Consider the following 63,213-nt stretch of genomic DNA (forward strand, 5'->3'; position numbering starts at 1 on the left):
TACACTTTGAGGATTAAAGTGTACACATAATGCTTAAACTGTATTGATCTTGTCTTGTCTTGTTATATCCTGTATGTTACCTAAATGTTGTGCATCTGCACTTTAGTGTTGTCAATGTCTACGCATGGTACAGTGTGAAACGTAATTTCAATTCCTTTGTATGGCAAGTACATTTGAAGAAATTGACAAATAAAACTGACTTGACTTGACTTGACTTGATCTATTTTTCACTTTTTGTACAGACACATCTCTTCCAGATACAAGAACATCATATCTAAAAGCACTCTGATCCATTCAGGACCTCTTTCTGTCTACCAGCTGAGACCAAAGAAAGAAAAGTTTTACTCTTTTACAAAAATGACTGTTGGTGAAAAAAATTTGAATAAGACAAACAGAAAGATCTTACTTGTGGGTGAAACAGGAGCAGGAAAATCTACACTGACCAACGCTCTGTTCAACTACAGCATGGGAGTGAAGTGGGAGGATGAAGTCTGGTTTCAGATCGTAGAGGAGGAGAGAAGTCTGTCTGAAAGTCAGACATCAGATGTGATCGTGTACAAGATCTTTGGTTTTGAAGATAAAACTCTGCCCTACTCTTTGACCATCATCGATACTCCTGGATTTGGAAACACCAAAGTAACTGGACATGATGACATAGTTAGTAATAAATTGATGGACTTGTTTCAATCAGAGGATGGAGTTCATGAAGTTCATGCAGTGGGTCTGGTGATGAAGGCAGCAGGTAATCGTCTGAGCGACCGACTGAATTACATTTTTGATTCAGTGATGTCTCTGTTTGGAAAGAACATGGAGGAAAACATCATAGCGCTCATCACACACTCAGATGGAGTAATACCTAAAAATGTTCTTGAAGTTCTTGAAATTGCAGACATTAAATGTGTCAAAAATGAGAAGAACAATCCTGCTCACTTCCTGTTTGATAATCGACAGAACACACTGATAACAGTGTCTGTCTTACTTTGAAAGTACCTCGTCCCATCTGTCAGGTTCAGCTTTGCATCCTCTGTCTCGTTGTGTGTAATTAGCCCCAGTTGTGTTCCCCATGTGTGGTCTGTTTTTCTGCCACCCAGCAATAAAGCAGAGTTTTGAGTTCATGTTTTCCTCCTGGAGTCTTTATTTTGTTTCCACCATTCCTGCCTGCCGCATACAGCCCATGACAAAGATGGAGGTCTGGGCATCTTTCTCTGCAGTGCAAACTAAGGTTTGTCACATGGAATGTAAACGGAGCTGGCTACAGAGAAAAGAGGTTAACCAGCTCAAAAAACTACAGGCAGACGTTGTTTTATTACAACAGACTCACAGGCCTGTCACAGGTATAAATGAACTTAAAACACCCGAGTTTCCTAATGTTTTCGCCGCCTGTTACAATTCTAGACAAAGGGGAGTAGCAATTTTAATACATACAAATATTAATTTCACAGTACTTGACACAGTTATAGATCCAGAGGGTAGATTCCTAATTATTAAATTATCTATACTTAACAAAAAACTATGTATTGAAAGTATATATGGTCCAAATGTTGATGAACCCTCATTCTTCCACAGCTTTTTTAATGCACTCTCTAAACACCTAGATTGTGCACTTGTTCTTGGGGGCAACCTCAACTTTGGACTAAATGAAGAAAAAGAGCAGTCCACAAATGTAATCAAACATGCAGCTTTGCGACGCATGGTGATCCCTTCACCTCAACAGTAAGGAATATTCTTGTTCATCACTCCTACTCTCGTCTGGATTATTTTTTGGTCAGCAGCTCACTGCTGAGTGACATTTCAGACACTGAGATTCACCCGATAGCTGTCAGCGATCATGCTCCTGTATCTTTAACACTAATACACAAGAAGAACATCATGCCAAGTAAAAACTGGAGAATTAATACATCACTGCTCAAAGATAAAGAATTTATTAAATAATTTAAAAAAGAATGGACTCTATATTTAGGCTATAATGACACTCCTGGATCATCAGCATCTGTTCTCCGGGAAGCAGGGAAAGCTGTGATGAGAGGTAAATGACTCAGGGCCCACCGGAAGCCAGCAATGGAGTAACATGTGTCTCTGAAGGCTCCTGCTAAACTAAGTTTCAAAAATAGTTTTTTTTCAACCTACAAAGTCTTTTTTTTGTGTGTGCTACAGCAGAAATTAACAGTCTTATACATTATATTCTAACTTTATTTGAGACAAAATGGCATCCAGCCTAAGAAAATACAAGCACACAGTTGGAGCGGTGACTAGGCCCAGTGCGAAGCCTATTTAATGAGAAGGGACGCAGTTTGTCTAGGATGGAAAAAGACACAAAGGTGGATTTATTCTGTCGTTACGCTTCACAGCTGCCTCTTCTCCTCTCATTCTCTCCCCTCTCTCTCCTGTTGCTACTTTAATCATGAAACTGATCAATGATCAGCTGATCGGCTTTTCTCTCTTGTTTGTTTATCGCCCACTTTGCGCCAGAAAGAGGAAACCGCCGGATGTCGCGCTAAACAACAGCTGCGCGTTTAAGCTCGATCAGCTGTTGTTAGAATTTATTTAATATTAATTTCTAGTATCAGCTGATGTTTGCTGGAGCCACAGCTGTAAAGCTGCTGGTCATGATATCGGTTTGGTTATCTGGTGAGAGGGAAACATGAAGATGAAACCAGGAGATGTCCTTACTTAATCATCAGAGCTGAACAGGTGATGGAGAAACATGTTTACCTTTTAGGTGACATGAATGAGTTGAAGTTATGAACTGTTTCTGAGAGACAAATAACACCAGGATCCTTTTCTAAGTAGCTGACAGCTGGTAACTGTGCAGGGGCGGGTCTAGCAAAGTTTTGCCAGGGGGACCAGGTAGGGCATTAACAGGGAAAGGGGGGCACAAAGAAATACTTTTCTTTCTTATTCTCATTTAAAATGTCTGGTTGTTATTAAATAATTATCTGAAGCTTACAACCAAAGTTTTTATTTGACATAAAATGTATAGAAATCATACATATACCAACAAGACAGTGTACATCACTGTCACAACAGCGTTTGTTTTCATTCAAAGGCTTTATGGCTTTAATACCTGGGGGGCCGGTCTTTAGTCAAAATGCCCGGGCTGTTTTTTTGTCCCCGTCCAGCCCTGGGCACGACACGCAGTGAATTAATCTGAAAAGGTGCATCAAAAGATAAATGGCCGCGCCAGCGGTGCACATCGCAAATCAGCTCGCATAGACACATTAGTTGCGCCTCTTCTTAATGACGGTATCTTAGCTAACAACCCCAACTACCAGATTCAACTTGTAATTGGCTAAAAATAACTCAGCCTACTGGTGAGAGGGACGTTGTTAGCTTTCCACAATCCGACACTTCAAAAGCTTCAGGAGCCACTCACCGCAGCATCAGCACCACGGAAATACACGGATACATCCGTAGACTCGAGACACAATGCATTTTTGGGACTTTCAGGTGTATGGACCAATGTTTTATTTTCTGATCAAACCAGAAATCTTTAATGAGCAGCTGGATTTGTCTCGCATTAACTGGCTGAGTTAATGCCAGTTTCATCGAAGCAGCTGGAATCCATAGATGTGCGTGTTCATGGAGCTTGCATTTTCACCTGCTGGACATCACTACCTGACAAGTTTAACTGTCTTCAGAACATTGCAGAGGGCTTATTGACAGTATTTGGCTCTACATATCTGTGTGAGCAGATTTTCTCTCACATGAGTGTCCTCAGGTAGCTGTCTGAATGCTGGACCTGTGTCTCTGAGTGGGAGACCAGAGATCACATTAACATGTGTGTCTCTGTATTAACAAACATGCCATATTGGCCCAGTTTATTTTTCTTATCATTGTTGTGAGGAGACCATAAATAGCATTTGTATTTTCTGTTGTACAGTTCATTTGCTGTTATGGATAAAAAGTGTCTTTTTTTGTTTCAAAATAGCTGATAACTATTCACTGATAGCTGCCAACATCTACAAACAAATGTAATTCTATAGAGTCGTTCAATATATTGTGTAACTGTTCATATAGAGCGTTATTAAATTTATTGCTAATGCAATCATATGGCACACTGACTTCTGAGGAAATTTTAAATGGCACTCGCCATCAGAAACGTTGCCTACCCCTGCTTTAAAAGCATCAACATCAGCTCTTCTCTGACAGCATGGTGGGAGTTTCAAAAAATAACAGTCTTCATTAATCCCATGCAAATGTACACCTATCTGGAACAACCCTGACATATTACAAAACAATAATATGATTAATTTTCCAGATTAGAGTTGTAAAGGAATTAAAAACTTGGAACATATATTAGAAAAGACTTTATTCTGTTTCCCATACAGTATGGGATGAACAAGATCACAAGAAATATTTTAGAATATCAACAAATTAAATCATAAACTATAGTAAAAAAGAAATTTAAACTTAATCAAATTGAATTACAAACACCAGCAAGTGTGGTACAATTTCTTACTCTTAAAACACCTAAATTATTTTTGAAAATATACAGAACACTCTCTAAAATAGATGTATCAAAATTTATGAGTCAGCTTAGACCAAAACTTCTGGTCTCAGGTATGCTTAAAAACCTTTCAGTTAGAAATCCCATTCTGCAAATAATACACCGCGTGGTCGGCGGTGCTGTGCGGACGCACCTGCATGGCATCCACATCACGCCCGCCTGTTAAAACACGGGGACTCAGGGGTTGGTGAATTATTGTGGTGTGTTGCATGTGTGGCTGGCAGCCTGTGAGCTGCAGCCGCAGCAAATAAAAAGGCCTCAAAGCAACAACCTGTGGTCTCGCTGTGCCTTATTCACACCACACTGGTGTCGAAACCCAGGATGAGGCACGGCGGGCCTACAACCGAGCCAGCGGGAGGAGCTGGCCCATAGGTCGGCCGAGATTGCAGCCACCCAGCGGGAGCAGGCGGCAGTGTACACGTGTACACGGAAGTGGGGTGTACAAGTGTACACCCCACTTTGCAGTTATTTATTTGTAAAAAATGTTTGGAATCATGTATGATTTTCGTTCAACTTCTCACTAGTGATGGGATTTCTGGCTCTTTTTAGAGAACCGGCTCTTTCGGCTCGGCTCACTAAAAAGAGCCGGCTCTTTCGGCTCCAAACTGGCTCTTCAGGTTGTTTTGTTGCTTGAATTTATTATTAACAACAATATAAAATTATGCACAAAAGGAATTACTAATGTAAAAAAAGTGGTTTTATTTATATATGTTTATATATAAATATATGCGGTGGCCCCTAGAGACAAAGCACGTACAAATTCCAAAACACATTTCTAGCGTTAACTGAACTTCCAAAACAGAGCTACCTAGATCACTTAAATTACACAATTGAAAGCATATGTGTATTGTTTGTGTATTTATACACAAGCACTCATATATATTGAAAAAATTAAAAAAAAAATGTTCATTTACCTGTTACTACCACACACCAAATCCGGTCGTTGGTACTTGCTGGCTTGTGTAGCCACTAGGTAACAAAAGTTCAACACTGCGCCTAGCATCCTGGAGCACTTCTGTTGTGTTTTGTACGTGTTTTGGAGTTTTTACGTGCTTCTGAGTTTTTACGTGTTTTGGAGTTTTTACGTGTTTTGGAGTTTTTACGTGTTTTGAAGTTTGTACGTGCTTTGTCTCTAGGGGCCACCGTAAATATACTTTTATTTATTCACTCCACATAAAATGTAATAAATAAATCATATAATACAAAAACTAACTATTCACATTTCAACTTTTAACTATTTAAATTTTCAGCTTTTTCCTTTTAAACAAATTTAAAGTGAAACAACACAAAACACTGCAAACCACAACACAGTTAAATATAAATTAAAATATGAAAACAAAAAGAAGATGCACTTTCTCTGTCATATGGGCCTGCATGAATAAACTTTCTGAATCCTTTATCATCCGCAACTGAAAATAGTTGTGGATGATTACTATACCTTTCTAATGTGACGTTGTTGTCCCTGGCTCTCTTTCTCTGTCTCTCCCTCCCGCTCTGTTCCTGTGCTACTGCGAGTGTAACTACCGCCCCTCCCCCGTCTTCCCAGCGCAAAGCACAAGGCTCGCTTGCGGAGTGAAGCGGAAAAAAAGTGCGCGAGAGAGGGTGAGAGAAAGAAAAAAAAAAAAACCACTGCTCGTGATAGGGAGCCGGCTCGCGTTGTTCACATCAAAGATCCGGCTCTAAGAGCATTTCGTTCGCGAACGACCCATCACTACTTCTCACGTGTACACCACTTTGTATTGGTCTTTCACGTGGAATTCCAATAAAATTGATTCATGTTTGTGGCTGTAATGTGACAAAATGTGGGAAAGTTCAAGGGGGCCCAATACTTTTGCAAGCCACTGTATTTAGGAGGCTCACAGAGAAACTTTGTTCCCCTCACAAAATCTGACGTCTTTGATTTTCCATCCATTTTCTGCCTCTAACGGCTGAATCTGAAGCACAAACATCTTTCACAGTTTTGACATGAGAGCAAACTGGACTTCATCACATGTTATCTGTACTTTTTTTCTGTGTTTGTTCCTGCTGTTGTTAAAGCCCTGATATCAGGTATCCAGATGTCTCTGTGATCAAAGAACAGCTTCAATATGTCCGCTGTGGTCTGTGGAGACATTTCAGGTACAAAAACATGAACCTGATTGAACCAATTTCTGCTTGGTACCAGTGTTTCTATGAAATCATGTGACTGAAAGCCTCACTTGCTCCATCACCTATCTCACTGAATGTTCATTATGTTTCTCTGAGAATCATTTGGCACCAGAAGAGCAGCTGACTGAACACATGCTATGATATGTGCATGTAGGAAAAAGCAGCTGAACCAGAGATGAAGGGTTTTCACATGAATCAGTTCAGCTCAGTGCAGTGATGCAGGCATTTCAATAAGTGGTCTGGCTTTTCTGTAGGGATGAAGGATACCAACGTTAAAACTAGAGATGGCACGATACCACTTTTTTATGTCCGATACCAATATCATAAATTTGGATATCTGCCGATACCGATATGAATCCGATATAGTGTGTTTTTAATCAATAAAACTGTTTTTTTTTAATATCTTGCTGCTTTTTGTATAAGCTCATACTCGAGTTAAAAAACAAACAAACACTAAAGCTATTCTGTTATACCTGCATGCAAAAAATACACTGCACCCAAAATATTTCATAGTTCAGCAATACTGATCAATCTAATAAACTTAAACCTACCTACTCCATCCTTCCTATTCTGGTATTTTAAAGTGTAAGCAACCTAACTAATAGGGTTCTAAAACTCCCAGCAAAAAAAAAAAAAAATAGGGAACCACGCTCCAGCTCATGATGCTTAATCGACGTAATCAACTTTAATTTGATGCAGTGTGGAAAAAAAATGCACAGAAATCAATTATTTTTCAAGAATAATTAAATAGATTCAACATCTTTCTTCAACAGAATTGCAGACTGCACAGACCGTACCTTCCCAAATGAAAAAGTAGTATAGCTTACTAGGGTATATTAGACTTAATAGTTACTATATACAGTAATGGACTTCTATACATTTTACATCAAATTAAAACTTTGGGCTTAAGATTCGGATAATTATTTATTGAAAGCTAGACATTTTAAATGAGACTAAGAAAGAAAAGTATGTCTTTGTGCCCCCCTTTTCTCTGTTCATGCCCTATCGGCCCCCCTGGCTAAACTTTGCTAGATCCGCCCCGTCAGCTACGTAGAAAACGATCCTGGTATAGAAACTAATATTAAATAAATTCTAACAACAGCTTATCAAGGTTAAACGTGCTGCTGTTGTTCAGCCGCTGGTTTCCTCTTTCTGGCGTTGTTTTGCTGCTGCAGTTGGTTGTCTAATTGTTTCAGCAGGGTTTGTACTTAGATAAACCCAACACCAGGCGTGCCACTGAAATAGGGGAGGTATGATTAAATGATGGCTGCCAGTACCAGCCTCCCCCTGGTACTGCCCCCTAAACCTGCACACCTCCCATGCAGCCAAGCCACAGACCACACCCCACCACACCATGGTGTGCTGCTCAGTCTGCTTCATGTATGGGGTCAGCACTGAACCTGCCCACGCACTGAAGTCACAGATCAAATTTTATGCTCTGGAACAAATTATATTAAACCTTCCACTAAAAAGAAGAGTGTAAAACAATTAAAGACAAAAGAACAAATCTTCCTTTTGTAAATATGTTTTGATATTAGATTGTCTGTTTGAAAGACTTGTAAATCATGCAGTGTTTGTTCTGTGTTTTGAAGGGACAAATGTTTTGGTGATCGGCTGAGTTTCGCCTTCATCGTGTGTCGTGCATCGTGTAGTATACATGGGTTAACGAGAAGCGATTAACACCTCACGACCAGCTCCCAAATAATCAATCGCTTGGTCGCAAGAAAATCAAACCTGTTTGAAATGCTGTCGGCCGTCGTGAGGGTGTCACCGCAGCCTCTCACACTGCGCATGCGCAAACACAGAAACGAAAGTGAAAAAATGGAGTAGCACGGCAGTGCAGCGTGTGATCTGGACACAAGCGATAAAAGCACAACTTGTAGAACTTTGGCAAGCTCATCTGAGCCTTTTCGATGTGGCCTCATAAAATTATCACGACCACAACAACCGGGAAAAAAGTTGTATGGGGGTGCGTGAGTGAAAGACAGAGAGGGAGAGTGAGCGACAGATTTTGTGTTATAACCTTCATGTTATAGACGCACAGTGTGAGCACTCAGTTCACATCAGAGCATCGGGACGTATAGTGTGAGACCCTGCATCGTGACCTACGAACTTCTAACCCCTGTGAGTCAATCGTACAGTTTGAGCAGAAGCTGAATAACGCGACTGAAAAAAATCGCACAGCGTATGCCCAGCTTTAGGAATGAGAAATGAAAGTTCATCATTACTTTAAGAACTGAAGGTCAGTCAGTCTGGAAAATTACTAAAACTTTGAATGTGTCCCCAAGTGCAGTCATAAAAACATCAAGCACTACAACAAAACTGGCTCACATGTGGACCGGCCCAGGAAAGGAAGACCAAGAGCCACCTCTGCTGCTGAAGATAAATTCATCCCAGTCACCAGCCTCAGAAATCGCAAGTTAACAGCACCTCAGATAAGAGCCCAGATAAATGCCACACGGGGTTCCAGTAGCAGACACATCTCTACATCAACAGTTCAGAGGAGACTGCGTGAATCAGCCTTTTATGGTCAAATAGCTGGTAGGAAACCACTACTAAGGAAAAGCAACAAGCAGAAGAGATTTGTTTGGGCCAAGAAACACAAGGAATGGACATTAGACCAGCGTAAATCTGTGCATTGGTCTTATAAGTCCATATCTGAGATCGTTCTACTTGCTGTGTCTTTGTGCGACACAGAAAAGGTGAACAGATGGTCTCTACATGCATGGTTCTCAGCATAAAGCATTGAGGAGGAAGTGTAATGGCGTGGGGGTGCTTTGCTGACGGCACTGTTGGGTATTTTTTTTAAGACACACTGAACCAGTATGGCTTCCTGCAGTGACATGCCATTCCATTTTGTTGGCATTTAGTTGGACCATCATTTATTTTTCAACAGGACAATGACCCCAAACACACCTCCAGCCTGTGTAAGGGTCAGTGTTGGTCAAGTTACTTGAAAAAAGTAATCAGTAACTAATTACTGATTACTTCCCGAAAAAAGTAATCCCGCTACTTTACTGATTACTCATTTTCAAAAGTAATTAGTTACTTTTTAAAACATGATTTATCGCTTAAATAGGTAATAAAGCAATAGATCTTTCAGCCCAATTCTATTTTTTCTGCATAATCCATTGTCATGGTCTGGGCGGGCCTGAGTAACTTTTCACAGCATCAGCTCTCCTCCTCTGGGTGGAGCCCTTCCTGCCCCTCCCCGTTCCTCAGCTGCAGGCAATTATTCTGGCAGTATTTAGGAGCAGCGCACACTATGAGTCTTCCCCAGATCGTCTGCTAACCTCAGTTAGTTCACAGCCTCATGTTCCTGTGTATTTATCAGTGTGCATTACTTACCTCTCTCTTCCTGTCTCCTAGTCGGTACTTGGACTCATCATTCCAAACCCTGCCATAGCCTCGCTCCTGGATTCCGGTCAGCTGCTGCTTAATCCTTTTCAGACAAACTGCCATTCACACCTGCCTGCCTCCCTGCATACCTGTATTGGACTCAGCACTCGCCTGGACCTCGCCTCGCCTCCACCTCCAGCTAGTCCCTGCCTGCGAACACTGCCCTGGTCTACCACAGCTTCCACAAGCCCCACTCCAGTCTCAGCAGTTTAGTGACCTGACTGTTCCATGCTCGCCCTAGCCCCGCACCTCACAGACACCACGCTTTTTGCACCAAGCTTAATCTTGTTTTCTGTCTTGAATATTTATGTTAGGAACACGTGTAAATAAAAGTTTTTGTTTTCGCAAATCACTTCGAGCTTCCGGTCTTTGGTTCTGCGCCTGAGTCCATTCCACGCCACGGGCCTCTGAGCTATGACATCCATCATACAAAATGTAATCAAATGAAAAGTCTCTTTTTCTTGTTTTATTAGTTTTAATCTTTTAACTTTATGTATCAAGCAAACATTAAATTATATGGAACATTCTCTGACTGGAAGAAATTTGTTTAACATTTAACTCTATTTTCTGCACATTCCAGCACATAAAATAAAATATTTTTTTGTGTTTACACTCACTCTTTCAAATAGATGCACGTAAAACACAGCAGAAAATAAATAAAATCAAAGACTCAGCGGTCCTGTTGCTCTATTTTCACCTGTATAGCAGGAGTGGGGCAGGCGGAGGTTTGCCCTGGTGCAGGTGTGCCGCAGCGGTCAGTGGAAGGATACGGCAGTTTCTCTGTGAATTTCAGATTCCACTGGCAGCGTATTCGGTGCTTGCTCAGATGTTTAGGGGTTTTTTCGCTGTAAAAAGAAGTTTTCTTCCCACGCAGTGAACAGCAGATGCTAATGTTTTTGTCACTTTTTACGGAATCAAACTCAAAATAAGGTCAGTACTTCCACGCGTTAAATGCTGCACGCCCATACTCTCTCCTGCACTCGATATATTATCCATTGTTGATCTGCACACAGCTGTTGCCATGAACGTCGCACTCGCTTACGTCACTGTCATGAGACACTCTCGCAATAAAAATCACGGTTTTAGTAACACAGTAACACAGCGTGTGCCTGACCTAAACCCAATCGAGATGGTTTGGGATGAGATGGACCACAGAGTGAAGGCAAAAAGCTCAACAAGTGCTCAGCACCTTGATAGATGGCGCAGGTTAGCACATGTCCTATTATTACTCCATTACCCAGCATCCCTCATTCACTCATGGGACTACATGCAAGCCTTAATAATAATAATACATTTTATTTGACGGCGCCTTTCTAAAACCCAAGGTCACCTTACAAAGAGAAAAGAAAAAAATATTAATAAAACAGTAAATTAAAAATAGATTAAAATAAATTAAAATAGCAAAACAATTTTTAAAAAATTGACAAGTAAAATCTGTATTGAAGGGAGTATGCCAGTTTAAACAAGTATGTTTTAAGCTGTGACTTAAATAACTTAAGCGAATCTACATTTCTTTAGACTGGATGAAGTGAGTTCCAGAGCCGAGGAGCAGAGCGACTGAAAGCTCTGTCCCCCACAGTGATAAAACGTGCAGAAGGAACAGCAAGATTTTAAAGTTTATCCTAGCTTGTATGCGAAACCAGTGAAGCTGTAGAAGAATTGGGGTAATATGGTCTCTTAAGGGAGTACGAGTTATGACCCGAGCTGCAGAATTCTGAAGAAGTTGAAATTTATGCAGGGACTTATTGGGGACAACAAATAAGAGGGAGTTGCAATATTCGATCCAGGAAGTAATAAGACTATGGACAAGGATGGCAGCAGCATGGGGAGAAAGGAAGGGACGAAGTCGGTTAAGTGAAAGTATGCAGTCTGGGTTATGTAATTAATGTTAGAGTGCTGTCAAATATGACACCCAAACGCTTTAACTGTATTTTGTTCATAGTACCTGTAATTTGCCAATGTGATGTGGTTGGAGCTACTTTTAGTTAAATTAATAATTAATCAGCACTGTATTTGTCTGATTATTTGATATTTTTTTTGTTCAGGGTTTATTTTCTTCTTTTACTGTTTAATGTGGCTTTGAACTTTACATTGTGTAACTGAGCTACACAGAGGCTTCATGTAACCACATTCAGACGTACAGAGTTGGAGTTAGAACCGGAGGGTCTGTGTGCTGTCAGACTCCCTGAGCAGAGATGATTTATTTCCTTGTGCTGTAGCGCCATCTTATGACACATTTGAAAAATGTTTATAATTAACTTTGCCTTCTTGTAGAGCACAATTATGATTGTCGCTGAATGTAAGCTTCTCCTCCTGCCAGCGGATCATGAATGTCGCACAACTGATGATAGACACACAGTTCTGTTGATCCTATACATAACAGGAAGTCAAGGTACTGATGTCAGGAATGGTAAGATCGGTTCATGTTTCTGTCTGCAGTCAGGACTTAAGGCAGCAGCATTTTGACCTCAGTCCAGTGGATTACATCCAAAGCTCTGATGTTTCCTCTTTCTTTACATTCTTTACATTTGAAAGAAGAAGCAGAAAAACACAGCTTTTCTAGAAAGAAGAAAGAGTTGGTGCTGAAAGTCATAGAGTTCAGGTTAAATGCGGAGTAAACTGTGGAGGGAAAGCTGCTCTTTGTTAGCCTGTGGACACTCTTTACACAAACTCAACACCTGTGGTGTCAGGTAAACCACATTACTATAAACAAACAATTATTTATTTGAGTGAGACATTTATTTAAGTGATTAATGCATTGTGTATTTTAACTAATACTACTATCAGTGCTACTACTGAACTGATGTACTGTTAACTATCACACTAATGAACAGCAGGATGAATTATTTTACCTTTAAAAGGTGATCACATTTACATTTAATCCCGCCTGTCATAGTTACAATAATATATTTTTGTTGTCTGTCTGCTCAGAGTCTTCTTCTTCATTTGCCTCATTTTACCACAGTTTACCAAACACGTACTGCATTGTTGCTCTGATTCCTTTATCCACTCTGGTTTTCATCTCCTCCAGTTTCTGGACCTTCTCTGTCTCCTTCCTCCTCCATCTTCTCAATCAGGTAGTCCAGGTGGACAATAGTGGACGCTGAATCAGCTTTCAGAGCCTGCTCCTCCAGGTTGACAACATGTTGGTTGGACTCTTCCAGGAACTCATCCAGCTTTTCAGGCCCTACCTCAATCCCTCAGTAAATTAGCAGATCTGTTTCCATCTCAAGCCCACGGCTTATTATCTCAGCCTGCATTAGTGTCACCATCCTTAGCTCAGTTACCTGCTCCATTGTCTGCAGTTCACTTACCTGCTCAGGTTGCAGCTCAACCTTCTCCCCAGCGTGCAGTTCAGCCATTAGCTCTGCCAACCTCAGCTCAGCCATTAGCCTCACCAACAGCAGCCCGTGAGGCCGCCCTCCAGATCAACTCCAGTGCCACCACTGGCCACGCGGTCTCCCACCTGAACTGTCTCACATCAGCCGCTGGCTAAGCGGGCGCACACCAGAATTGTTTCATTTTGGACTCCGTCCCTCTTTTTAACTTCTTAAATCCAGTTTCTCATGGATGCCTGGATGTTAAATCATGTCAAGTTCATTGTTACACCTGGTAGAGGAGCCACACTGATCATTTTATTGAAGATGAAAGGATTTAGGCAGTTTTTAACTGTCAATGATGCCGCAGAGTGTGCATGCACATGCACATCATTAATATCATAATAATGATGTTCAGCATGCACATCATTAATAGTGGTTCAACGACCACCTCTTAAGAGACAACACCTATTAGGGTTACAATAAATGCGACGCTCTGTCTTTTGGTTTTAGAATTAAAACAGCAGAAAGAATGAAAGGTCTTCAAATACCTGAAATAAGCCCAGTCACCTTATTTTAAGCTCTTATGAGAAGCTACACTGACAACAGGAGATAATGTCATCTCAAAATTAATCACAAAGAGCAAACCATTATGCCTGAAAAAAACTCAGAACATGGAAGTGTTCACTAACAATGTGTTTTCCATGTCCTGCCAGAACCTGCTGATGTGTTTGAACCTTCAGCTGAACTCTGAAAATCACACTGAGGTTTATAACAGAAACTTAAATCTCTCTAAGTAAAGATTCTGAGCTTTTTTAAAATTGTCAAAGTGAGTTTGAGGTTCTCCAAACTAAAGTTTGCATTCGTTCTGTCTTTTGCTGTGTTGCAGCTTTTAGAAAGATCACGAGTGATTGATAAAATCTTTCACTCTAATTTTAATATAAAGACAAGGGGCACAGCAATACTAATTCGGAAAAATATTAATTTCACTACGGATAAAGTAATCACAGACTCAAATGGTCGATATGTCATTATCACAGGCAAGCTATATGGAAGACAGGTTATCTTAACTTCAGTTTATGCTCCTAATTGGGACGACCATAAATTTGTGTCTTCACTGTTTGCTACTATTCCAGATTTAAATTCTCACCTTTTAATAATGGGAGGAGATATGAACTGCGTTATTGATCCATTATTAGATAAATCTAGTGCTCGAACATCTGCGTCGAAAATGTCCCAGGCTTTTGTTACATTTATGAATCAATACGGCTTTGTTGATCCTTGGCGTTTCACTCATCCAACTGTAAAACAATACTCTTTTTTTTCTCATGTGCATCGTACATTTTCGCGAATAGATTATTTTCTGATAGATAAAAAGCTTATTTCTGAGATTGTATCTACTCAGTATTTACCGATAACGGTATCAGATCATGCTACAGTAGTATTAGATCTTCAGTTTACGATGAAGCCAAAGAGATTTAGATATTGGAAGCTAAATCCCCTCTTGCTGGCGGAAACCAACTTTTGTAAATATATTTCTGAGTCGATTACTTTTTTTTGTGAAACTAATGAAAATAATGAAACCTCCCCATCTATCTTATGGGAGACTCTAAAAGCCTATATTAGAGGTAAAATTATCTCTTTTACATCTTATTCTAATAAAATACGTAGATCCCAGCAGAAAGAGTTGGAGAAGGCCATAAAAGAGATAGATAACTCTATCTCTCTTACAAATACACCTGATTTTTATAAAGAGAGAATAAGACTTCAAACAGAACTAGATATTCTTCTTACTTCAGAAGCTGAACAACTTCTTCTCCGTTCTCGAGGGTTAGTATATGAACATGGTGATAAAGCTGGCCGTCTCCTGGCACAGCAACTGAAGACTAAAACCGCGTCAAATCAAATTATACAGATTACTGATGATTCAGGCTTAGTTTCCTCAGATCCAGATAAAATTAATGATACTTTCAGATCTTTTTTTACTCAACTTTATACATCAGACTCTTTCATAGATGAAAGTTAATTAAATCTTTTTTTTGAAAAATTGGATCTACCTAAAGTTTCATCTGAAAATAACTTAAAGTTAGACGCTCCTATTACAATCTCAGAAATTAAAGACTCAATACAATCAATGAACAGCGGTAAATCACCAGGTCCAGATGGCTACCCGGTCGAGTTTTATAAAGTTTTTTCAGATCAGCTAGCTCCACTTCTACTGGAAATGTTTAATTATTCGTTTGAACAAGGAACTCTGCCACCTACACTTATGCAAGCCACTATTTCTTTAATCTTTAAAAAAGGCAGAGACCCACTGAGCTGCACATCCTATCGGCCAATATCACTCCTCCCAGTAGACGTTAAAATTCTTGCAAAAATTCTAGCCCGGCGACTAGAATCGATTATGCCCTCAATTATCTCAGAAGACCAGACGGGATTTATAAAAGGAAGACGTTCATATTCCAACATAAGAAGACTTCTTGGTGTTATTCTTTCTCCATCATCTTCTAACGTTCCAGAAGCCATAATATCTCTTGACGCCGAGAAAGCCTTCGATAGAGTGGAATGGGCCTATCTTTTTTTCTCTTTAAGACAATTTGGTTTTAATAGTAATTTTGTTTCATGGGTCAAATTACTCTACTCCTCTCCTTGCGCCTCTGTCTGTACAAATAATCAACGTTCCACTCCATTTCCACTTTTTCGGGGGACTAGACAGGGGTGCCCACTCTCCCCGTTATTATTTGCATTAGTGATTGAACCACTCTCAGCAGCTTTAAAAATGGTGAAAGGATTAGGAGGGATTGATAGATGGGGTATAAAACATAAAGTGTCGCTCTATGCAGATGATTTGCTTCTTTATGTGAATGATCCTGTACTAAATATCTCACATATTCTATCAGTATTAGATTCTTTCGGACATTTATCAGGATATAAGTTCAACATCTCCAAAAGCGAATACTTTCCAGTTAATCAAATGGCCGTGGACATACCTACATCAATTATACCCTTTGAAATGGCTAATTCGGGGTTTAAATATCTCGGAATTGCAATTTCACGATCTTTGAGATTAATGCGGGAACAGAATATTACTTTACTTACAATGAAAGTTAAGTCTGATCTCCAAAGATGGAACTACCTACCGCTGTCTTTAGCTGGTAGGATCCAAATTATTAAAATGAATGTATTACCTAGATACTTATATGTATTTCAAAGTTTACCTATTTATCTGCCTAAATAATTTTTCAGAACTATAAATGATGCTATATCATCATTTATTTGGGCCGGTAAACGTCCAAGGGCTAGTCGTTCGCTTCTTTATAGGGATAGATCAGCTGGAGGATTAGGACTGCCTAATTTAATTGGGTATTATTGGGCATCTAATATGTATAATATATTATTGTGGTGTATGTTTCCTCATACTAATTGGTGCCAGAGTGAAGGGGCCTCTTGTTCCTCGCCATTACGTGCTTTAGTATGCGATACCTCACCATCATCCCTACTAAGCCGGTCTTCCAATCCAGTTGTCACTGAAACATTAAAAATTTGGTCACAAATAAGACGCCACTTTGGTTGGCTTACCCTCCCTCTTTCAACCCCGATCTGCAATAATCACTTATTTGTGCCAGCAAAGATGGACTTAAGATTCTCTGTTTTAGAACATAAAGGACTTGGTACTCTAGGTGACTTATACGTAAATGATGTTTTTGCAAGTTTTAATGAACTAGTTACTCGCTTTAATTTTAATAAATCTGATTTGTTTCGGTACTTCCAGTTGCGAAACTTTGCAAAGAAATGCTCAACTTTATTCCCACAAATCCCAACTTCCAGTGGAATAGATTTGGTTCTCAGAGCCAAAACCTTAGTAAAGGGTCATATTTCTTACCTTTATAAATTAACTTCTTCACCTAGTGAATCTCTTTTATACAGGACCAAGATGAAATGGGAGTCAGAACTTCATACGAGTTTCTCTGAGTTGTTCTGGGAGGGAGCGGTAAGGGCCATTAACTCATCTTCTAGTTGTGCTAGACTTTCATTAATACAATTTAAAGTTTTCCACAGATTACACTACAGTAAAGAAAAATTGTCAAAATTATACCCAGATAAATTTGATGATAAGTGTAACAGATGCTCACAGATACCTTGCAATCTTTCTCATATGTTCTGGGCGTGCCCTAGGCTATCTGAATTTTGGCATCAATTCTTTAAAATAATCTCGGATATATTGAGTATAAAAGTGACTCCGACTCCACATATCGCTATATTTGGCAAACCACCAAATAACCTTCAAACTACAGCTATTCAAAATAACCTTATTGCCTTTGCTTCTCTCATTGCTAGAAAAAGAATTTTGTTGTTGTGGAAATCATCTCAGCCACCATTAATTAAAGTCTGGCTACAGGATATTTTAGGACTCCTAAAATTGGAGAAGATAAAATTTTCCATCAGAGGCTCATTGGATAGATTTTTTACTTACTGGAAACCTTTACTTAAATACTTAGAAAAGGTACCAGCACGAGAAATTTTTCTGTAGTCCACTATATAATGATGTATAAATTTTTCTACTATTCCTGGCAGTGGCTGATCTACCTTATAAAAAATATTCTATTTAAAGATATTCCAGCATTATTTATTTATTAATTGGTTTCGACGAAGAGCAAGTAATCACTAACACAAATATTGTCACCATTGTTGATTAAGATTTATATCAATATTGATTAATGTTAAGACCTTATATTAGGAGGCTAGCAGATGTTAATGTTAATATCGAACTATAAGGAAATGCATTAATATGTTATTGTTGATTTTTTTTTTTTTAATATGGGTTTTGTATATGTATGTGTATATGTGTATGTGTATATGTATACGAACATATATAGTTAAATATAGATATAATATATATATATATATATATATATATGGGTTTTGTTTTTTTTGTTTTTTTTGTCAACTTATTTTCTTTGCAAAATACTTATTTTTCCATTATTGGGAAGGAGTGGGGGGTATTCATGTATTTAGGTATTCATCTCATTTATGTTTTGTGTATGCTATAAAAAAGAAATAGGAAAAGTTTATTATTTCTATATGTACTTATGTGTTTTATGACAGTTCGGTATTGAAAATAAAAATCTACAACAGAAAAAAAAAGAAAAAAAGAAAGATCACGAGTGAAGATCACTTTAGTCACAGAAAGTCTGAATAGTTACACTGGATCGTCTCTGCACCAGGAAGACGAAAGATGTAAAAAGTTCCATCAAAGTCTCCTCAGGATGTGACAAAAGATTTATTTTCACTTAGTTCACACCTAGAATGAGTTTGCAGTTCAGTCTGACTTCACTTAATAATAATAACTTTGGTCAGTACATGAAACACTTGTTCACATAATCTGTTTATTGAACAACATGAAAAATTTTAAAGCCTCTGAAAGAACAACGTTTCTCATGGATTGGATTAGTCATTGATCACTGTTACAGAGTTTAGATGTGTAGTAACAAGCTGCTGTAAAACACTGAAACAAAACATGTACATCAAGACAGAACATCAAGGTAAACTTCAAATCAGCTTTTTATGAGTCAGTGGACGATCATAATACATAAACAACTGTGGCATTAGACATACATCAGGCTACTGTGGATGTGGTCCTAAAAGACTTTGCTTAAAGAGATGCAAGAAAAATAGATTGATTATAAACTTATTCTAACTATTACAGTGTATTGTCAGTCTGCCCCAGGGCAGCTGTGGCTACGACTTGCCTCCACCAGTGTGTGAATGTGAGAGTGAATGAATAGTGGAATTGTAAAGCGCTTTGAGGGTCTCGAAAAGCGCTATATAAATGCAATCCATTATTATTATTATTATTTTATATAATAAAATATCCAACTCTCACAATAACAAAAAGCAGAATGAAATATTCGATATGTGAAGTTAATCATATTTACATTTCAATACCACCTGTCAGCCTTAAAATGCAATATTTATTTTCTCTTAGAACAAAGGGAAACTGTCTTATACAGCACATCACAAATATACAACATATTGGGTTTCCCGAGAACATTACCCCAAACCCAAACCCTACAGGTCCCTTTCCTCCCCCTCCCCACCCCCGCCCTCCCTACCAACACATATCACCTTCACAGCATGACCATAATATTCCAGTGACACTACAGGTTAACACAATGGACAAGGAGAAAGGCACAATAGGTCAGTGATTGCCTGTCAGCCTTATAATGAAATATTCTTGTTGTCTATCTGTTCAGTCTCCTTCTTTTCTTACATCATTTCTTAAAATGTTTAACAGCTTCTGGTATTTTAACAAACATATAGTGAAGTACTGATCTGGTTCCTTCACCCTCTCTGCTTTTTATCTCCTCCAGTTTCTGGACCTTCACTTTGTCTCCTTCCTCCTTCATCTTCTCAATCAGGAAGTCCAGGTGGACAATAGTGGATGCTGAATCAGCTTTCAGAGCGATCTGCTCCAGTCTGACAACATGTTTGTAGGACTCCTCCAGGAACAGTGACTTCTCTGCTGTCAGCTGTTTCATTCCCCATTCAAGATTTTGCAACAGACTCAGCTTGTTCATACTTTCTGATTTATTCTTCTCATACTTCACTTTCATTTCTTTCTCAGTTTTCTGAACTTTCCGTGTCTTGGTCACATATCTCCACTCTTCTTTCACATGATCTGATGCAGGACACTTGTTGGTACAAACAGTGCAGCGGCTATGTTTCATGACCTCACAGTGTTCAGGTTTCCAGGTCACTGTGCATCCAGGATAGTGACAGTTCTCCTCACAGACTGTACAGCAGACAGCTCCTTGATAAAAGAACAACAACCACATCCCTCCATCAATGGGTTGTTTATCTTTGTAGACCTCATCAATTTCTACAGTGAAATTCTCATTCCTCTTCATCTCGTCTTCATGTTTCTGCAGACCTTCTCGAATCTGTCTGATTTCTGTCTGTTTCAGTTCAGCCAGTTCGATTCTCTCTTTAAGGTTTTGGATACAGGCTGTCAGTCTCATTCGTTCCTTCATGACTTGAGCTGTTTCCCTTGTGTTTTGAGGTTGAATTCTTTCTATGAAGGCTTTAAATTGCCTTATTCCCTTCTCTGTTACTTGCCATGCAAACTTCAAACCAAGCTCTTCTTCCTCTGTTCTCTCGTCATTCTGTCTGTTATTAAACAGGAAGTGAGCAGGCTGGTTTCTGTCATTTTTGGCACATTTAATTTTTGCAGTTTCAAGAGCCTGGAGAACATTTTTAGGTGTCACACCATCTGAGTGTGTGACAAGAGATACAATGTTTTTCTCAACGTCTTTTCCAAACAGTGACATCATTGCATCAAAGATGTACCTCAGCCGGTCACTCAGTCGATTATCACTCGCCTTCATCACCAGACCCACTGCATGAACTTCATGAACTCCATCCTCTGATCCAAACAACTGAAATAATCTTCGAATGACGATCTCATCTCGTTCAGTTCCTCTTGTGTCTCCAAATCCAGGAGTATCGATGATGGTCAGAGAGTACGGCAGAGTTTTATCTTCAAAGCCAAAGATCTCGTACACGATCACATCTGGTGTCTGACTCTCTGTCTGATTTTCATTCCTCTCCTCCTCTAATATCTGAAACCAGACTTCATCCTCCCACATCACTCCGATGATGTAGTTAAACAGAGCATTGATCAGAGTCGATTTTCCTGCTCCTGTTTCACCAACAAGTAAGATGGTTTTATTTTTCTTGTCCAGATTTTTTTCTCCAACGGTCATTCTGGTCAGAGTTCCAAACTCCTCTTTCTTTGGTTTCAGCTGGTAGACAGCAGGACATCCTGAATGGACCAGATTACTTCTTTCAATGATTTCCCTGTATTTATATAAGATTTTGGGGTTCCTAAAAGGCAAACAGAAAGATTTAGTTAGTACATCTTTATGGGACATTTGCACTTTCAGTACACATTATTATCACCTCAGTAAACTTTCTGTTTAAAATGAAAACAGCACAGATAAAACAAATAATTGAAATAATGTCCCTCTGCATGTGGAGAAGTGATTCCTACCTTTCTTACAAACATCATACAGTAATGTATTTTCAGATTTTCAGTCCTAAAAATTCAGTTTACAGATGCTAGACCATCAAGTTATCAAAACAGTACAAAACTGACACAGAAATATGGACACCGGGGTCCTATTACAGGAAGCGTTTTAAACAAACTCTTAGGTTAAAATTAAACTCTGAGATGAGCTACTCTGAGTTTCCTGTTCCAGAAAAGCTGATCAGAGTAAGGGTGCATTCAAATAGCCTATTTTTTCAAAGCAAGATTCCTAACTGAGAAAAGTGATATGGATGTATTTGTATAGTTTCCATAATAAGAGTTGTTCAAATCCTCATTTTGGAAATATGACCTATATTTATATTGTGGAGCAACAGCATAGGTAGAACTGTTGAATTCAAGGCAGGTGAGCCCCAGTTATTTTAGGGGGTGGACTTCCACCTACTACACAGATGCAATCTGGGAGGTGAACGGAGGGCACTGTGTCTTCATTGCTCCTGAACTTTGCCTGTATTTGATGTTAGTACTTGGCAAAAACTGCCATTGGCTGTCACACAGAGAAGAGGTTTCATGTGCAGGTCAAGTTGTAATGGTTTTTGACTTTGTTTGTAACACTAATGAAAAGCTGCTTCTTGACCGGCAGCAGCTCCAGGCAGGGGATGTCAGGCTCTGCAGGAAGGTCATGCAGATTAATTTTGCTTTTTATTATGAATATTTTCTGTAAATATTTGCACAATTTAAAGTTTGGGTTTGTTTTTTTAACTATTTTAAATTGAAGACACCATATGTTCATTGCTGTGTTACATTATGTTATGCACTGCAGTGCGCGCACACAAGCGGGATCCAAAAGCAGACTCAATACGTCAAACACAAGCAAGAAACAGTTTATTGCTTTAACAAAAGGTGACCCGGAACAACCAAGGAAGCAAAACGAGGAACTGAAGAAAAACCGGGAAGATAAACAACACTGGAAAGCCGTAATCAGGACCATGGGAGGGATCAGAGCGGGACCGTGGGACTCGGAAGGGGGGGAAGTGTGTCTGTGGGAAGCGAATCCGAGGAGGCAGGGATGTGGACAGATGATGCACTGGGTGATCCGAGCAAGCAGCAGGACAGGCAGGTGGCAGACACAAATGCGTAACCACTGAGGGGTGATTAATGGACTGGCGTGGAGCAGCCGTTAGCGCAGGGTTAAATAGTCCTCCAGGTAATTGCTCAGGATGGAAAGCAGGTGTGCAGGTGATGGCCCAGCCCAGGGGTGTGGCCACCAGGGTATCCCACACACTCCTCAGCAGTGTTGGTCAAGTTACTTGAAAAAAGTAATCAGTAACTAATTACTGATTACTTCCCCCAAAAAGTAATACAGTTACTTTAATGATTACTTATTTAAAAAAGTAATTAATTACTTAGTTACTTAGTTACTTTTTAAAACCACGATTTACAACCTGAATAGGTGATAAAGCAATAGATCTTTCAGCCCAATTCTACTTTTTCTGCATAATCCATCATACAAAATGTAATCAAATGGAAAAGTCTCTTTTAAAACTTGTTTTATTAGTTTTAATCTTTTAACTTCATGCATCAAGCAGAAATTAAATTATATGCAATATTCTCTGACTGGAAGAAATTTGTTTAACATTTAAACCTATTTTCTGCACATTCCAGCACATAAAATAAAATGTTTTTTTGTGTTTACACTCAGTCTTTCAAATAGATGCAAGTGAAACACAGCAGAAAATAAATAAAATCAAAGACTCAGCGGTCCTGTTGCTCTATTTTCACCTGTATAGCAGGCGGATGTTTGCCCTGGTGCAGGTGTGCTGCAGCGGTCAGTGGAAGGATACGGCAGTTTCTCTGTGAATTTCCCATTCCCTGGTAGCGTACTCGGTGCTTGCTCGGAAGTTACGGGGTTTTTTCGCTGTAAAAAGAAGTTTTCTTCCCACGCAGTGAACAGCGGACGCTAATGTTTTCGTCACTTTTTACGGAATCAAACTCAAAGTAAGGTCAGTACTTCCACGCTTTAAACGCTGCACGCTCATACTCTCTCCTGCACTTGATATATTATCCATTGTTGATCTGCACCAATGACTGTAGAAAACATGGACGACGCGACAGCGCCTCCTCCCATTGTGCAAAAATGAAGCCAAAATATCCCGCTTGTGGAGGCTGCCATCTTGATTTTTGGAGCCAGAGTCTGTGCAGTAGTGACTTGAGGTGGAGCGACTGTGTCACGCTCCCGCCCACACACCCGCTGGACATGACCGCAAACACGCCGCCCTACACTTTTTGTGTAGCCCGGCTGCTCCATTTTTTTGCTGATGGGTTTACCGCGACTGACGACTCGTTAAATTAAGGTAAATACAACCACGTCACTGTTATGAAAAAGACACACAGGTTATCATCTTATAGTTCTACAACATCTAAAATCACTCTGTTGTTTATTCGTTTCCTAGCTTAGCCGCTAGCATATACAATGTGTTGGGGGCTTGTTGCTAGCTAGTTAGCGATGCTACACACCTGTTACTCTAATAGTCTGCATTATTGAATGATTCAGCACTGCTTAGGTTTTGTTTCCATTTTTAGACAGTGATGAGATCAGCTGCACACTCCACAGAAGCCCAGAGTTACTGTTAACCCTCTGGGGTCCAGGGTATAATTGGCCGTTTTTGACTACTTTTGATTTTACCTCTATATTTCACCTTTAAAATATGTTTTTCTTGCCTTGTTTGGTACCATTATTTTCAGCACAACCTCAAATATCTGAAATTTGAGTTATTTTTTCATTTTGGTATACTATATTAGCACAGTTAATCTAAATTCAGACAAAAAAATTCAAAATCCGAGTAGAAAAAAGTTATATTTTTTACTGTAAAACCCACAAACATGTTTAACGAATCATTTTCATAACTTGAAATGCAAATAGAAATTGTATATTTCTAAAAATTATGCACAAGTTTTTCAAACAACAAAGTTATATGGTACTATTTACCTAAAAATGCAGCCAAGGCCTCAGGCGTTTTTTATATAACCATTTAAATCTATTTACAGAACAATCAGGTGTGCTGCATCAAATAAGAAGGCACACAAATTATTTGTGCCAGTCCAAAAAATGTAGTTTGTGTTCAGTATAAGACAGAGGAGAACACCAAAGGCCTAAACCCTGCAGATCTGACAACAGAGAGTGATATTAGGCCCCTTATGTCAAAATTATTCATGAGCTTTTTGAGTGATAGGTTCTAATGAATTATTCATGAGCTCTGGAAGTAATAACGGAAGTAATTAAACATATGATATTCATTAAAATATGATATTCATAAAAAATATGATTTTCATAAAAATTATGATATTCATAAAAAATATGCTAGTTCATAGCTCCTTGCTTTTTCTCCCCTCAAAAACAACTAATTGATTATTTGGAAAGATTTATTTTATATCAAATAGCATTCTTTTATTTTTAAGCTATTAAAAAAGTTTTTTACTTTTTTTATGCTTAAAAAACGCCATCTACTGGTGGGTCAGCGCATGAGCGCCCAGGGCGCGCGCCCGCGCCTCTGTCTCTAAGCGCGCGCGGGAGCGCGCCTCTCTCTCTCTGCATCGGGCGTGTGTGTTTCTGGGACCGTGCCTTTTGTGTGTGTGAAAACATGTTAAACCAGTATAAATGTGCTTAGTTAAACTTGTGCTTTTGTAACGTTCAGTATGGCCAGACATACAGGGTGCATGCCTTTTGGGGACACTTTATTTCATTTTATATGCATTTGTTTAATCCGAACAAGGAGATTTAGAATCAAACTCAGAATCGCAAAAAACTCTGGCATTCCCCGTTGCTCCCACTCCGTGCATAAACGCACCGCTGCTCCCAACATAAAAAACTTTCTTAAAAAACTATTTTCTCTCAAAAAACGCACCACAAAAAAAACCCCATACAATTACTCAATAAAACTCTCTCCCCGCTCCCAAACCCCGATCCTTAGGAAATAAGCAGGGAGAAACTCCTCAAAAAATCCTCCGTATTTCTATCCAAAAACCCCTAGAATAACTTGTAGGGAACCCCTCGTATACCCAAAACCTTATATTCGATAACAGGGCAAATCCTGAAAAAACCCTTAGTCTTTTTTCTTCAAAAAACCAGCCCTCTTACTAAAATTCCGCGCAGAGTCTAAGTCCTCCTTTCGCTCTTACTCTCACGGAACTTCAGCCAGAGCACCGTTTTTTCCTACTTGTTCGTTCCCTGGCTCAGCTAGCAATGCTCCATCTCCTAGTTTGAAAATTTGCGCCGGAGACCAACTCCGCCTCCCAGGTAAACCTTACTGCCCCGCTGCCAATCACATAACAAAGGGGCGGCTCTCATTCGCACCCCGCGCAGCCAATCGCGCTCAGCTTGGATTTTACGACCCCCGCCGATGTTAAAACTTGCAAACGGTGTCTCACAAGCCAAGTGACTTCGGACGCGTGGACAACTACCGCCGCTCAGACCACTTCAGCAATTGGCGGCCCTCAGACCGAATTCACAATAATACCGCCGCTCAGACCACTTCAACAATTGGCGGCCCTCAGACCGAATTCACAATAATACCCCCGTCTACAGACCACTTCAACAATTTGCGGCCCTCAGACCGAATTCACAATAATACCGCCGCTCAGACCACTTCAGCAATTTGCGGAACTTTTACCTGTGTGCATATCAATCGGTAAGTGGTACTCTTGCTTTCTAACTACATTTTGCACTTTCCTTTTTATAACCATTTTCTCTCAATAAGCTTTTCAAAGCCATCCAGAAATAGGTAGTCTAACACCTGTAATACACTTTAAAAATATATATATAAGCTCCAGTTTATCGTTTAGAGCTAAAAAGTGATTGAGTACACTAACAGCGATCATGTCCTCCTCAGGTACCTCTTTTTTTTCTTACTCCTGTTCATATAATGCTTATATTTTACTGTATTTCCTGTTTTTTAAATACTCCTTGTTATTTCTTTTTAGACTCTGAAATAAGCCTGTTTGATTCTTCTCTCTTGGATTATCTCAATCAAATCGGTAGGTCTGCTTCATTCTTCTTGTCCCTCTTAACAGTTAATTGTACAAGAAAAACAAAACATTAACCCTCTTTTTAACTTATCAAACTTTTTTCAGACATATCGGATTTGGACAACTATGTTTTTTCGAGTCCACCTATTTCTTCGCCCAGTTCTTCACCACCACCGGTTTTAGAGCGAGCTACAGGCAAGAACATACGTCTCTCGACCCGCGAGAGGCAGGCCCTGCTTTCTGCAAGGGCTCGCCACGCTTCACCTCCCCCGCGCCCCTCGGGGAAAAACCTCCATCTAACCGCCCGGGAGAGGCAACAACTGTTCGCGGCACACGCTCCCAGTGCCCCCGCCAGAGCTTCAGCTCCCCCGCGCCCCTCGGGGAAAAACCTCCATCTAACCGCCCGGGAGAGGCAACAACTGTTCGCGGCACACGCTCCCAGTGCCCCCGCCAGAGCTTCAGCTCCCCCGCGCCCCTCGGGGAAAAACCTCCATCTAACCGCCCGGGAGAGGCAACAACTGTTCGCGGCACACGCTCCCAGTGCCCCCGCCGGAGCTTCTCCTCCTGCATCGGGACCAAGACATCCACAGCCCCTGCCTCTGAGATCCAATCTAGGTCAGTCACTCTCGCTTTTTCTCTCATTTTATAAAAAACTATCGCCTTTTTCTATTAAACATCACTAACTTATTTGTATCTTACCCTTAAATTCTTAGGGCATCTCAGAAACAGGGGTAGGAGGACCGTTAGGAGGACCCGCAGGCCTGCCAGGACAAGGAGCACAAGGCAGATACGTGTACGGCGAGACAGACTTGCTTCCATCGCTCTTCGAGCTGTATCTCTGTTCGCTGAATTAGTGCAACTCATCCTATAATAAGGTTTTATTTATTTTAATTGTTTTTATTTTTATTTTTTTTTAAAAAAATATATTCTTTGTTAAACAATAAAAAAAATGAACAACCAGGAACAAGATATTCCAGACCCATTTGTTGCTTTAGAAATAGAGTTAGCCCGGTTAAATGAAAACGCTCATCATTCACAGAATACACCTCCGCAGAATCATGAACAACCTGATGTGATCAATAATAACGATCCTCTAGAACTGATTGATTTAGCTCCTGCACAACTAGCCCATAGGGAAAGTGCCCCTCAGAATAACACTCACAATTTAGGAGTGGAGCGTGTTGAGGCTCATTCTCAGCAAAACATTGCCTCTTCTGACCCTTTCGCAGCTCTTAATAGCGCTTTAGAAGCCTTAGCACAAATACAGCACGAGGTTCAAATACCTCCAGAATTATTGAGTCAAATAAACAGGCTAAATGAAAATAATTTTAACGATAGCCAGCATTCGATCTGTTCTAACCCAGACGGGGGGTGTGTTAACCACAACCCACCCCCATCGTTGTTAAGCGGGTTCAATGAGTCTAATCAACAACAATCGTCTGAGATTGTCTCTGTTAACCCCGTAAACAATGCGCCCGATCATCCCTTTCAACAAGGGGGTAATCCAGAGCAGGGGTGTTCCAGCAATTCAGCACAGCCGCATATAATTGTGAGAAATAAATTTAATAACGTTGAAATTAGAGAAATTTTGAATTTCCCTCCTCCAAATGATTTACCTGATTATGCACACTATTATCAAGGCGTAATGGCCAGTGCCCGCCAAATATCAGACAGGATTTTCTCGCATTCACGTCCAGGGGATCTTATACAATTAGAGTTGATAGGCCAAGAGCTACAAAATAATGTTTCAGTTATTTTAAGGGATAGTCATGATTTGAGTGAATTTGAAAATTTATTTTTGAGAGCCGTACAATCAAATTGGTCAGTAATGTGCAACGCTTCGCTGGAGCTCGTTGCTCAGATTGTCACACCCCCAACCGGTAGTGGAAAGAGACATCTTAGTCAGATACTCAACAATGAAATTGTTAAAAAGAAGAGGCGCTTTTTATATGTGGTTCATAACCCGTTCAACAGGTTATGTTTTTCAATAAGTCTTGCCCACCTGCTGCACCCTGATTTTAACGATCAACAGGCAGAGGCTTTCGGTAGAGAAATTCAGCAAAAAGCTGGTCTAAATGATCAAACTCCTGTCGGTTTTAATCAAATAATTACATTTGAAAGGTTACTCGGATGTAAAATTATAGTATTTTACCGTAACGAAAACGATCGTAGCCTTTGTAAATTTCAAACTAGTACGCCAAATACACAAAAAACCCTTTGTTTATTTTTATTTGAGAATCATTACTATGCTATCAAAAATTTAAAAGGATTTATGGGTACAGATTATGTATGTAATCATTGTTATATCGGGTACAACCATGTCTTATCACACTTCTGTCCTGCTCGATGCTCGGTCTGTATGCAGCCTGAGTGTAGCGATCACTCCATCTCTCCTGTTGTATGTAGCGATTGTAACCGCACCTGTCGCTCTGCCTATTGTTTCGAGAGCCATAAAAAACTCGTGCAGAGGCGTGAAAGACTCGCAAGCAACTGCCAGCTCTATAAAAAATGTGCCAAGTGTTCGAGACTTTATTATTTATCAGCAACAGAAAAACCCCACAAATGTCAAAACAGGAAATGCCCAATCTGTCGCCAGGAAATCTCTACTGATCAGCAAACGCATCAGTGTTACATGCAGGTTTTAGAACGCGAGACAAAACATAACAACAAGTTGATTTTTTATGATTTCGAAACGTTCATAAACGAGCGCGGTGAGCACACCCCTTTTCTGGTTTGTACAAAAACATCCGATGGCAAAATCTGGACTTGTATTGGTGAGGAATGTGCGGAAAAGTTTCTCGCTCATTTTAGACGCCCACTCTTTAAGGGGTGTATTTTTATCGCTCATAATGCAAAAGCTTTCGACGGGTACCTTATTTTAAGCCGAATGGCTAAACAAGGGCTGAAACCTCACTTAATCATGCATGGGTCCAAGGTCATCAGCTTTACAGACCCAGACTTTAATCAACGATACATGGATTCCAGCTGCTTTCTCCCCATGCCCCTGTCAGGTATTCCAAAAGCAATGGGGTTTTCAGACAGCGTAAAGGGTTTCTTTCCACACTCTTTCAGTTCCAGAGAAACTCTAAAATATATAGGCCCCTATCCTCCACCCTCTGCTTACAGCCTAGAGAGAATGACAACAAAAGGCAGGCATGATTTTTACAGATGGTATGATTCAGTCAGCTCTGGCACGTTTAATTTCATGAAGGAGGCATTGTTGTATTGTGAGAACGATGTTGAAATTCTAGCTCGGGGGTGTACGTTGTTTAGAAACGGTTTTATTGAAGAGACAGGAGTAGATCCTTTCAGCCGCAACACGCTTGCAAGTGCCTGCCTCAAAACTTTTTTAACAAACTTTATGCCAGCCAATTCTTTAGCAATACCATGTCCTCTAAATTACCGTAATCAGGTCAAGTCATTTTCCTCTGCTTCAATTCAATGGCTAGAATATCTCTCGTACACACAAGGTGTTTTTATCAGACATGCGCTAAATCAAGGAGAAAAAAAGCTCGGTGCTTATTATGTAGATGGCTATTCCGAAATTAACAGTAAACCGTATGTATATGAATTCTTGGGTTGTTACTTTCACGGGTGTGTTAAGTGTTTTTCAAATCAGTCCGACATTAATCCCTTGTTAGACCTCACTTTTGCAGAGCTAAACAGCAGCACTGAAGAAAGACTCACTAGATTGAGAACTGAGTATAATGTATCTCTTGTTACAATCTGGGAGCATGAGTGGAGCGAGTTAAAGCGTATTGATCAGAGTGTAATCAGTTTTCTCAAAAATTACGAACCGCCAGAACCTTTGAACCCCCGCCACGCCCTCTTCGGAGGGCGTACAAGTCCTGCACAGCTGCGCTGTAGTGCAGTGCAGTGTCGCACTTGTGCTGAAATGAACAACCAGGAGGGGGCCTGTAACCATAGCAACGAGGACAGAGGGTAAAGAGAAGCTTGCCTGAGTTTGTTTTATAGGGTAAAACGGGAAAATACAATGCTCTGGGTGGGTATACAACCGCTTTGATAAAGCCAAAGTAGTTTTTAGGGTGCTGAAAATTTCTAAAGATTATTTGAGGATGTCCTAAGGGGTAACTGCAGGTGCTATTTACAAACGGATACAGTGAGGTAACATCCACATAACTGATTCTCTCCCCAGGGCCTGCACTACAGCGCAGCTGTGCAGGACTTGTACGCCCTCCGAAGAGGGCGTGGCGGGGGTTCAAAGGTTCTGGCGGTTCGTAATTTTTGAGAAAACTGATTACACTCTGATCAATACGCTTTAACTCGCTCCACTCATGCTCCCAGATTGTAACAAGAGATACATTATACTCAGTTCTCAATCTAGTGAGTCTTTCTTCAGTGCTGCTGTTTAGCTCTGCAAAAGTGAGGTCTAACAAGGGATTAATGTCGGACTGATTTGAAAAACACTTAACACACCCGTGAAAGTAACAACCCAAGAATTCATATACATACGGTTTACTGTTAATTTCGGAATAGCCATCTACATAATAAGCACCGAGCTTTTTTTCTCCTTGATTTAGCGCATGTCTGATAAAAACACCTTGTGTGTACGAGAGATATTCTAGCCATTGAATTGAAGCAGAGGAAAATGACTTGACCTGATTACGGTAATTTAGAGGACATGGTATTGCTAAAGAATTGGCTGGCATAAAGTTTGTTAAAAAAGTTTTGAGGCAGGCACTTGCAAGCGTGTTGCGGCTGAAAGGATCTACTCCTGTCTCTTCAATAAAACCGTTTCTAAACAACGTACACCCCCGAGCTAGAATTTCAACATCGTTCTCACAATACAACAATGCCTCCTTCATGAAATTAAACGTGCCAGAGCTGACTGAATCATACCATCTGTAAAAATCATGCCTGCCTTTTGTTGTCATTCTCTCTAGGCTGTAAGCAGAGGGTGGAGGATAGGGGCCTATATATTTTAGAGTTTCTCTGGAACTGAAAGAGTGTGGAAAGAAACCCTTTACGCTGTCTGAAAACCCCATTGCTTTTGGAATACCTGACAGGGGCATGGGGAGAAAGCAGCTGGAATCCATGTATCGTTGATTAAAGTCTGGGTCTGTAAAGCTGATGACCTTGGACCCATGCATGATTAAGTGAGGTTTCAGCCCTTGTTTAGCCATTCGGCTTAAAATAAGGTACCCGTCGAAAGCTTTTGCATTATGAGCGATAAAAATACACCCCTTAAAGAGTGGGCGTCTAAAATGAGCGAGAAACTTTTCCGCACATTCCTCACCAATACAAGTCCAGATTTTGCCATCGGATGTTTTTGTACAAACCAGAAAAGGGGTGTGCTCACCGCGCTCGTTTATGAACGTTTCGAAATCATAAAAAATCAACTTGTTGTTATGTTTTGTCTCGCGTTCTAAAACCTGCATGTAACACTGATGCGTTTGCTGATCAGTAGAGATTTCCTGGCGACAGATTGGGCATTTCCTGTTTTGACATTTGTGGGGTTTTTCTGTTGCTGATAAATAATAAAGTCTCGAACACTTGGCACATTTTTTATAGAGCTGGCAGTTGCTTGCGAGTCTTTCACGCCTCTGCACGAGTTTTTTATGGCTCTCGAAACAATAGGCAGAGCGACAGGTGCGGTTACAATCGCTACATACAACAGGAGAGATGGAGTGATCGCTACACTCAGGCTGCATACAGACCGAGCATCGAGCAGGACAGAAGTGTGATAAGACATGGTTGTACCCGATATAACAATGATTACATACATAATCTGTACCCATAAATCCTTTTAAATTTTTGATAGCATAGTAATGATTCTCAAATAAAAATAAACAAAGGGTTTTTTGTGTATTTGGCGTACTAGTTTGAAATTTACAAAGGCTACGATCGTTTTCGTTACGGTAAAATACTATAATTTTACATCCGAGTAACCTTTCAAATGTAATTATTTGATTAAAACCGACAGGAGTTTGATCATTTAGACCAGCTTTTTGCTGAATTTCTCTACCGAAAGCCTCTGCCTGTTGATCGTTAAAATCAGGGTGCAGCAGGTGGGCAAGACTTATTGAAAAACATAACCTGTTGAACGGGTTATGACCCAGATAGCAAGGAAACATTGAAACAATGTTGAGTCAATATCAGGCGACGTCATTGAAGCAACGTTGAAGTGTGACGTTGACCCAACATCACTCTTGCACCCATTTTTAACGTTGAAACAACGTCAGGTTTTGATGTTGAATCAATGTTGAAACCTGACATTGATTCGACGTTATATTTTCTAACACTGTTGACATTGAAACAATGTCAGATTCTGATATTGAAACACTGTTGAGATATGGTATTGATTTTCCACCTCTTTCGCACAGTTGCTTTTTATTGCAAAAAACAAAAAACCAACAAAGGTCAATAGACATGTATCATTTGCAAAATACTTTATTAAAAGACAAAGTTTCCTATTTACATTTCTATGTTTCACGTCACTTTTTATTATTTACTCCGGGATGGGGATGGATGATGGGCGTCCTGCGCGCCACCCGTACGACCTGGAGCATATCTGAGCCATTTCTGGACTGCTTGAGCAAAGACCAACTCAGACATAGAGTTCGCCCCTACCTGCTGCGCCAGGCCATCTAGGACAAAAAATAGACACACACACAAAAAAAGGGAATTAGAGCACATGAATAAGCTCTTGTTAATTGTCTTCAGCAGGGAGAAAGTATGTAAACTCCTAGGCTGATAAACATGAAAGTCACCAGGCGGAAATCAGCAAACTGCCGCATTTGATTCCCAAAGAGCTATAAGCTGAAAATGCGATATGTCTTAGCATGGTGTGCCGTGTATCCTTTAAAAAAAAAAAGAAAACATGGGTCCTCGGGCTTTACAAAGTGTACAACCCGAGGACAAAACAAGCCGAAGACCAAAGACTCCATCTCCAGATTAACCGGACATGAAAGTCTTGTTATTAAGAAAGACAAAGTAATATAGCAAAAAACAGACATAGGAAATGTGAAACGCACCCAGCACATCAATTGATCCCTTTATTGTTCACTTTAGGCTCATAAAACTACAATAAATGTTAAAACTTACCAAATATGCATCTGCACGGCGCTGTCTCTTTAAATGCCCTTTTTGCTTTGTCTGGTCCTTGTTTTTTTTTCCCTGCCCAGTTGAGTACAGAGGCCAGCTCCTTTGTAATGGCATAAACCATTACACGGCGGACTCGCACCTCCAGTGTGGTCCAGCAGCACCAATCAACGCAAAGCGTCTCACCTATAGACACATTTTATGAGATGGAATTAGCGAGTCTAATGTCTTAAATGTGTATGCAAGTGCTTGTGTGTTTACTTCATGTAATTGATGATAGAAACATGTCATTTAGTTTTCCCTAAAGCCTGATTTTCAAGTCATACAAAGAATAAACCAAAGTATTGGCAGTGCAATGTATTTCTATTCCCTTTTGTTGGATATTCATTTGTTAGTTCTTGTAACTGCTAAAAGTGTTTACTAGTTTTTGCCTGTCACATATATTTGTTATACCATGTAAACTGAAATTCCAAGATTTTCAAACTTGCCTTGTAATAGTGGCTTCACAGAGTCTCTGGAATCTACAGAAAAAAAAAATCACAACAAGATGACATTCAGGAGTATAAATTAGGTTTTTTTTTTAGATAAGAGTACAATGACATTGTGATGCAGCTTTAAAGCTTTTTTAAAAGCATACCATCTATAGGGAAGACATCAGACTCTGCATGCTGGCGAGATCGCAAAGCTGTGTCGGTTTGTGCCGGAGTGGCGAAAGGTGCCGGAAGCTGGGTGGGGCATTATGATGGTTGCTATCAGTGGGCTGGGGGGCAGACTGCGGAGTGATGAGGGCTGTTTAGAAAAAGATAATTTTTTAAGTATTTAAGAATACAGACAACTTGTCAAAAAAGTTTCCTCGTGTCAGACACATATGTACAAAGACACTAGACAGTATTTTATTACCTGGTATTTTCACTCGAGGGGCCTGGGGAAACCGTTTTTTTGTAGGCTGCTCATCCTCTGAGTCCGTATATGTGTACAGGGGATTTGGTCTAAAGAAAATAAATTAAAAACGGTCTTAAGTAATTGTAAATATGCTTTTGGCATATTGTTTCCTAAAGTTAGTTTGATTTCTAACAACACACACAGGAAACAGAGACGTGCAAGAAGGTACAGTATACAATGAATTTTTGAAGTGCACAAGTGTACACGGCTTTGCATTTTTAAAAAGTTTACAAACTTCCACTTTTTGGACTATATTATGTGGTGATATTGCAGTATGCAAGCACCACAGATATGTATAAAAGACAAGATCATAAATTCTTAACAATCAAAGATATGTTTGTGAATATAAAGGTTTTACTTGTGCTTTCTTTTAAGACTGGTCTGGGTTTCTTCTTCGGACTGAAGGTCAGACGTATCACAGCGTTCACGTGGATATCTCTGAAGACTGCGTTCTGCTTCGTGAAATGTGCCTGGAAATACAAACACAATGTACGGCCAGACATACATTACGTGTGGGCAAAAGGTGCAAACGCATAGAAAAATCAGCGGTTTCAAAAATACGCTGGTACGTGTGGACGTAGCCTTATTCATTATTCAAGGCACAAACGGAAAGTCATGTACGCGTGCAACGTAAAGTTAGGTGAGCGTGCAACGTACAGTCACGCATGCTGCGTGAGCTTTCAAACTGAGTCTAAAGTTTTCGTGTGCACATTGAAGCGAGTGCTCTCCAATCATCAAAAGTAACAAAGTCATTGAACACGTTTATACAGTTAACTTTACGTTTATCAATCATATATCACAGATTTAGAATTTTTTGTAGTACTAAGCAACTACAGAGCGAAAGTCTGGGTCAAGCGCCGAGGCGACGGCAAGAACAAAGGAAACCTCGAAGCGTTAAAGCTAGCTTTGTAAGGGAATATAACAAAGAAATTATGAAACAAAAATGTTTTCTTTGTTGATATACTTTGTTCGCAGTGCAATTTATTTGTTGCCGGATTGTAAGAAGTAGACACAATTTAAATAACAGTAAAAAAAAAACTCGTTAATGTACAACATTAACGAGTTGTTTTTTTTTTAATGTTATTCAAATGCAAACATGGAAATACCGAGTAGGAAAAAAAAATCATTCATTCTTACCTTATACTAATCGTGGTGCAGGCCAGTGCAGTGCATGAACTGATGCCTTCTCCGGTCAATTCCGCTGAGAGTAAATCAAATGTCCCGCTCTACTGTAGAAGACAATGAATACCTGGGGAGGGGGGGGGGGATGTACCAATGTGAGAGGGGTGCTGTGGAATAGTCCAAGTGATCGCTGCTTTAATTTCCCGGTCAACTATACATAAATTGCACGTAGACATGATTTTTTAAAGCTGGTGAACTAGACCAAGTCATTGATAACAAATGAACAATAAATCTACTTTCTCTGGTACTTTATACCCGATCAGTTGCAATGCAATTTAATGCTCAACTACAAATCGATGGTGTTTGATGGTGACCGGAGCCGAATGATCGTCAACTATAAATAGACGTTTTCTCGATGTTGTTGTTGTCACCTGGTCGACTATAAATAGATCAAATATCAATGACAAAAAAACAACGGTGAATCAACATCATTACAACGTCCCTATAGTAAGACCGTCGGTTTACCACAGTATTTCAATGTTGTTACAACATTGGCATTTCAACCCCGACCATATACGACGGTTCGGATGAAAAATCAACATAGATTCAATGTCGTCTTGCTATCTGGGGAACCACATATAAAAAGCGTCTCTTCTTTTTAACAATTTCATTGTTGAGTATCTGACTAAGATGTCTCTTTCCACTACCGGTTGGGGGTGTGACAATCTGAGCAACGAGCTCCAGCGAAGCGTTGCACATTACTGACCAATTTGATTGTACGGCTCTCAAAAATAAATTTTCAAATTCACTCAAATCACGACTATCCCTTAAAATAACTGAAACATTATTTTGTAGCTCTTGGCCTATCAACTCTAATTGTATAAGATCCCCTGGACGTGAATGCGAGAAAATCCTGTCTGATATTTGGCGGGCACTGGCCATTACGCCTTGATAATAGTGTGCATAATCAGGTAAATCATTTGGAGGAGGGAAATTCAAAATTTCTCTAATTTCAACGTTATTAAATTTATTTCTCACAATTATATGCGGCTGTGCTGAATTGCTGGAACACCCCTGCTCTGGATTACCCCCTTGTTGAAAGGGATGATCGGGCGCATTGTTTACGGGGTTAACAGAGACAATCTCAGACGATTGTTGTTGATTAGACTCATTGAACCCGCTTAACAACGATGGGGGTGGGTTGTGGTTAACACACCCCCCGTCTGGGTTAGAACAGATCGAATGCTGGCTATCGTTAAAATTATTTTCATTTAGCCTGTTTATTTGACTCAATAATTCTGGAGGTATTTGAACCTCGTGCTGTATTTGTGCTAAGGCTTCTAAAGCGCTATTAAGAGCTGCGAAAGGGTCAGAAGAGGCAATGTTTTGCTGAGAATGAGCCTCAACACGCTCCACTCCTAAATTGTGAGTGTTATTCTGAGGGGCACTTTCCCTATGGGCTAGTTGTGCAGGAGCTAAATCAATCAGTTCTAGAGGATCGTTATTATTGATCACATCAGGTTGTTCATGATTCTGCGGAGGTGTATTCTGTGAATGATGAGCGTTTTCATTTAACCGGGCTAACTCTATTTCTAAAGCAACAAATGGGTCTGGAATATCTTGTTCCTGGTTGTTCATTTTTTTTATTGTTTAACAAAGAATATATTTTTTTAAAAAAAAATAAAAATAAAAACAATTAAAATAAATAAAACCTTATTATAGGATGAGTTGCACTAATTCAGCGAACAGAGATACAGCTCGAAGAGCGATGGAAGCAAGTCTGTCTCGCCGTACACGTATCTGCCTTGTGCTCCTTGTCCTGGCAGGCCTGCGGGTCCTCCTAACGGTCCTCCTACCCCTGTTTCTGAGATGCCCTAAGAATTTAAGGGTAAGATACAAATAAGTTAGTGATGTTTAATAGAAAAAGGCGATAGTTTTTTATAAAATGAGAGAAAAAGCGAGAGTGACTGACCTAGATTGGATCTCAGAGGCAGGGGCTGTGGATGTCTTGGTCCCGATGCAGGAGGAGAAGCTCCGGCGGGGGCACTGGGAGCGTGTGCCGCGAACAGTTGTTGCCTCTCCCGGGCGGTTAGATGGAGGTTTTTCCCCGAGGGGCGCGGGGGAGCTGAAGCTCTGGCGGGGGCACTGGGAGCGTGTGCCGCGAACAGTTGTTGCCTCTCCCGGGCGGTTAGATGGAGGTTTTTCCCCGAGGGGCGCGGGGGAGCTGAAGCGTGGCGAGCCCTTGCAGAAAGCAGGGCCTGCCTCTCGCGGGTCGAGAGACGTATGTTCTTGCCTGTAGCTCGCTCTAAAACCGGTGGTGGTGAAGAACTGGGCGAAGAAATAGGTGGACTCGAAAAAACATAGTTGTCCAAATCCGATATGTCTGAAAAAAGTTTGATAAGTTAAAAAGAGGGTTAATGTTTTGTTTTTCTTGTACAATTAACTGTTAAGAGGGACAAGAAGAATGAAGCAGACCTACCGATTTGATCGAGATAATCCAAGAGAGAAGAATCAAACAGGCTTATTTCAGAGTCTAAAAAGAAATAACAAGGAGTATTTAAAAAACAGGAAATACAGTAAAATATAAGCATTATATGAACAGGAGTAAGAAAAAAAAGAGGTACCTGAGGAGGACATGATCGCTGTTAGTGTACTCAATCACTTTTTAGCTCTGAGCGATAAACTGGAGCTTATATATATTTTTTTAAAGTGTATTACAGGTGTTAGACTACCTATTTCTGGATGGCTTTGAAAAGCTTATTGAGAGAAAATGGTTATAAAAAGGAAAGTGCAAAATGTAGTTAGAAAGCAAGAGTACCACTTACCGATTGATATGCACACAGGTAAAAGTTCCGCAAATTGTTGAAGTGGTCTGTAGACGGGGGTATTATTGTGAATTCGGTCTGAGGGCCGCCAATTGTTGAAGTGGTCTGAGCGGCGGTATTATTGTGAATTCGGTCTGAGGGCCGCCAATTGTTGAAGTGGTCTGAGCGGCGGTATTATTGTGAATTCGGTCTGAGGGCCGCCAATTGCTGAAGTGGTCTGAGCGGCGGTAGTTGTCCACGCGTCCGAAGTCACTTGGCTTGTGAGACACCGTTTGCAAGTTTTAACATCGGCGGGGGTCGTAAAATCCAAGCTGAGCGCGATTGGCTGCGCGGGGTGCGAATGAGAGCCGCCCCTTTGTTATGTGATTGGCAGCGGGGCAGTAAGGTTTACCTGGGAGGCGGAGTTGGTCTCCGGCGCAAATTTTCAAACTAGGAGATGGAGCATTGCTAGCTGAGCCAGGGAACGAACAAGTAGGAAAAAACGGTGCTCTGGCTGAAGTTCCATGAGAGTAAGAGCGAAAGGAGGACTTAGACTCTGCGCGGAATTTTAGTAAGAGGGCTGGTTTTTTGAAGAAAAAAGACTAAGGGTTTTTTCAGGATTTGCCCTGTTATCGAATATAAGGTTTTGGGTATACGAGGGGTTCCCTACAAGTTATTCTAGGGGTTTTTGGATAGAAATACGGAGGATTTTTTGAGGAGTTTCTCCCTGCTTATTTCCTAAGGATCGGGGTTTGGGAGCGGGGAGAGAGTTTTATTGAGTAATTGTATGGGGTTTTTTTTGTGGTGCGTTTTTTGAGAGAAAATAGTTTTTTAAGAAAGTTTTTTATGTTGGGAGCAGCGGTGCGTTTATGCACGGAGTGGGAGCAACGGGGAATGCCAGAGTTTTTTGCGATTCTGAGTTTGATTCTAAATCTCCTTGTTCGGATTAAACAAATGCATATAAAATGAAATAAAGTGTCCCCAAAAGGCATGCACCCTGTATGTCTGGCCATACTGAACGTTACAAAAGCACAAGTTTAACTAAGCACATTTATACTGGTTTAACATGTTTTCACACACACAAAAGGCACGGTCCCAGAAACACACACGCCCGATGCAGAGAGAGAGAGGCGCGCTCCCGCGCGCGCTTAGAGACAGAGGCGCGGGCGCGCGCCCTGGGCGCTCATGCGCTGACCCACCAGTAGATGGCGTTTTTTAAGCATAAAAAAAGTAAAAAAAAATTTTAATAGCTTAAAAATAAAAGAATGCTATTTGATATAAAATAAATCTTTCCAAATAATCAATTAGTTGTTTTTGAGGGGAGAAAAAGCAAGGAGCTATGAACTAGCATATTTTTTATGAATATCATAATTTTTATGAAAATCATATTTTTTATGAATATCATATTTTTATGAATATCATATTTTTAATTACTTCCGTTATTACTTCCGGAGCTCATGAATAATTCATTAGAACCTATCACTCAAAAAGCTCATGAATAATTTTGACATAAGGGGCCTAATATCACTCTCTGACAACAGGAGGTGTATCAGTCCTGTTTTCCATGTGGGAACAGCGTTTACACTGGAATCTGCCTTTGACGGCTTTTTTTGGAGAAAATGTGAAATTCAGCAGTATAACTGACACACAATACAAAACAATAACTACACAACAAACTAACTACAGCCTCCAAACACGCTAAACGTCACTAATGTCTCACATATGAAAACTCGCTCTCTCTCTTTCTTTCGCTCGCCCGCTTTCCGTCGCCGGTGTCACTCCTAAAAACTTCCCCTTCTCCCTAAACAACCAAGTGTCACATGTTGCCATATCATTTTTTTGATGACTGGTAAACTTTAACACCAATAGGGAAGGGTTGTTTTTTCTTTTTCTTTTTTCACTCGCAAAGGGAGAGTGTTTGCTAGCGCTGTCTGTAGAAAACGCTGTTTTTACCGTTCTTCCCGCTGTAAACACCACTGTTTTGTTCAGAAAAAAACATCGCATGTATTTTTTATCATAACTCTGGTTTTACGTGGCCCATCGACACAATTCAAAAACTGGTATATAGTTTGAAGTCCTTTCGACCCAAGTTGAAATGGAGACTCTGAGTCGCTGAATCTTTTAGCTGTGTCGTCTTAAATTGGTCATGTGATTTTGACGCGCCGGTGCGTCCAGCGACCCCAGAGGGTTAATATCAAAAATATAATGCTGCCCTTTGAGATTTTAACATTTAAGACTGTGAGTGTAATGGATCTTAAACTATTTAAATCTTCAGAGCTCTCTACAGCCTGGTAACATGGAAACTTTAAAAACAGCAGCATGAGGTTTCAGTAGTAGTGTAGTCTAATTTGTTCTTTTCATTTAATAATAGAGTCCATATTATATCAACAGCTACATTCACCCTGGGGAGAAACTAGTGAGGGAGACCATGAGGACTAAGCTGGGTTTCCTGGGTCCAGAGGTTTGGAGAAACTTCTTCCCTTTCTTTCTTCACAGCTGTCCTGTGCCAGTAGTTCTGTTGACCCACTGAGAGAGGCATCATTTAAGAAACACCAGGAAGCCTGAAGCTCATTGCATTGATCAAGCAGGACTCATGATCTTCACCAGCAGCTCCCTCACAGGGAAATCTTCAGCACTCCGTAGGCCCGCCCCAGGAGATGGATAAACCCAGCATTTCATGATCACTGTGATGGAGACCTTTGGTTTGTGTAATGTTATAAATACTCAGATACTCCCCAGAGGCTCCGGACTTTTACATAAAGATATTATATTCAGTCCTGTAGAAAGTGATATATTTAAAAATATGTGATCCTCTCTGGTTACTCTGGTATGAATAACTCTGAATCACTTTATGGTAAATAACACACTATCTGCAAAAAACTGTGAAAGAATTCCAGATCACAAGTTTATAGTTAAACATACAAGTGACGACCTTTGACCTTCATCAGGTTTTATTTAATTGTGTCAGAGAAACTCAAACGTGCTCTTCATGCAGCTGAGTACATCAAGTGTTTAAAACGGAAGCTGTGCAGGTCTGAGATCAGCAGCTCTCAGAAACACCAAACAGGTCCTGTTAATGCTGATATATAGTGACACAGTTACATGAGTGATTAATCCTTTTGACTTTTTGTCTTTAACTTTATCAATAAAACAGCTGCAGCTTTCACTACAGCACATGTGGTACTTTAACCTTTGTACTGTTTTCATCTGTTAATTTTGCAGTTAACATGTGAACATGTTGGATGATCTGTCTGCTGTCACTGGTTGGTGCTGAGGTCTGAATCTGACGGCAGCTCCTGTAATCACAAAGAGAACAGAATCATCACAAACTGAAATATAAAGTTTATCTCAAATCTGAAATAAAGCTGATCCTTCTCTGTCCTCACACACTCAGGATCTGAAGTTCTTCTCTTACATTTTTTCAGTTCTACAGTTTAATCCAGTTACTGATTAATGAGGAGTTACTGAAGTACAAGCTTAAAAAAATGGAGTTACACATGTGTGTCTTTACACATGTGGAGACTGAAAACATGCTGCTGTTTGAAGATATTTAATATTCAGCTCTGCACAGGAGCTGAAACAGAGTGCAGCCTGTTGCTTTTACAGTATAACACTTGTAATGAAAGTACAGTAACGATAATTAGTGACTGAGCAGCCCGGGGTGTTTCTCTTTCTCTTTAGTCAGGATAAATCCATTCACCTGCACGGATTAGCTAAACGAACTTTACAAAACAAGTTTCCCGACAGCCGAGTGCTCATCTTAGCTAGCTAGGTTTCAGGACCTAGCTAAGGACGTTAGTTACGGATTAGCTTACAAACACGTTTAACTTACCGAAAAAGTGCAGCGGGGCCTCGGGTCTTTCTGTCAGGTAGTACAGTTTACTGAAGAACACCTCAGGCTGTCAGGTTAAAACAGTCGGTCGTGTTTTCGTAGCGTAAATGCTGTCCCTCCTCTCAGAGCCTACGCTCTATCTGCTATTCCCGAACAGAGATGCGCAAGTTTCTCCGTGACTGCAGCTGTCAGTCAAAGCTGCTATGATGACGTTTCACCCCAATTTAACATCACCGTGCTAGGAATTAGAATCAAACTTACGGGAAAGGAGACCCCTTGGACATAAATCAGCTGTTGTGTCATCCATGTTTTCTAGAGTCATTGATCTGCACACAGCTGTTGTCACGAATGTTGCACTCGCTTACATCATTGTCATGAGACACTCTCGCAAAAAAATCACGGTTTTAGTAACGCAGTAACGCAGCGTGCTTACGGGAAAGTAACAGTAATCTAATCACCTTTTTTGCAATAGTAATCCCTTACTTTACTCGTTACTTGAAAAAAGTAATCGGATTATCGGATGTCCATCTCTGCTCCTCAGACATAGGAGCCCGTTCTCACTCCCGAGGCGTAACATCCCGACGTTTTGTCACGTCCCGCGGCGTTCCCGAGGAACGCGAAAGGTGACCTTCCGCGTTCTTATGGTACGCGGCGGGTTCCAGGCCTGTACTCCAGCCCTAAACCTAACCTTATCCCTAAGCCTAACCATAACCTTAGCCCTAACCATAACCATAACGTTATCCCTAAGCCTAACCATAACCTTATGCCTAACCATAACCTTATTCCTAACCTTAACCAGCACTTTAATGACGTGAAATAGTGTTTTCCCAAGCGATTTTAAGGAAAAGAGCAAAGATGTGTAGATTGAGTCCAAACGGTTCTCATGTGTCCTCAGTTTCCCGATGTCGTCATGTAGGAACGCGTTGGGTGCCCGAAAACGTAATATGTCGACGATTTGTCACCTAGCGTAAAATGTTACGCTTTGGGAGTGAGAATGTGTTGGACATAGGGCCACAGCCCATGACACATTATTTCCCATAGTCTCACATTCTTTGCATAACGTAGATCTGGCTGTAGGTTTCTAGCTTACTTACACAGATGACAGGTGTGCTAGTTTGAAAGCAGGTGAAAAAAATCTTAACCCTAAGGTTTCTCATCGGCATCATACAGCTAGGCTTTGTTCAGACATGCAGTTTGTTACTGAGCTCGTCAATACAGAGAATATTAACTATGATTCAAGCTTTGCTAACTCTATTCCATGTCCAAGGCTTGCTAATTGTGTTTTTAAGCCATTGGCACATTTATTAGGAAACTTTTTACTTAACTAGTACAGGAGCTAACATTTATGTCATGGCATTGGCTCAGTAGTGACTGCTTCACTACAATATAAATTAATTGTTGCACAGTAACTTTTGGATATCAGCACAAAGACAGTAAAACATGCAATAATATCTACAAATGCATTTACAAAACTGTCACATCAACACTAATATTTTTAAAGTGCTTACTGACGTACTATAAACATCATTTAAATCGTGTCTATTTAAATTGTCTCACCAGTACACACAGACTTATTCATTGCAAATTAGTTTTAGTGAGAGTGGATTCATACTGAACCAGATCAGGATTCTTCCTGTTTTCCTGGTTGTCTGATTATCCATGTACATAAATAATGATGCAAGTTTTGAACACTTTGTCACTTGAAGCTGTAGGAAACCCTTCTGACCCACATCTATTGGGCTGATTACCATTTATAATGCCCACTCAGTGGATTAATAACCTTGAAAGGCTAGAGTAGGATGACATATTAAAACATAAACCTAGCGTTTTGGGTCATACGGGGTCATATGATTGTTGGGTTTTTCTCTGTATCTATTATTGTATGATCTACTGTACAATATAAAGCACCTTGAGGCGACTGCTGTTATGATGTGGCGCTCTATAAATAAAATTGAATTGAAAAATTGAATTGAATTGAATACTTACATAATGATGACTGAGCTCCAAGCAGGGAGGTGTCTTTGCAGTCTGGTCTCTGGAATAACAGGAAAACAGAGAGATTTTAATGGAAGACTCAACTCATCTGCTTCTGGGCACCAGTTTAGCTCACTGGTTGAGCAGCTGCCCATATACCCTATGGCTAAAATGCAGCAGCACGAGTTTGAGTCTGACCTGTGTCTTCCTCTGCACTCTGTCCACGTCTTTCCTGTCTACTCTTCACTGACAAACTGTCAGTAAAATCATTAAGCCATAGAATAAATCACATTTGCTTCTAACCATCACAAAGAGATGCTTGTCCCTTACTAAATCTTGCTGTTCACACTGATTTAGTAACACATTAGGACAATAAATAAAATCAGACTCTCCATTTGCAGTGAGACAGTTTTGTTTCTTTCAGCACTAAATTCTTCTTGATCTCTGGATTGCAACAGTTGAAGTGATCTTACCTGCGTTGTTTCAGGATGCTCTGTGATGCTGAGGAGGGTGAAAGAGCAGAGAGGAGGGGGAGAAAGAGTTTTATACACTCAGAGGAGGAGCCATAGGACCATGTGATTTCTTTGAAATCACAGACTTGGCAGAAACACTGAGCAGCTCTACTCCCCTCCCTTGTGTTTAACAGAAACAGGAGCTGACATCGCTCTGTGTGCAAATGTGACATGTGTCAGCGCTGATGTTTCTCTGGATGTTTTCCTCACCTCTTGTATCAGCCTCTGACTTTTTACCTTGGACCCTTTTATCTCAGTTAAAGCCTGTACATTACAAATTGATAGGCTAACAACTGGAAAATATTCTTCACCGTTACTGTGAACAGCTTCTCCCTGTGGAAGAATAAATTCCAAATGTTCAGTCTTAACTGAGGAATTTGTGTGTATTATTTCGTGATGCAGGTCATCTATATGAAGCAGTGACTCCTTTGCTTCTTCAAAATGAACAAGAAAAGAAAAACCTTTAATGGCAAGTATACGTGCACATAGCATTGGGTTTATGAAGAGATTAAGAAATGGTTTTGGGATCCCAGGTGCACCCATGAAGTTCAGGTGGCTGTGAATTACAGTGACTTGCAAAAGTATTGGGCCCCCTTGAACATTTCCACATTTTGTTACATTACAGCCACAAACATGAATCAATTTTACTGGAATTCCACGTGAAAGACCAATACAAAGTGGTGTACACGTGAGAAGTGGAAAGAAAATCATACATGATTCCAAACATTTTTTACAAATAAATAACTGAAAAGTGGGGTGTGCGTAATTATTCAGCCCCCTGAGTCAATACTTTGTAGAACCAGCTTTTGCTGCAATTACAGCTGCCAGTCTTTTACTGTATGTGTCTACCAGCTTTGCACATCTACAGACTGAAATTCTTGCCCATTCTTCTTTGCAAAACAGCTCCAGCTCAGTCAGATTAGATGGACAGCGTTAGTGAACAGCAGTTTTCTTAATTGTAAATTGTAAATTGTTAATTGTAAACTAACAAAACAAAAACTGGGAAGCAACTAAAAAACAAGTTCATAGAAACTAAAGTCCTGAAAACATGAAGCCTGGAACTTGAAAAACCTGGGACTTGGAAATACAAGGGAGATGAGCGGCAACAGACAAAGGAAGAAACAGGACTAAATACACAAAGGAAAACGAGGGGATGTGAAACAGGAGGGGACCGCAGCTATAACTAATCTGACACAGTGAGACAGGGAGGAAGCAAACCTGAATATATTAAACACAAGACTTCACACTGTCAAAATAAAACAAGAAACAAGAGACACACACTGAAATGCAGACTTGGCACTGTGACATGGATGACTGACGGGGAGAGACAGAGGGAACAAGAGACATGACTGAGAGAGAGATGAATAATCCTGTGGACAGAACTTTACATGCACGAGAGATGAGACAGGCTACACATGGAGGCACGAAAAGGGACCAGACTAAAAAAAACAAGAAACTCAGATTCAGTAATACAAATGATTAAACCAGGAAGAACAAGGAATCTATACAATACTAAATGAGGACATCGGAACCCTAGACACACCAGGTCATAGACCCAGTACCATCACAATGTTCTCTCCATTCTACCTTTTTTCTTATTCCTCTGCACAAAAGTCAGCTGATTGTTATTGCGCAGGAAAATTTGACATTTTTTCCCCCATGATGGAGATAATTGAAGAACATAATACTTGTGACTCAGTAATCTGATTGCTGAGTTTAATATAAAATACAACATTACTTACTGCCTTGTAGAAAAATGAGTAGTAAGTATTATGTACTTTTCCCATCCCTCTGCCACCCCCCAATTGTGTGTCCCTATTGTGTTATAAAGTTTGTAACGAAACCGTAGGAAATGTAGCAGGTCAGTATGACTGTTGGGGGTGATCATGCACTCCTGTCTCAAACACATCCTATTTGGCACTACGGTGTGGGAAAGTTTCAGGACAGTATATCAGCCCTAGGCATATGCAACAAATTCATGTCTTTTCTCTTTGAAGTTCATGTGCTGAGGAGCTGCCATGCTATCCAAAGTGGCACCTCATCAGCTTTCCTGTAATTTCTTTAAATTGTTGACTGTGTCTATAAGGAGAGGAGGGGGCTGAGTCAGACTGATTGAGGCTGGTTGGTTTGGAAGTTTTTGATCCAGGAGCAGGAGGAAGGAAGGACAGGCCTTTGTATTTAATTGTTTAACTTTGTTTTCTAAAACAGTACCTTTGTTCTAAAGATGAATCACATGCGCACACTGCAGTGGGCTACCGAGGTTATCACGTTTAATTTAGTCAAAAACCAGAAGATCTTACCCACTGGTTTCAATTAAACTATTCTGCAGATCTTTGGGCCCCAGATGAAAGCAGTGAAATAAGTTTGTTAGAAGCACTCCCTGTCTCATAAGGTAGACACCAAAACACCCACTGTGGCATATGTAAAAATAGAAAAAAAAATAGAAATAGAAACGTATGATCTTAGAAAGCTGTGTTAAATAAGTATATTTACCCATGCTGCACATGCGCAGTATAACATTATAAAGGTCTGAGGTCAATTTAACCCTTTCGTGCATGAATTATGACAGCCTCAATCAGTATATTTTTCTTAAGTATTTTTATTCATCTTTAGGCATGAGAAAAAGATTGTTGAACTTATATGTGGATTTAGAACGTCATTTTTTTAAACATGTACTTTTTTTCATTTTTTTAAACATGGCAGGGTATGGAGTAACACATCAGTGTCCAGTGTAGTGGTTTATGTGCAAGTATGCCATCAACACTGACACAAATACAAGAAAACAGCTTTTGAATAGCTGTCCACGTAGTAACCACTATGCATGAAAGGGTTAAAGAAGGTGTGTGTGTTTTATTGTGTACTTTCCTTCTACAATGGCAAATTTCCTTAAAGGAAATCCTGCGGCCTGTAGCTTTGTTTAAAAAAAAAAAAGACCATTGTCCTAAATATCAGATTCAATGTGGTCACACTTTCCATTATATGCATTGCTCATGGTTTAACACTTAGTATTTTTATAAGATGAATTTTATGTCTAGATGTTAAAATGTTTTTTTTCTTTGCTTGTTTTTAGCATGACAGAGAAGTTTCCATTTGAACTTTTTCCATTTAAAGTTTTTTCATTTATTTTGAAGGGTGGAAACTCATGCGTAATGCTACAAACAAGCAATAAAAAACACTTTGACGTGTAGACATAAAACTCAACTTATGCTAATACAGAGAGTTAAACCATGAGCAATGCAGGTAATGGAAAGTGAGACCAAAGTGAATCTGATGTTTAGGTCTTAGTTTCACAGACAAAGCTAAAGGCCTTCCTGAAGGATTTCCTTTAAAGAAAGTTGCCTTTGTGAGGAGTAGGAGGATATTTTGCTGCTATTATTTGCTGCTATTTTTATAATCATCATTACCATTCTATTAATAACACTATGGATATTGCATTCAGATGTTCAAACATACTGGTATCATATTAGTCTTTATTACAGGTCCAGTAAGAACCACTTTAAACTGTTGAGTTGAATCTATAATCTTAAAATGTTTATAGGCAGATTACATTGTATTATTTGAAAGGCTCACCTTTGAATATAATCTGGGCCTAAAAGTCTTGACAGGAAACGGCAGGTTCGCAGAGTATGCTTTGCAGGAAATGAAACTGAAAGCAGAGTCTCGGGAGACTCTCACTGGTTTATTCTCTATTATCTTTTATTCATTTATATCTTTTGATTAAGCTTTTAGTAGAGGTTCTTGATTAAAACATTTACTCAACATATTACATATATAGTTCCAGTTAGGTTATTACAGGTAAGGATGAGCCTCTGTTCTGGTGAAAGGTCAGAAGTGCAACGGGTGAGATGAGAGAGCATTTAAGGACGAGACACACATACACACACATAGTTTCAGTTGTGTACGTGCTGGCCTTCTGTCTAGTGGAAAGGTTACAAGGTCTAGCTGGGGAGCTGAGAGGTGAAACAAAGGGCAGCAGAAGCTGAGCATACACACACATACACACACATCGTAGATAGACTTAGTTATATAGGTAAAAGTTAATCATGTTTTGCTTGCGACTGCAAAATTGTGCCTGCATATATGACAGATTGTGCAGAACGTGTGCCTGATGTTCCAGACAGATAAGCGAGCGTCCGGGGACAACAGGAGGACACCTGGATGGAGACGAGACGATGTTCTTTTTTAATGTTCTTTTAAACTATGTTAAAAGTCATTGTGGTTTTGATTTGACGTATGCATGTATTGTGTTTATCTGACGCATGAGGGGGCGTCAAAATACCCTGATGTATAAAGGCATTGCTGTGTCATTGCTGGGTAGAGATCTAATTGCTGTTTGCGTACAGTTTCACATCTCTCCACGCTGCGTGTTTTCATTAAAAAACTATCGTCTGACTCCACCCGGCCGGACCAGTGTTGTTATTTGGATTTCCAGTATACCTCCCCTTAACTTTTGAATCTTAACACCTTCTAAAAGGAAAATACAAAATAAAACACACACACCTTCTTTAATTCGACCTCAGAGCTGTGGCTTATTTATAATGTTAATCTATGCATGTGGGGCATGGGAAAAGTAATGTATGAATTTAACACAGCTTCCTATATCATACGTTTCTATTTCTATTTCTTTTTCTATCCAGTCAATGTTGATTTGTTCAATTTCTCTATATTCTGTTCTGACTCCTCAATAAAAAAAACAAAAAAAAAACAAACCCTAAATTTAATGCTTTACAGTCTTTTATGTCCATCTCTGAAAGCCAAAAGCTAAGCATGTAGCTGAACTTTGCAGATTTCAGTAATTTATGTAATTTAATAATAAACTATTAACTTTAACTAAGACATTATAATAAACCTTCAAATAAAACACTTTTACAAAATTTAAAAACACATCTATATCCAGCTTTAAGGATCTAAAAATATTTATTTCACCTAAAAATATGTTTAATCAGATTAAATAAAATCCCAGAACTGAAATTATTCTCTGTTTTTGTCACAATCTGTAGCTGCAGATTGTGGGTTTCTTTGTAATATGAGCCAAGCACAGACCACAGGAGACAAAGCTGTACTCTAACCAAGGGCGTGCCATTTATTAAGGCAGATAAAAGGAACATGAACAGAAACAGGTAATCACTAGAGATGATACCACATGGAACAGAAACTTTAAGGAAAACAGTGAAAATGTGCTTTTCCGATAAGAAAACACTTTTCAGTCTCCTTGAGTCAGATTATTGAATATCTTTGTGTGGTGCTCTGAAATGTTCATTCTGAAGAATCAAGAAGCTGTACAAGGGAAGCAGTGGCAGTCCTCAGGCCAGTCGGATGTCTCCTGTGACTGAGATGTGATCAGAGTTCCCCTGGTTTATTTTACAGTCATATTTCTCCAAATTTCCACTGTTGCTGTAAAGTTTCCATTCTAGTTCATAATATATTTCTACAGAGCGTGACTATCTTCTGTTTGCTTTTTAAATGACTTCAAGGGAACACTTCATACAGTCCATTCGTACTGTCCTTCATACAGTCCAGGTCACAGTCTGATGATCCTTTATTCACACACTTCATTTGTTAGTCAGTGTGAACAGTACAAGCTCACAGGGTGGAAGAGCAGGAAGGGGGTTTTATTTTCATTCTCTTTAATTGTAGGAAACGTTTCTGAGTTTGTTCTTTGTCTCATTTGACTCTGTTCAGCTGACTTAGATGGCAACATCATACCTTTTTATCGTCTTCAGGAGTGACTCTGAAGATTCCAGCAATGAGAGCTAGTAGCTGATTGGTCACATTCAGCACTTATAAAGATGTAGTTAGAACTCCTACACAACAGCACTTCCACCTGCAACAGCAGCTAAAATCCAAAAGCTGAAGTCAGTCCTCCAGTGAATGAACGGCCTCCTGCTCCCCCAGTCCTCCTGCTGTCCTTTGTACATCTGTGGCCTTCTGTATTTCTTTTACATGTTTAGACATCCTCAGAAACATTCTTACACTTTCTCTCAGTGTTTGATTTCTGCTGTCAAACTGCTGGATGGAAGATGCATTGTTAATACGTTTGCCCATGAAGTCAGACAAACTAGGAGGCATGTCTTTGCTCCCTCTTTTTTTGGGATTCAAGGACATTTTGTGAAGTTTCCTTCAAACTAAAAACTTGTTGACTAGTTTTCCTCTGGACAGTCTGATGAGCAGCTTGACCTCTGACCTTTTGCTTTGGATTGTGAATCAAACTCTGGTCACTTAGACTCTGCGGACACAAGCAGAAACATGTTGTTTTTACAGGGTGACTGTAGGTGAATCAAACACATCACAGACTGGAAGAGACCAAACTGTAGTCTACAAATTAAAATCTGTGTGATGAGTGAAAGCAGTGAAAACAGTTCCAGTGTGAGACTGTGTGTGTGTCACTCCTGATGAAAGATCTTCATCATTAGTACAGGTTAATGAACCTTCAAATTCATTAACCTCCACAGTTTCAAGACATTTCTGTTATTTAGAGTTTTTTTTATTCTAATATTCACCTTCCTCTGTGTGAAGGTTGTCTCTTTCTCTTCTTCTCTGGTAAAATAAGTAAATGCTGTCACCCAGAGATAATCTCTATTCGACCTCATGGATTACATTTATTCACATTATGTTCCTGGAAGTGTTTCACAATAAAGGCCTAGATAGTAAATGAAGGCTTTTTGTCCTCTGAAGCTGCAGGGGGCTTTTAATGCTATATTTACTGGTCAAATGAAAGTTACTGTAATGTCAGTTAATACCAAACAGACTTCCCTTATTGATGATTTTATATATTTCGGTTGAATTTTACTGAAAATTATTGCTTCATATTTATTAGGAAAGTTTTTTTCTTTCTTTTTTGTTGTGCAGTTTTAGAAAAATAAACCTGGATTAAATATACTTTGGTGATGGCTGAACTTCAGCTTTCAGTTTCATCACTTGAAATATTTTTTCCAGTTCAATTATGTCTTATTTATAATGCTCCAATTCAAGGTATATTATATTCCAACATTAAGACACTGCAATAACTAAATCTGCAGTTTGAGAGTGAAGTTCTTAATTGGTGCTATGATGGAGTCTGATATGCTGAATTATTCTTCACAAAGCTCAATATAGCGCCAACACCAGGTGAGAACCTGTCTCTGGAAGTGAAAACAAGTAAATTCATCTTAGGATCAGTTATTTTAGTTGAGCAACCAAACCTGTTAGGTGGGTATGGCAGCACCACTGGCCTCTTCCTGTGATCTGATTTCAATGAACCTTTATGTGACATTTGACAGTGCTTTAAAATTTGATCAGCTCAGCTGTGTTGTTAAGATGAGCTTGATTCAACCAAAGCTCTCACCACATGACTTTGAGAGAGTAATTCACACTTTTCACCTCTCATTTTGAAGTCTTTATATGTTTTCTCTGATCAGTCTTTACTTCAAAAATTCAGCAGCTCACCTTCTGAAAGAAACAGTGTGATCACATTACACCTGGAATGGCGTCCTTGCACTGGCTTCGAGTTTATTTCAGGATTCAGTTTAAAATTTGATTATTAATTTTTTTAATAGTCTGAATGGTTTGGTGGAACGTTATTTAACAGAACTGTTGAAACCCTACAATCCTTCACTGATGTCCAAGAACCAGCTGCTCCTGGAGATTCAGAGATCCAGGTTTAAAATCAGAGGCTAAGGAGGCTCCTAATCTTTGGAACAACTTACCTTTTCAGATTAGAGCTGAGCGGGCTCTCAGTCATTTTAAAACCTATTTGTTTTCACTCACTTTCAGGTCTAGTGGAGCAGAATATCCCGCATTCACAGTTTTATTTACTTGTTTTATTTGATTTGTTATTTTTGATTAATTCGCTGACTGTTTTTAAATAACGCCTTTTTTGTATAACTTTGGTGTTTGTCAGCACTTTGGCCACTGGAGGTTGTTTAACAGTGGTATCTAAATAAAGTTTGACTTTGATAAAAAAAAAAAAAAAAAAACAGGGTTAACTCTTGTACCCGGATAAATGCACTTTCTTATTTCTTGTTTTTGCAGTGCTGATTTTGTTTTGTTTTGGTGTTTTTATTATTATTTTTCAGATTTTAAGTTGAGCATACTTTTCAGGGTCACTTGTGAGCTTTTTATTTTTTCTCTCCTTCTGTGTGATTTTACAACTGTTTCACGATGCTTCGTCTTCCTGAGGAGGCAGAAAGTATACAGTGTGTGTTCAGAGGTTTGACACTCTAATGGGAACACTTGTATTGTAAAAACAAATGAAAAAAATGATACAATTGGTTTTGGCTTGTACTTGTACAGCGGCCTCTGATGCACACAAAAAATCTGAAACAGTCCAACCAAAATGAGGAAAAACCCTTGAAGAAAAAAAAACACTAACCACAGTCATTTAAACTGCAGTGTTCAACGTGTACTTTTGAAATGACTGCTTTAACAGCTGCTTACACTCAGTTTGCTATTTCTGCTCTTTCAGGGTTTTGTTTTTTTTTGTTTTGTTTTTAAAGCTGAACATCAAATTGTTCCTCTTAGATTTTTACTTTACTAGATTTGAACTTCATATCAACAACTATACTTTAACCCATATGAGGACAATAACTTTAATAGAAATATTATTGGTCCTGTGACTTTAGTAAAGCTTTAATTTCAGTGCAGGTGTATTAACTCTACTCAGCATAAATGATTAAAGAAGGGGTGTGTTTTAATGACAAATCAATCCCATTCTGACAGAATTTCTTATGTCTCCCTAAGAAAGCAATAAATGTTTCTCACTGAATGCAGACTGATATTTGTGCTAAGAATTTATCTTTATCTATAAATTCCTGAGAAATTTGTGCTTAAAGTGTAATCTGTGGGGAGCTTTTAAACCACATGATGCATAAATCTGAAATAACAATGATGTATTTGTAAGCTTAGTCCAGTAGATATAAGAAAGTATCGCAGTGAAGGAATGTACTAAATGCACTAGACTAACATAGAATAAAATACAATAACAAAAAATACAATTTTACCGTCTGAGATGAAAATATACATGAAAAAAAAAAACATTATTTAAGCAGAATAGCTCCTGAGCTCAAATTCAGCTGGTACTTTTGGGAATTCTGTAAACAGCTGATAAACAGCTGGCCTTTATTGTACATCGTCTGTCTTTGTGTCCTGCATGTGGGTCCTTTAGCTTACAAACCCTGACAGCTACTGTGTTTATACTCAGTTCAAAGTGAAATTATTATTTAAAAATTTAAAATTATTTATTTTGATCATGTAAACAATATACAGGAGTTCATTTAGCAAACAAAATAAAATAAAATGCTTTTTCAAATAAAAAACATTTCAGTATCACTTCACCTGTTGTGATTCAGGAGTGGGAAGAAGTGCACAATGATTTTATCCCACCCCTTCATCTCGTAAGTTATCAGTTAATATTTATATTTTACTGATATAACCTGCAGTAACAACAATCAACATATTTCTAATATAACATATTCAACAAATAAAATACAAATTACTGTCATATCATTATCTGTGACTCCAAAACAAAGCCAATACCTCCAGTTTTGAAAAGTTAAATGCACAGATATGAAAACTTGTTTTCACACAGCAGTGATTCTTGTCTGAACGTGTCCTGAATGTAAGACTTTGGTGTTGTTTGGGAAAAAAGCACACACACATAGTTCAGGTGCAGAGATGCAGAACATGAAGAAACTCTGTGTTTACTGATTTTTGCTGAGTGTAAAGTTACTGTAATCACATTACATTTTTTCTATTAAACTCGCTGATTGCATTATAATCATAATTATGCCATTATTTGCATTACAAATGGCCTTCAGTTATCTGCACAACAACAAAAAAATAAATAAATGTCTTGTTTTCCTGCACATTCGTCTACAATCAGCTGACATTAGTTCATGTGCAAAAATGGTGGAGTGGAGATATAACCATTACAAGAATGTGATCACAAAGTGTCCACGCCAAAAGCAGCAGAGAAGAAACTAGAACGATGTTTAAAACATCTTTACATTTGAAATTTACCTTATGTTAATACAAATTAGAAGCAATAATTAATCAAATTAGCAAATAAGAAATATCAAATCCCAGATTACTGTTGGTCCACCTTTTTCATATCTACAGAGCTCAACAGATCTGGATGTAAAAATCCCCATTTAACACACTAAGCATGTGCTCATCTTTCAGTTAAAAACTGCACTCACTGCTGTGCTTCATACATCAGGAATAAACACAGATCTACAGAAAACTAATCAATCGTTCAAAGCTTTGCATTAAGTTCCAAATTAAGTTTGTGCTTCCACTTTAACGGGCAGAAATCCTACAATGTGAGTCCTTCCAGCCTCTCTCTTACCTACTTAGTTTGATATCATGAGTTTATTCTCACCTATTTGTCTCCAGAAGCCGTGAGTCTGAGCATCTCAGAGGAGTCACTCTTCAAGATGTCAGAGCACCTGAGAAGTTTTCATCTTCTTTCGGCATGAACTCTTTCTGAGAAATCACATCACGTCAGTGAACAAGACTGAACATGAACCATTCAGACAAAACATAACTGCAGAACGTCAGACCCACATCAGCAACAGTTTCAGTCAGTTAAGATAAAGAGAGTACAACCTCCATCAGTTCCAAGGTTTCATACATGAGAATATAATGTATCCTCAAGTAAGAGAAAATAAATCATCTGGTTTTAGTTGGCCTCATTTAAATACCACCTCAGATTAGCAATAAGACAACATAAGCTGAGATGCTTCAGTGTGTGCAGTGAAATATTCACTGAGATTGAGACTTTCAGTCAGTCAGTTTAAGAGTGACTGACATGGTCGGCTGGGGGAGCAACATCGCAGACCAACAGGCTGAAGAAACTGGCTCTGTGATTGGCTGTGAACTGGACACTCGAAGCTGTGGTTGGAGACGATGTCACTGAACAAACTGTTATCGGTCACATATAATCCTGAACACCGTCTGCACTACTTACCGGACAGACAGCTTAGCTCCACCTCTGACAGAGTGATTCAACTCTGCCACTATAAGGACACATACAGGAAATCTTTATTTTCCACATGCCAGCACATCAAAATGACAAGCTGTAAAATAAAGTGCATCTGCCTATCAGAGAAACATCTGCCAGATAATAATAATACACAGTATGTTATTATATATTATTAGATTAATTTTTCAATGTTTAGTTCTTTTTGACAACTGAACATCAAAGAACATCCTACAGACAGCGAGAAAAGCCAAGAAAAGACGATCAGCTGGCAGCACAAACATAGCACAACATAACACAACAACTGTAGTGTAGTACAGCCCACAGCCCAAATATTAATGTTTAATTATAGCATATTTAGGGTAAAACATTACACTGAACAAAGGCTTATGACAGAAACATACACCTCTCTCAATAAAGATTCTGAGCTTTATTAAAATGATCGCGGTGAGCTTGAGTTTCTCCATAGTTCAGTTTGCATCAGTTCTGTCTGTTGCTGTGTTGCAGCCTTCAGGATGATCATTAGTGAACGTGACTTCAGTCACAGGAAGCCTGAATAAAGGAGGAGTTACACCGGAACATCTCTGCAGCAGGAAGAGGGAAGATGAGAAGCTGATCTCACTCAGGCAAACATTTCATTTTTACTTTAGAGGCTGTTTATTCATTTTTTACTTTGAAACTCCAGCCCCAGTAATGAAGAGATATTTTTATCCATCCTGCAAGAAGAACTGATGTGCCGAAGTCTGTGGGATGATCTGTTTGTAGTCCATCTACAGGAAGTTGTAGTTTCTCCACATTAACCACATTAACAACATCGACCATCACATGATGACGCAGTCTGTGTGAGAGCAGTCAGACTCTCTGAGCACCCAACTGCTTGTTTCCTTTGTCTTAATTAACTCAGTGAATATATGAAAGTCTATGAAAGGGTGAGGAATATAAGATTCATTTGATTTATTAAGTACTACCAACACACACAAGGCAGTTTTAACTTTTGATTTCAGTAAACTCATTTTTTCTACACCTAGCTTTAGTTTTTAGTTCAGTTCGAGTTTACTTAATAACCTTGATCAGAGCTGATGCACATTAAAAATACTCAGAGAATTGCATTTTTTACTCCCAAAACTACGAGAAAAAGATATAAAACATGTAAAACACATCATAAACTAGTTTGAAAGTGAAAATGTGGAGGGGATGAATAACACAGTGTGTATGTTTGTCACACTTAAATTTTTCAGATTGTCAATCAAATTTAAATATTAGACAAATTAAGTGGAAAAAAAATCCAAACCTACCTGGCCCTGTGTAAAAGTGATGACCTTCCCCGGATTGGCCAGCTAACCAAAATTATTACAATTAAGTCAGACCACAGTGTTTTTTCCCAATCATCCTGGGATCATCAGACCAGTCTTTGCGTTCATTTTCCTCAGCAGTGGGTTTTGTCTTGTTTTTGTCTCTGCCTTTCAGGCCATTTTTGCCCAGTCTCTTTCTTATGGTGGAGTCATGAACTCTTAATTTTAACTGAGGCAAGTGAGGCCTGCAGTTTTTTTGGATGTTGTTCTGGGGTCTTCTGTGACTTCTTGGATTAGTCCTCACTGTGCACTTGGGGTAATTTTGGTCAGCTGGCCAACCCTGGGGAGGTCATCACTTTTCTCACAGGGTCATGTAGGATTGGATTTTTTTTCCCGTTAATAACAAACACCTTCATTTAGATTTTGTGTTTACTTGTATCTCCGTGTAATATTTAAATTTGTTTGATGATCTAACGCATTTACTTTTTGTATTTTATTTGGTTAATTAAATAAATTTGTAAAAATCCATGGAAAGGTCATTTTCATGATGTTTATGGAGTTTTCTCCAGTTTCCGAAATTTTAAACAAAAACTCAAGAACGCAGCTTTTCCAGTGAGATTAAAGAAAGTCAGTGAGAATCACAGAATTCAATCAGGTTAAATGTGGAGTGAAAAGCTGCTTTGAAGCAGTTAAATAAATGTTGGAGATCAGCGGAGAACACAGTTGCTTGAAGACAGTAAAAATATTTGCAAAAATGCATGAAAAATTGTTGCTGCTTACATACAGCCAATTTTGATTTTTTTTTTCAAATTAACCTTTTTGTAATATGATTTAGGGAGCAAAAGACCAAACAGCTCAATTTATTACAATGCGGACATAACGATCACCTCTTCACTGGGGTGAAGAATTTGGCCACTGTGGCATGGAGGTACAAGAATAAATCAAATCACACATCATATTCATATGAGTACAGTTTTATTAACCCTCATGCTGTACAGAACCTGTGATGTCCAGACGGTGTTCCTCTGGTGTTCTGATGTGAAAACTTTTGGATTTAGGGATTAACATAGTTGCCATGTTTTCCTTTCTTCTCTTATTTGTTGTGTGTGACAGGACAATACTGGAGAAGATGAGCCTGCAGGGGAAAGTCACCCCCTTTGCAGGCCAGAAAGAAATGGGATAACTTAAAAAAAAACATACAAAGTATGTGTGTGTGTTATCAAGAAAATAATTCTTAAGAACACGAGTTAATAAATGTGCAATTACTAAGAGTTGTTATGTTGTTTTTATTTGTCTACTGTCATTTTTTATTTCCTCTGCCTTTAGGATTGTAAGTATCAGGAGAAGGTCAGTGGGAAGCCCACTGCTGCTACTTGGCCCTGGTTTGCCCTCATGGATGAGGTGATAGGACAAAGGCTTCCATTAGTGATGAGGAAGAGGGTGAGCCACCCACAACAGGGAGAAAGAGGCGAAGGGATAGAGATGATAAGCTGCTAGACCTCAGGGAGGACATGGGCAGCAAAGAGAGGCTGAGGAGATGAGAGCAGGGAGAGGATGGATAGACTGTTTTCACTTCTAGAAAGATTAGTTCCAAAATGAGTTATGCATTAAGAAATTTATTTATTTGGATATATTTGTTATGTTGTTATATGTGTTGCATTAGTGTAAAGGTTTTATGTTATTAATAAATTGATAAAAAAAAACAGTCATTGTCACTGACCTCATTTTATGGTAACATTTATGAACATAACGCTAACTTTGAACAATTTTAAATGGATATTTACTTAATGAGAATAAAGTCAACAACAGTAACAATTAAACAAAAACATTTCTAATACACCAACAATATTTAAAGAAGGAAAAACAATATTACAATTGTTCACACAGGGTTAGCGTGAGCGACCTGTTCCTGGACCGTTTCTTTAACAACTGTAATAGATTACAGGAAGTCTCTGGCAGTGTTGCTGAATCTGCCAGAGCAAGATCAGACATGGATGGGGTGCTGCAACTGAAACCTGCGGTTTGTCTTTTCTGGTCTGTGAGTGGAGAATCACACAGGGTGGTCTGCAAAGAGAGCTTTAGGATGCTTCCTCCCACTGTCCACTGCATCGTTCATCCACAGGGTTTGCAGGGCTGGATCAATCAACGGCTGCCACACCACTAAGATGTTTTCAGAAATATGCAAGCAGGAGATGGTGGATGCTATATTACTACTAGTATAATACTTGTAACTCTGTAGCAGACAACAGTTTGATAAAGTGCTATGTAAAAAAAGAAACCAAAAGATTAGATTCTATAAGTTTCAAAGAGATTTAGTTTACATATTTTATATAATACAGTAAATATGAACGAATGACCGGCAATCATTCAGTCACTGAAATTATCCATGAAACTAGCTCAGTAATTCCTAAATGCGTGTAGATTAAAGAAAATTATTTTACCTGGATATGATTGTCTCTGATGAGCCTAAGGTACAAAACATGCCGGCAACGGCCCCTGTCTGGTACAGGAACGTAGCATAAGAGTTAAAAAAGGAAGTGACCCCGCCCTGGTCCCCAAAACCATACACAGAAAAACCAATTTCTTAGTGAACGGTGGTTTATTTTTCTACACTGAAAATGAAGCTCCAGGGTGAACAAAGGCCAAAATAACAAACAAAACAAGCTAAGTCAGGAGAGGGGGTGTTGTCTAAAACCCTATGTGAAACAAAAACCAAACAAAAGACAAACGCTACACCTAACTCCCTAACTGAAATAAACAGGAGAAAACAGTACAAGGAAAAATAATAAGGCAGCTCACCCCTTCTGTTTCAGTGCTATTTACAAGTGAAAACTAATGTACACACTATATACAAAGCTCGGTAAGTCACGAGAATCTCAAACACGAATGACACAGGTTTTGGAAGTCAGGGTCAGGTCTGCTGCTGCTGTCAGTGGCTGCCCCGGGACAACTGCTGGTGACAGATTTTCAAAGCAACCACATAATCAGGGGACCAATCAGCAGCCGTCAGCTTATCCAATCAGGGACCTGCAGAGACTTAAAGACACAGACAGAACAAGAAACAGCCACCAAGACACATTACGGCCAGGGCCGTAACAGCGACCACGATAAAGTTTTTCTAGCTCCTCGAGAATTAAAAAAGTACAAAAAAACATAGCGACATTGCTGGGTCCATTATAAAATTTTCACGCTGTGGTGCTAGTGACTGGAAAAAAACGGAATTAAGGGCGGACTTGAACGAAGGCTAGAAGGCTGTCCAATTTCACATCTGCTCACTTCTTGGCTACACTGCCGTCGAAAGACCCTTCCTACATGACACAGGTAGGTAGAATCCTTCGAAGGATCCTTCCCCTGAATTTGGACACAGCAAAAGTCTGTGCTTTCCTCTGTTCCTTGTCAGGCCATCTGTGTGATCACCCTCCATGTTGCCCCTGCGGTCCTTCTGCCTGTCTCCCTGTGTCTCTGTTTTCCAGCCTCTTGTGATGTGCTTTTCTTAGCTTTTCCCAGTTCAGATTTTTTGTTAAGTTCTTTGTACTTCCAGTTGCCCTCCTGTTTCTTTGTTTGTCTTCTCAGCCATAATGGTTTCTTTGTCCAGCTTCGTCCCACAGTTTAAAGACATGCAATTAGCGGGGCTAGGTTAACTGGAGAATCTAAAATGCCCATAGAGCTGACTGTGAGTGTGAATGATTTTCTGTCTGTATGTGTTAGCCCTGCGTCAGGCTGGCAAGCTGTCCACAGTGTACCCTGATCGGCTCCAGCAACCCTGACAGGGATAAGTGGAAGAGAATGGATGGATGTTGTTGTTGTCAGAGTCCCAGGATTCTCTTTCTTAGGCTTCAGTTGGTGGACAGCAAACATCCTGAAGTGATCAGAGCTCTTCTGAAGATAATATTCCTGTAGACGTGAAACACAGGTCATTTTGCATTTTAAACTTGTGGCTAGGTGTAGTGGCTTTCCTAAATCTCTAAAAATACCGCCAATGAGTTGAAGGCATAGCAACTTAATTGTATGTATATAAAAGAAATTGCAACTCAGTTTTAAGATGTTTACTTGAGAATTATCAAGATAAAATAACATATTGCTGCTCTCTGCCTGTCTGCACTACATATGATGTCATTTACTATATTAAAGTAACATTAGAGGACTAATATTAACAAATAGTCAAATACACTTATCATGATTTTCTTATTTGAGAACTAGAAATTAATTATTTATGCATGTATTTATTTTTTGTGCTACAGTTAATGCAAGGCGGAATTTAAAAGGTATACATCTTATCTTGTGTCTGTATCGTTCTGTTCTGTCTGGTTTGTACTGTTCTTGTTATGTTTTGTGTTTTTTGCAATTTTTGCACCATGGTCTTGGAGGAACATTGTCTTGTTTCACTGTCTACTGTACCACTGCACATGGTTGGGATGAAAATAAAGGCACTTGACTTGACTTGTCTAAAGGGCTTATACAGCACTGTAAGGTCGCTAAGACAAGATTGAATCTGATTAGTCAATACTTTATATGCAAATAGTTACTGAACACTAAACTGACATCACTAAACAACTAAATCACCTTTATATTGAATTTAAATTGATTTGATTTGAATGGAATTATATTAACAATTATGTTAGTTTGTCCAGTTACTTTTGAGCAACAGTTAAAAACTGATTAATTATTTATTAATTTTTCAGCCAGTTGAATTAGAGCTGATTTACCATGTACTGCATTGGTGTACAAAAGCAAAATGTCAAAAATCACTTCATTGTCCAAAAATATATTGACCAATCTGGATGTGACTCCTTTATGAAGCCAACAACTTGAATACAAAAAGATATTTGTAAATTAATCACACTGTCATTTATTGAAGCACCTTTATGTTGAAGCTGAGGACTTTGCAGATGTAATAAAGGACAAACTCAGCTGAAGACATACTTATTATTTCTTACTCACGTTGCTCCGGTGTGCTCTGGTGCAAAGAGCTCCATATTTGGAGATGGTTGCTTTTCAATCTCTGAATAATATTAAAGCAGAATAAATCAGCTTTAAACATCAGATCTGTTTAAGACACGGTAATCTGTTGTATTATTGAAGGGTCTATCTAACAACATCAAGCACCTTGAGGTGACTGTTGTTATGATTTGGCGCTGTATGAATTGAAACAGCTTCACTGATCTGAAATAAAAGTGTGCAGTCGATAAATCTAAGTCAAACATGTTATACACAGGGAAGTACTGACTGATGAAGACTGTGTGGTTACTGATATCAGCTAGGCCTGAGTAAGACTTCTGGTATCTTGTAATGACTTGTCATCACTTAGAGGTGACCACAACAATCATCTTTAGTAATGTGTGTTTCTGTGCTTTGTATCCTTCAAATGTTCTTTTATATAGTTTTAATCATTTTATTGCCTAATAAACTCTTAGTCGAGTTGTGTTTTGTATTTTCTTTTACATATTTACACTGTGCTGCGGCTAGTTAGTGTATTTATTCCCTGTTAATGTTTCTATCTTTAACTTATTGTATTACTGTGAAGCACTTTGGTGTACCGCTGGTTTTAAATGTGCTGTACAAATAAAGTTGTATTGTATTGTTTGTCCCAGCATTCCTAGAAGCTGTGTTTTTAAAGGAATGACCTCCAACCAGGGCCAGAATACAGTAAGCATGATTTATAGACCTCAGTAAGACGGTTGAGTAACAGCTGCACAGGTTGTTTGTTACCTCTCAGATTTGCTGTGATTGCTGACCCTTTAATCCCGTCATTTAGCCATTAACAAAGGCTCTATAACTAGAAGTGACATTCAAGTTTTAGCATTTTTGTGCTGTTATTTTTGTTACCTGGTAATACTTTAATTCATGTAATTCAAATTATTCTGTTTTCATTGATGGTTTTCTGTATTGCAACGATGCCAGAGTTTAAGGGTAGCTTTAACATATTAGCTGTATTTACATGTTCTTTTACTTTTTACTTGCAGTTTTTGGTTTCCATACACACCTTTGTTATTCTGTGACAAAGAAAAACTGGGTGGAAATTCTCTGCTCCGTGTTCGCCGTGGACAAGGACGTGAATGTGAAGCCCAGTGCATTTCCAGAAAAGAAGTTTTCCTCTGCAGCATCTCGTTTCAGTCTGAAGGCTGCTGAGCTGCATTTGTTTTACTGTCTGCTGCAATCAACAACATTCAGAAGATTCTGTAAGAAACAGAAAGAGACAGAAAGTTTTTTTTTTTTTTTTAATTGTACAATCGACAGAAAAGTCAATGTTTCCTCCACACAGGTTTAGGAGGTAAT

At 39.3% G+C, this 63,213-nt stretch overlaps 1 protein-coding gene and 1 long non-coding RNA gene across 3 annotated transcripts; both read right to left on the reverse strand.

Annotated features, from left to right (window-relative positions):
• Positions 1-19,503: 19,503 nt before the first annotated feature.
• Positions 19,504-44,682, reverse strand: LOC134619067 (uncharacterized). Of its 2 annotated transcripts, none has more exons than XM_063464795.1 (3): positions 44,650-44,674; positions 44,189-44,237; positions 19,504-21,255 (listed from the first exon to the last, which is right to left on the reverse strand). In XM_063464795.1, coding segments are annotated over exons 2-3 (1,614 nt in total). In that variant the 5' UTR covers positions 44,191-44,237; positions 44,650-44,674; the 3' UTR covers positions 19,504-19,643. The 2 variants fall into 2 exon arrangements, 1 of the variants encoding a protein (XP_063320865.1); XR_010091960.1 differs by lacking the exon at positions 19,504-21,255 and adding an exon at positions 41,549-41,666 and having other exon boundaries at positions 44,650-44,682.
• LOC134619447 (uncharacterized) lies at positions 33,546-34,491 on the reverse strand. The gene is made up of 4 exons (XR_010091987.2): positions 34,403-34,491; positions 34,140-34,291; positions 33,991-34,023; positions 33,546-33,688 (listed from the first exon to the last, which is right to left on the reverse strand). It is a non-coding gene; the product is annotated as an uncharacterized LOC134619447 (long non-coding RNA).
• Positions 44,683-63,213: the final 18,531 nt, after the last annotated feature.

The sequence above is a fragment of the Pelmatolapia mariae genome, linkage group LG20 (genome assembly GCF_036321145.2).
Source record: "Pelmatolapia mariae isolate MD_Pm_ZW linkage group LG20, Pm_UMD_F_2, whole genome shotgun sequence".
In the NCBI taxonomy this organism is placed as follows: domain Eukaryota; kingdom Metazoa; phylum Chordata; class Actinopteri; order Cichliformes; family Cichlidae; genus Pelmatolapia; species Pelmatolapia mariae.